The sequence below is a fragment of the Rhinoderma darwinii genome, chromosome 1 (genome assembly GCF_050947455.1).
Source record: "Rhinoderma darwinii isolate aRhiDar2 chromosome 1, aRhiDar2.hap1, whole genome shotgun sequence".
Taxonomy (NCBI): Eukaryota; Metazoa; Chordata; class Amphibia; order Anura; family Rhinodermatidae; genus Rhinoderma; species Rhinoderma darwinii.
Genome location: NC_134687.1, coordinates 378,846,249 through 378,918,337, shown reverse-complemented (window position 1 = coordinate 378,918,337; position 72,089 = coordinate 378,846,249). Strand labels below are relative to the sequence as shown.

The 72,089-nt window shown below is 43.1% G+C and overlaps 1 protein-coding gene across 1 annotated transcript; it reads right to left on the bottom strand.

The window, feature by feature from the left end:
* Positions 1 to 21,033: 21,033 nt before the first annotated feature.
* OSTF1 (osteoclast stimulating factor 1) lies at positions 21,034 to 66,865 on the bottom strand. The gene is made up of 10 exons (XM_075828192.1): positions 66,709 to 66,865; positions 40,811 to 40,857; positions 40,334 to 40,384; positions 38,948 to 39,011; positions 35,749 to 35,802; positions 33,430 to 33,537; positions 30,148 to 30,197; positions 28,325 to 28,403; positions 26,001 to 26,099; positions 21,034 to 22,081 (listed from the first exon to the last, which is right to left on the bottom strand). The coding sequence occupies exons 1-10, from the start codon at positions 66,740 to 66,742 to the stop codon at positions 22,023 to 22,025; spliced, it is 645 nt and encodes a 214-aa protein (XP_075684307.1). The 5' UTR covers positions 66,743 to 66,865; the 3' UTR covers positions 21,034 to 22,022.
* Between the last annotated feature and the right edge of the window lie 5,224 nt (positions 66,866 to 72,089).

Below are 72,089 nucleotides of genomic sequence, written 5' to 3'. Positions count from 1 at the left end.
TCAGATCGCCCACCATTAATGGAGACTCGCCCTGCTCTCTAACTGCTCCGCTCAGGAGCTGCCAAGACTTAGAGGCAACATTGTATATAACTACTCTTGACCTGACTAAAGGCTATTGGCAGGTCCCACTAACTGAAGAGGCTAAGGACAAAACTGCTTTTTCCACACCAGATAACCTTTTTCAGTATGTTGTTCTCGCATTTGGGCTACATGGTGCTCCGGCCACTTTCCAGACGTTAATGGACCTTATTTTACTGCCCCACAAAGAATATGCAGCCACATATCTAGATTATGTGGTTATCTTTAGGTCAAATTGGGAAGCTCAACTGGCAAAGGTACAAGCAGTTCTGGACTCCATTCGGGAGGCTGCCTTATCCGCCAACCCAAAAAATGTGCCATAGGCCTTGAAGAGGCCTGTTACCTAGGGTATAACATTGGGCGAGGACTCATTAAACCCCAAATTGACAAAATTGAGGCTATTAATAACTGGCCTCAACCAACTGTCCAAAAAGGAGGTCCGAGTCTTCTTAGGGATAGCTGGATATTATAGAAGGTTTGTACCAAATTTTGCCACAATAGCGACTCCCCTCAATGACCTTACTAAAGTGTCAAAGTCCACCATGGTAAAATGGAGTGAGAAGGCAGAACAGGCTTTCCAAAAGGTGAAAGAAATATTGTGTAAGAGACTTATATTGATTGTTCCCAACGTCAAAAAATAATTTTTGGTACAAGCAGATGTCTCTAATGTTGGGCTAGGAGCCGTCCCATCTCAGGTGATTAATGGGGAAGAACATCCAATAAGTTACCTCAGCAGAAAGTTGAGTTCCACAGAAAATAACTACTCAATTGTAGAAAGGGAATGTCTTGCCCTTAAATGGGCCATCGAGTCACTAAGGTATTCTCTGCCGGGGAGACAATTGAGGTTAATTACAGATCACTTGCAATTAAAATGATGGCCCAAAATAAAGGAAAGAATACAAGAGTAACTTGGTGTTTTTTGGCCTTGCAAGACCTTAGGTTTTATGTAGAACTTTGCCCAGGTTCTCAGCATGGCAATGCGAATGTGTTGTCACGTGTCCACTGTTTATGGGCACAAGGTGCTCCTCCCCACAGGTCTGAGCAGAGAGGGAAGGTATGTAAGGAAGTGACTGGACAGGGGGTAGATGGTGTCTAAATTCCACCAAGGTTTCTCTTCTATACACGGTGAGGGGCTCCAAGTATCATACAAAGCAGGAGGAAAAACACATTGCTAGTTTTTCTCCATGTTGTGTGTAAGGTATGGAACTTGGGGGTTTTGTAGTGTCCTGGGTGGGATGAAGCATCCATTCCCAGTCCAGTACCTATTTTCCTCTGCATTGGCCTCATTAGTAAATGCAGCTGTACTGAGGCCTATTTAACTCCGCGCTGCACTGTGTAAGCTCTCTGTGCAGAGCAGTGTTGCTGAATTGCCTTCCCGTGCACGCCGTCTCGCTCATGAGTCTGCCGGTGACGTAATATCACAGCGCCAACCCATGTTAGCTGGGTGCGAGCGCCACTTGCTCTTATTTATGAGAGTACCGGCAGCATAATATTAAATAGCCCTGCATCGGTACGCTGAGGAGCTGCTTTCTGCCTCCCTCACCACTCCACCAACGGACCACGCCGGCCCACTGATCCACCAACGTCCTCCTCCTGCTCTCGGCTCCACCACCGTATTCCTCCCAGCACGGACTCTATCCCCCTGGACACATTAAGTATTCAAGTGTAGCAGCAGCTACACTTAACCCTCTCTCCCCTACACAACAAGCATTTCCCCTCACTTAACCCTTGCTTTTCACCCCTACACAATGAGCTAGTGCCCCATTTTCCCTTGAGTTAACGCTCACCTTACCCTATACAACGATACCTACACTACCCTAGTTAACCTTTTCCCACCATTTTCCTGCATTTACCCTGGTAACCCAATTCGCTTGTTAACCCTTGGTCCTCCTCATCCCTTGTTAACCCTTTAAAGTACAGGGACAGTATAGCTAGGATGGAATAGGACAGAATCAGCGTGTATGTATTGTATTGGAACTGTGTTCATATGCATGTTTAGATAAGTGCATGGTGGTATAGAGTAGTATTGTGATACCTTGTTTATAATACTGTGCCACGTGTAGTGTCAGTGTATTCAATACATATTAAGTTATGTGTATTTGGATATACTGATGCTATACTGTGATTATTTACTGTGTTTGGTGTATTGTATATCTAAGTGTGATTACTGTTTGTATTAATAAATATTGCTTTTATTATACTATTGTGTCGTGAATCTGCGTACACACGCACACTTAGGGTATGTTCACACGAGGTCATTACGTCCGTAATTGACGGACGTATTTCGGCCGCAAGTACCGGACCGAACACACTGCAATGAGCCGGGCTCCTAGCATCATACTTATGTACGACGCTAGGAGTCCCTGCCTCACTGCGGGACAACTGTCTCGTACTGAAAACATGATTACAGTACGGGACAGTTGTCCGGCAGCGAGGCAGGGACTCCTAGCGTCGTACATAAGTATGATGCTAGGAGCCTGGCTCCCTGCACTGTGTTCGGTCCGGTACTTGCGTCCAAAATACGTCCGTCAATTACGGACGTAATGACCTCGTGTGAACATACCCTTAGGGGCAAAGTAGATAGAAAGCGTTAGAGAGGGAGAAAGGTAGGGGAGCTAGGCATAACCCTACTGACCCTGATAGAAAGGAGATAGTAATAGTGGGTGACACTAGGCCAGTGAACCCCATTATTGCACCAGCCCTTTTACATTGGCCCAAACTGTTCTCAATTTATTCCTGTTTTGTGCAATAAAATTGTGTTAAAACGTGAACTAAAGATAGACGGAGAGGCATGGACAGTTAACATGCATACACGGTTTTGTTTTGTATTGTACTGTGCGCCTAGACCTTAAAGTTTGGACGAGTAACACAGTTTTATTTAAGGCTTGATACAGGATAGAATTGAGAACAGCGAACCTAGTTATTTATTGTTTTTTTTCTAAGGTATTAACATTTTTATTTTGCTTTGCAGTGTCCTGCTCGATCGCCCGACAATCCATCGCAATAGAGCAACACATTATAATCTTCAGGAGTATCGACGTTGGTGTCCTTTGGGTGAAGTCCAGCTGGTCGGGAAAAGGCGTTCCGGAGTAAACTGACCTTTTTATGCAGCAAGGGACAAGGAGGACAACACTGACCAAGATGACTTCTGATAGTCAGTATGGACTTCTCCACACTCAAACAACTTGCTAAAAACAGTTCATGCAACTCCATACCACCCACAACATATAAGTGAGCAGGAATGCTGTGGTCCACTCTGCTGGATGAGGCTTATGCACATAAGATGTGCATTAGCAAGAGGAGCATTTTTAATAAAACCTCTAAACGGCTCCACATTCTCACTAAACTGATCTGTGTTCATGAGGAGACGTGGAAGCCTGATTACTCAGAACTAAAGAGTGATTCCCCAAATTTTCACTGCCAGAGTTGTGTCAACAATGTGAAGTGGGTTTGTGCTTTGCAGACACAACTGGCAGAGAATGTCCAATGTAAAATTGTTAGAGATAAGCAAATTTGCATGCTGGAATCAGAGGTGATAGATTTGAGAAATCATGGTGATGATATTGATGCACAGCTGACTGGGTCTTATGCTGTGATCAATGCATTTAAGGATAAGGCGGCATCTACGGATGCCATCATTGCCAAGTTGAATCATGAGCTTTCTGCTAGATCCCAATTGGTAGCCAGTATGCAAAACATTATAAAGGATTTTTCATAAATGTTACCGGCCTTAAAGTCACGGCCTGATTCCACTGTAAGTTTGCCCTCTACAGGGCAAAAAGGGGGAAGTAGAAAGAGCGATGGATCAGATGTCCCAAATTGTGATCCGATCCGGAAACCTGAAGGTAACACTGTTACGAAAGTGTTACAAAAATGTAAGTGTACGATAATCAGAAGTGCGTCCCTAGCCATGCAGAACTTTAAGATATCATGCACTGGTGACTGCCCTAAGTCCAGCAGAGCATATGCTATTAAATGTTTTGCATGTGCTGGCTCAGGCCATATTGCTAAGTACTGCAAGTCTTTGGGTACTAAGAAATGTGATCCTGTTAAATGTTTTAAATGTGGTCAAATGGGACATATTGCTAGGAACTGCCATGGCATAAGCAACCGTGGAAAGCCTAATGAAATGGCAATAGAAAATGGCCACGTTACATCTAATGGTGGATTTAGACAAGGTCAAAATGGCTGCATGAGAGTCTCCTTACAGCCTTGTGTGCTCTACCATGTGCTGAAGGGTCGAAATGACCAACCCCAACTGGGAAGGCGTTTAGGAAGGCCATACATGACATGTTCACAGTTAGGTGTTATCTCTTTGATGTCTGTACTGTGTGTTTATGGTCTACTGTGTTTGCCCCCAGTTGTCCTTTTGTTTTCATTTTATGGTTCCTTCACAGATTCTATTGTGGTATATCCCTGGTTATCTGTAATATGTATTTATACTATATGGGTGTTGCCTGTATTTATAATACATAATTAGTAAGCCACTCCAGGAAAATAACTGGGAAATCAGTGTATTTGCTTGTTAACGCATTTACATCGATAGTCGCCAAATGTTTTGATTGCCCTCTATTTAGGATATAACGTTGAAATTGTTATTATGCTATGCACCTAGACCTGGGAGGTTCAGACACGTAACACAGTTTCATCTGTAGCCTAATGCAAGTGCAATACAGCTAATAAAATTACGGCTGATTCTTTTGTTTAACTAGAGTGTTCCTTTAGGAAAGTTTGACAGGGTGGAGGTAACCCTGGCATTACACCCATATCTTGATTTTAAGATAATGTGTTTGGTAAGACAGGGATATAGTTCCTAAAACCTGAGAATTGTGAAGAACCGCAAAATGGTGCTTCATCCACAGCACCCCTCGGCTGAGGGCAGCACCCCTAACCTATAAGGGCAGCTGTAATGACCGGGGGTAAGGAAACAGACAAGTGAGCCCTAATCTACCCGCCACTCAGTCCCTGCCTACTTGCAACGACCCGCCCTAGGCGACGGGGTACAACTGGGCGACGGTCCCTACGCTTAATAAGTGCATGACAAACAGACAAGGCTACACAGAAGCAAGGGAAAAGGGGCAGTTGCCCATGGCAACACCGTGAGCAACAAGGGTGGTGAACGAGCCGAGTCAAACCAGGAGTGTACGAGGTACCAAACGCAGAGCAGGAGAGTAGTCAGTAAGCCAGGGTTAATATGAAGCAGGGTCAAATAGTTCAAGAAGCTGCAGCAGGGCCAGGAAACCAAACGAGAAGAATCACAAGCAAGGAGGAACAGGAAAGGCAGGTATAAATAGACAGAGGGCGGGAGCTAGCTCCGTCTGGCCAGGCTGTGATAGGCTCTCCCACTTCTAAGCCTGCCATCCTGAGTGGTGGAAGATGGAGTCAGTCTCACAGACATAGAAGCAGGTGCAGACTGATTACCTATGGGCGTAGATACAGAAGCTGTGCCTGGCAGATCCTTAACAGCAGCCATCCATATCTGTTTGATACAGATGGATGTTGGAAAAAGGAGGATGCTATCCTCTTCCAAGGTAATTAGAACCGGGTGCTTAGACACCAGTGTTGGGCTACCGAGGGGTCCTGTGAAATGAAGGCAAATCCAATACCCTCTTCAAACTTAATACATGGGTCAAGGATATCGGTGCTGGTATCAAATGCAGAATGTTTCATATCCCATCCACGCGACTAACTGCACCGAAAGAGGCATACTCCTCCCAGGAGCCTATTGTACCATTAATCCTATATTAGGCATTGATGTGGCGGATCAAAAGGGAAGAACTCCTGAAAAGAGGTTCGACATCCATCCAGACAGTGGTATAACTATAGGGGTCGCAGCGGTTGCAATTGCAACCGGGCCACGAAACCAGGGGGCCCGTGTCCCGTCCCCCCCCCCCCCCGCACCACATCAATGAAAAGTTACAAATACAGTAGCCCTTTCCACCCTGGTAATGCTAGCCTGCTGCTGCTGTATCAGGCTGATTATGAAAAATGGGGGGGACCCCACCTCATTTTTTTAAATAAATAAATGATGTGCACCCATTTTTATGACCAGCCAGATACAACATAGCAGCAGCAGGCTAGCATCACCAGGATGGGAAGGGTCACTGTTTTTGGGCTTTCCCAGCATAGTAACACCAGCCTGCGGCCGCACCAGTGCCCGGTCATCACTACAGATGGTCGGGTACTGGATCGTACCCGGCTCTTCCCGGTATCCTGGTGTTGGTGGCTACCGGGGTAATAATGGGGGTTAGTGTTAGCCTCTGCACCGCCTAACATTAAGCCCCGCCTTAGTAATGGATGCTGTCAATCAGCCAGCAGGTATTAATAACGTGGTAGTAATAAAGTTTAGAAAAATACAAAGACATAGGAAATATATTTTATTGAAATAAAAATCCCACACAACCCTCGTTAACAATTTTATTTAGAATAAAAAAAAGCGCCGTCATCAAAGTAGTCCTCGAATCCGAAGTAGTCCAACAACTGAACTTGTAAAAAAACGCAAACACACAAAAATAATTAGTAACACATAAAAAAGCAAAACAATTCTAAAGGTTGTTCACACAGTGTTTTCAGGCGTATTTCGGGGCGTTTACGCCTCAAAAAACGCCTGAAAAAATGGAAGCTGAACGCCTACAAACATCTGCCCATTGAAATCAATGGAAAAACAGCATTAAGTTCATACGGGGCGTCTTTTTACGCCTCTTTTAAAAAACGGAGCGTAAAAAGACGCTCCGTAAAAAGAAGTAGTATGTCACTTCTTCAGGCGTTTTTTGGAGCTGATTTTCCATTGAACACTATGAAAAACACCTCAAAAGAAGCTCCAAATTTCATTTTCAGCTTCAAAAACGCCTGAAAAATCAGAGGCGAACATACCCTAAGGGTATGTTCACACGATGAGAGGCATTTACGTGTGAAAAGACAGACTGTTAACAGCTGCCTCGTTTCACACGTAAATGCTCCGCCTCGCATTTTGCGAGCCGTCTGAGACGCTCGTAAATCTTGAGCTGTGCTTCATTGAGTTCAATGAAGAACAGCTCAAATTACGTGGCAAAGAAGTGCCCTGCACTTCTTTGCCGAGGCAGTCCATTTACGCGTTGTCGTTTGACAGCTGTCAAACGACGACGCGTAAATTACAGGTCGTCTGCACAATACGTCGGCAAACCCATTCAAATGAATGGGCAGATGTTTGCCGACGTATTGTAGCCCTATTTTCAGACGTAAAACGAGGCATAATACGCCTCGTTTACGTCTGAAAATAGGTCATGTGAACCCAGCCTTATACTGTCCTTTCCTGGGTCCAGTGCTGGAGCCGCAATGTCAGCGAGCTAGTCCCTATATCTGCATCTAATCCTATCCATAGCTTTAGAGTCGGAGAGAGAGAAAGAGAAATGCTGCTTGAGCATGGATGTCTATATATATATATATATATATATATATACACATGTACCTATGGTTTGGGGGGGAATATTTTTATATGTTTGGTTATTTTACATTTTGTATGATTGAGAGGTGTGTAGGAACCCTTAGGGGCAGGTAACGAACACACGCACGCACGCACCCTCAACCTTAGAACTGGTATGGTCCATTCGATGATGGATTGAATGTTAGGTAGAGGGGAAATGGAAGGCAATACTCCACCCCACAATTAGATTCCTAGGTACCAAGCCATCACCTCTTCCTCAGGGATGTTAACCTGTCATGATAGTGACCTTGGTATCGGCCCACAAAGATTGTTTTGTCTTCAATCAAGGTGCTGGGAAGATTTGGAAAAGTAAGACTTGGTACTAAGGTTGTCAAAAGGCAGGCTAACCGTATGAGGGCATAAGTAGCCTTACACGGGTCGGCATGCTAAAATGGGATTGGCTGCTAGAAAGACCAACTGACGCCTCTAAGGGTATGTGCACACGAGGGCATTACGTCCGTAATTGAGGGACGTATTTTTTGGCCGCAAGTACCGGACCGAACACAGTGCAGGGAGCCGGGCTCCTAGCATCATAGTTATGTACGATGCTAGGAGTCCCTGCCTCTCCGTGGAACTACTGTCCCGTACTGTAATAATGTTTTCAGTACGAGACAGTTGTCCGGCAGCGAGGCAGGGACTCCTAGCGTCGTACATAAGTATGATGCTAGGAGCCCGGATCCCTGCACTGTGTTCGGTCCGGCACTTGCGGCCGAAATACGTCCGTCAATTACGGACGTAATGCCCTCGTGTGCACATACCCTAAAGAGGAAGGAATTCCACAAAAGAAAGAACAAGGAATTTTAAATTCGATCTATGGACTGTGAGGTTTAGTTTCAGCTTCGTTCTATGGACTGAGGTTTTGTTTCAGCTATGTTCTCTGGACACTAGACTCCTGTATCCTAGGACTGGCGAGAAGGTGTCCTTGAGGAGAGAAGTGATGTCGAGTCCCTAAATCCAAAAGTATATTATATTATATATAGATAGACAAATGGGACAATAAAAGTACCCTCTTTTTTTCACCTTTACAAACGGAGTGCTGCCTAATTTTTGCCCTATATATTATATATATTTATATATTTTTTTCTTTTAATGTTTATGATAATGGCTAAAAGTTAATGAAAACTCAAAACTTAGTCTCTCAGAAAACTTGAACATTGTGTAAAAGTTGAAGAGTGTAAACTCCATGGTGTCATACTCTAATCAGCTAATCAACACAAAACACCTGCAAAGGTTTCCTAAGCCTTAAAAAGGACTCATCTGCTGCTCAGTGGTCCAAAGTCCTGTTTTCAAATGAACGTAAATTTTGAATTTCATTTGGAAATCAAGGTCCCAGAGTCTGGAGGAAGAGTGGAGAGGCATCAATCCAAGTTGCTTGCAGTCCAGTGTGAAGTTTCCACAGTCAGTGATGGTTTAGGAAGCCATGTCATCTGATGGTGTTGGTCCACTGTGTTATATCAAGGCCAGAGTCAATGCAGCAGTCTACCAGGAAATTTTAGAGCACTTCATGCTTCCCTCTGCTGACAAGCTTTATGGAGAGGCAGATTTAATTTTCCAGCAGGACTTGGCATCTGCCCACACTGCCAAAAGTACCAATACCTGGTTTAATGACCACAGTATCACTGTGCTTGATTGGCCAGCAAACTCGCCTGACCTAAACCCCATAGAGAAGCTATGGGATATCGTCAAGAGGAAGATGTGACACCAGCCCCAACAATGCAGACCAGCTGAAGGCCACTATCAAAACAACCTGGGCTTCCATAACACCTCAGCAGTCCCACAGGCTGATCGCCTCCATGCCACGCCGCATTGATGCAGTAATTCATGTAAGAGGAGCCCTGACCAGGTATTGAGGGCATATACTGTACATACTTTTCAGTAGGCCAACATTTCGGTATTAATCATTTTTTAAATTGGTCTTCTATAATATTCAGAGACACTACATTTTGGGTTTTAATTTACAGTTAGCCATACTCATCAACATTAAAAGAAAACCGCTGGAAATAGATCACTCTGTGTAATGAATCTATATAATATGAGTTTCAGTTTTTAAATTGAATTATTGAAATAAATTAACTTTTTGATGATATTCTAATTCGTTGAGAAGGACTAATATATAATCCCTACTAATGTCTCATGAGTTAGGGCTGTAGAGATACAGCCCTGGTCGTGAGAAACTACCTCAAGCAAAGCAGGACAATTAGCCATTGTTCTGCTTTGACTAACAGAGGGAGACTAGAGATACTACCTTTGCTCTCCTGTCTCCATACTGTGCAGAGGGGAGAGGCAGTTGGGCAGGTGTCCTGAGATGCACTTGTGCACCACGGTCCCTCTTTGTTTCTTGCGCGTTGTCTAGGTTCCCGGACACCGCTATTTACCTTTAGCGGTGGCCGCGCATGCGTAATGACATCCTCTCTGTCCTGAGCAGAGGATGTCATTTACTCATGAACGCGCATCTCGGCGCATGCGCAGTAGATGCAGTGGAAGGTACCCGTCACGAGGAGACGTCCGCGCTCCGCTAAAGGTATGTGTATATGTGTGTATATATATATATATATATATATATATATGTGTGTGTGTGTGTGTGTGTGTGTGTATGTGTTTGTGTATATGTGTGTTTGGGTATGTGTCTTTGTGTGTTTTTATGTGTGTGTGTGTGTGTGTGTGTTTGTGTATATATGGGTGTTTGTGTATATATGTTTGTGTGTGTTTGTGTATTTGTGTATATATGGGTGTGTTTGTGCATATGTGTTTGTTTGTGTATATGTGTTTGTGTATATATGGGTGTGTTTGTGTATATATGGGTGTGTTTGTGTACATGTGTTTGTGTATATGTGTTTGTGTATGTTTGTGTTTATGTATGTGTTTGTGTGTATGTGTGTATATGTGTGTTTTTGTGTGTATATGTGTGTTTTTGTTTGTATATGTGTGAGTTCGTGTGTGTGTGTGTTTGTGTATGGTTGTTTATTTTTGTGTGCATGTATATATGTGTGTAGGTGAGTATAAGTATTGGTATTGTTCACATTGCTAACTTTTTTTTAATGTTGTTGCAGATTTTGATGTACCGATTGGACTACGTCTTCGATTCTTTAGACTACTGCGTAGATCTACACTACCGTTCAAAAGTTTGGGGTCACCCATACAATTTTGTGTTTTCCATGAAAACTCACACTTATATTTATCAAATGAGTTGCAAAATGACTAGAAAATATAGTCAAGACATTGACAAGGTTAGAAATAATGATTTTTATTTGAAATAATAATTTTCTCCTTCAAACTTTGCTTTCGTCAAAGAATGCTCCATTTGCAGCAATTCCAGCATTGCAGACCTTTGGCATTCTAGCTGTTAATTTGCTGAGGTAATCGGGAGAAATTTCACCCCATGCTTCCAGAAGGCCCTCCCACAAGTTGGATTGGCTTGATGGGCACTTCTTGCGTACCATACGGTCAAGCTGCTTCCACAACAGCTCTATGGAGTTGAGATCTGGTTACTGCGCTGGCCACTACATTACAGATAGAATACCAGCTGACTGTTTCTTCCCTAAATAGTTCTTGCATAATTTGGAGGTGTGCTTTGGGTCATTGTCCTGTTGTAGGATGAAATTGGCTCCAATCAAGCGCTGTCCACAGGGTAGGGTATGGCATGGCGTTGCAAAATGGAGTGATAGCATTCCTTATTCAAAATCCCTTTTACCTTGTACAAATCTCCCACTTTACCAGCACCAAAGCAACCCCAGACCATCACATTACCTCCACCATGCTTGACAGATGGCGTCAGGCACGCTTCCAGCATCTTTTCAGTTGTTCTGCGTCTCACAAATGTTCTTCTGTGTGATCCAAACACCTCAAACTTAGATTCGTCTGTCCATAACACTTTTTTCCAATCTTCCTCTGTCCAATGTCTGTGTGCTTTTGCCCATATTAATATGTTCCTTTAATTAGCAAGTCTCAGATATGGCTTTTTCTTTGCCACTCTGCCCTGAAGGCCAGCATCCCGGAGTTGCCTCTTCACTGTAGACATTGACACTGGCGTTTTGCGGGTACTATTTAATGAATCTGCCAGTTGAGGACCTGTGAGGCATCTATTTCTCAAACTAAAGACTCTAATGTACTTGTCTTATTGCTCAGTTGTGCAGCGGGGCCTCCCACTTCTCTTTCTACTCTGGTTAGAGCCTGTGTGTGCTGTCCTCTGAAGGGAGTAGTACACACCGTTGTAGGATATCTTCAGTTTCTTGGCAATTTCTCGCATGGAATAACCTTAATTTCTAAGAACAAGAATAGACTGTCGAGTTTCACATGAAAGCTCTCTTTTTTCTAGCCATTTTGAGAGTTTAATCAAACCCACAAATGTAATGCTCCAGATTCTCAACTAGCTCAAAGGAAGCTCAGTTTTATAGCTCCTCTAAACAGCAAAACTGTTTACAGCGGCGATAACATAATTGCACAAGGGTTTTCAAGTGTTTCTAATCATCCATTAGCCTTCTAACACAGTTAGCAAACACAATGTACCATTAGAACACTGGAGTGATGGTTGCTGGAAATGGGCCTCTATACACCTATGTAGATATTGCATTAAAAACCAGACGTTTGCAGCTAGAATAGTCATTTAGCACATTAACAATGTATAGAGTGTATTTCTGATTAATTTAATGTTATCTTCATTGAAAAAACTGTGCTTTTCTTTAAAAAATAAGGACATTTCTAAGTGACCCTAAACTTTTGAACGGTAGTGTACGTTTTTTTCCAAATTTTAATAAAATAGTTAACGAGGGTTTTGTTGGGGATTTCTTATTTCAATAAAAAAAAATTGTATTTATGTTTTTTTTTTCCAAACTTTATTAGTGCCTAGATAACGGCAGTTGGCTGATTGACAGCGTCCATTAATAAGGCGGTATTTAGTGTTAGCCGGTGCAGCGGCTAGCACTAACCACCCATTATTACCCCGGTACCCACCACCACCAGGGGTGCCGGGAAGAGCTTGGTACGATCCAGTACCCGACCATCTGTTGTGATGGCTGGGCAATGGGGCGGCCGCAGGCTGGTATTATGAGGCTGGGAAGGGTCAAAAGCTGTGGCCCTTCCCACCCTTGTAATGCTAGGCTGCTGCTGCTGCTGCTGTGTTGTATCGGGCTGGTTATAAAAATGGGGGGGACCCCCACGTAGTTTTTTTTTTTTTTAAATTTAACAATAGACATTTTTAATAACCAGCCAGATACAAGGTCGCAGCAGCAGCAGCAGCCTAGCATTACAAGGGTGGGACGGTCCACTGTTTTTGGCCCTTCCCAGCCTCATTATACCTTAGTAATGGACGTTGTCACTCAGACCACAGCCATTACTAAAGTGGTAGTAATAAAACTTGAAAAGAAAAGACAAAGATATAGATAAAATATTTTATTGAAATAAAGCACCCCCAACACAACCCTCATTAACCATTTTATTGTAGAAAAAAAAAACGTCATCTAAGTAGTCCTCGAAACCGACATAGTCCAAACACCAAACCTGTAAAAAAAAAAATATATATATATTAAAAAAAAAAAAAAAAAAAAAAAAAAAAAAAAGAGGTAAAACATGTCGTAAGCTTAGTTTCAGTTTCATGTGTGATACTGACTGTTATACCATGTATAGAAGCCTGCCGCGAAGTTGACTTAGATACAGGGCGCCAGCAGACAGTATCATACATGCAGCACACACAGAGGTACGCAAAAGATCCAGATGCAAACAAATTTAAGTTTTATTGCAACAAAAGATGGTAAAGTTGAGGTGGAAAGCGACTTGGTAAATACGTTTCGGCCGAACCTCGGCCTTTGTCACGGTCGCTGTAAGACGATATCACTGGTATGGGTTGTCCGCCGGATATTCCCTGTGTGAATATCCGGCGGACAACCCATAACAGTGAGATCGTCTTACAGCGACCGTGACAAAGGCCGAAGTTCGGCCGAAACGTCTTTACCAAGTCGCTTTCCACCTCAACTTTACCATCTTTTGTTGCAATAAAACTTAAAATTGTTTGCATCTGGATCTTTTGCGTACCTCTGTGTGTGCTGGGGTTATATATTTCCAATATTGTGGGATTCTCGTCCCTACCTTACTAGCACCACGCCAATTGATTGAGTGCATCCCAATATCTATTTTTGAGTATCATACATGCAAACATGCATACATGCACATATATACATACATACATGACAACATACATACATGACAACATACATACATACATGCAAACATGCATACAAACATACATGCACACATATACATGCATGCCAACATACATGCAAGCATGCATACATACATGCACATATACACATACATGACAACATACATACATGCACATATACACATACATGCCAACATACATACATGCACATATACACATACATACATACATGCAAACATACATACACATATATACATAAATGACAACATACATACATGCAACCATACATGCAAACATACATACATGCCAACATACATGCAAGCATACATACATGCAAACATATACACATACATACATGACAACATACATATATGACAACATGCATACATGCACATATACACATACATAACAAACATACATACATACATACACTACAATTCAAAAGTTTGGGGTCACCCAGACAATTTTGTGTTTTCCATGAAAACTCACACTTATATTTATCAAATGAGTTGCAAAATGACTAGAAAATATAGTCAAGACATTGACAAGGTTAGAAATAATGATTTTTATTTGAAATAATAATTTTCTCCTTCAAACTTTGCATTCGTCAAAGAATGCTCCATTTGCAGAAATTACAGCATTGCAGACCTTTGGCATTCTAGCTGTTAATTTGCTGAGGTAATCGGGAGAAATTTCACCCCATGCTTCCAGAAGGCCCTCCCACAAGTTGGATTGGCTTGATGGGCACTTCTTGTGTACCATACGATCAAACTGCTCCCACAACAGCTCTATGGGGTTGAGATCTGGTGACTGCGCTGGCCACTCCATTACAGATAGAATATCAGCTGCCTGCTTCTTCCCTAAATAGTTCTTGCATAATTTGGAGGTGTGCTTTGGGTCATTGTCCTGTTGTAGGATGAAATTGGCTCCAATCAAGTGCTGTCCACAGGGTATAGCATGGCGTTGCAAAATGGAGTGATAGCCTTCCTTATTCACCCCTTTTACCTTGTACAAATCTCCCACTTTATCTGCACCAAAGCAACCCCAGACCATCACATTACCTCCACCATGCTTGACAGATGGCGTCAGGCACTCTTCCAACATCTTTTCAGTTGTTCTGCGTCTCAGAAACGTTCTTCTGTGTGATCCAAACACCTCAAACTTCGATTTGTCTGTCCATAACACTTTTTTCCAATCTTCCTCTGTCCAATGTCTGTGTGCTTTTGCTCAAATTAATCTTTTCCTTTTATTAGCCAGTCTCAGATATGGCTTTTTCTTTGCCACTCTGCCCTGAAGGCCAGCATCCCGGAGTCGCCTCTTAACTGTAGACGTTGACACTGGAGTTTTGCGGGTACTATTTAATGAAGCTGCCAGTTGAGGACCTGTGAGGCATCTATTTCTCAAACTAGAGACTCTAATGTACTTGTCTTGTTGTGCAGCGGGGCCTCCCACTTCTCTTTCTACTCTGGTTAGAGCCTGTTTGTGCTGTCCTCTGAAGGGAGTAGTATACACCATTGTATGAAATCTTCAGTTTCTTGGCAATTTCTCGCATGGAATAGCCTGCATTTCTAAGAACAAGAATAGACTGTCGAGTTTCACATGAAAGCTCTCTTTTTCTAGCCATTTGGAGGGTTTAATCGAACCCACAAATGTAATGCTCCAGATTCTCAACTAGCTCAAAGGAAGGTCAGTTTTATAGCTCCTCTAAACAGCAAAACTGTTTACAGCGGTGCTAACATAATTGCACAAGGGTTTTCAAGTGTTTTCTAATCATCCATTAGCCTTCTAACACAGTTAGCAAACACAATGTACCATTAGAACACTGGAGTGATGGTTGCTGGAAATGAGCCTCTATACACCTATGTAGATATTGCATTAAAAACCAGCCGTTTGCAGCTAGAATAGTCATTTAGCACATTAACAATGTATAGAGTGTATTTCTGATTAATTTAATGTTATCTTCATTGAAAAAAAAACTGTGCTTTTCTTTAAAAAAAAAGAAAAAGGAAATTTCTAAGTGACCCTAAACTTTTGAACGGTAGTGTACATACCAACATGCATACGTGGCATACATGTATACGTGTCAACATGCATACGTACATAAATAAACTCACCTAAGACGTTCCCACGAAGATCTGAACTGTCCCGTCACTTTTCTTCTTACTGCTCCCATTCACAATAACAGAGCGGTGAGTGCAGATGACGTAATCACGTGAGCCTGATATGATTACATCATCTGCGCCACAACGCATTGTTACTATGAATGCGAGCGGTGCCAAGTAGCAGGAAGATGGCAAGTGACGGGACCTTTCAGAGCTCCGTAGGAACGTCTTAGGTGAGTTTATTTTTTTAAATATATTTTTTGTTGTTCGCCGGGTGCTGATGCAGCACCGGTGCAGCGGCTACAAAAAATTACATGTAGTGACAGGTTGGGGGAGGGAAAAGTTGGTTGCCGAAACGGGGTGAATGTAATGTAGTGTAGTGTTGTTGACATTCACGGTAAGTTCGTCTGAACCGGGCTTACCATGCCCGCTTGAGACGAACATTCTCCCGCTGTTGCTAGAACTACAGTATCTAGCAACGTCGGGAGCACGCACACACTGCAGAGCAGCTTGATTGACATCGAGCCGCTCACGCCCCTTTTTTGAAAAGAACCAGCACTTGCTGAGTTATCAAGTCTAAAAAAAAAAAAGGTACTTAGGGAATTAATTTTTAAAAAATGTTAACAGCAAATGTTTTAAAATTAATTTCCTGCTTAGAATGTCTAAACAAAATTTTTTGAGTCAACTTGGGAATAACCCTTTAACTTTCCCACCTCACCTTTACCCCTTACTTTTCCCCCCTACACAACAAGCTGGTGCCCCATTTTCCCTTGAGTTAACCACCAACTTACCCTATACAACAATACCTACACTACCCTGGTTAACCCTTACCCAACATTCACCTGCATTTCCCCTGGTAACCCATTTCCCTTGTTAACCCTTTAGAGTACAGGGCCAGTATAGCTAGGAGGGAATAGGACAGAATCAGCTTGTATGTATTGTATTGCAACTGTATTCATATGTATGTAAGTGCATGGTGGTATAGAGTAGTATCATGATACCTTGTTTATAATACTTTGCCACGTGTAATCTCAGCATATTTAATACATATTAAGTTGTGTATTGGGATAAACTGATATTATACTGTGATTATTTACAGTGTTTGGTGTATTTTATAGCCAAGTGTGATTACGGTTTGTATTAATAAATATTGCTTTTATTATTCTATTGTGTCGTGAATCGGCGTACACATGCACACTTAGGGGCAAAGCAGATAAGCGTTATACAGGGGAAAAAAGGTAGGGGAGCTGGGCATAACCCTAAGATAAAGGCGGTAGTAATAGTGGGTGACACTAGCCCAGTAAACCCCACGATTATACCGACCCCTTTTACACCACTTTAAGGCATTTGTGATCATTTTTAGCTGAGCAGCATATAATTTGCTGCACTTCTCTATATGTTTTTTCCTCTCCAATCAACTTTTTAATCAAAGTACGCTTTTCATCAGATCAACGTCTGGAATTACCCATTTTCCCCACTATTTCAGAAGGAACTGCAGTATAACCAACATTTGCCACCCTCCTACCTTAACCCCTTCCTGCCGCAGCCCTTTTTCAGATTTTCATTTTTTCCTCCCCACCTTCCAAAAGCCATAATGCCTTTATTTTTCCATCAATATAGTACTATGAGGGCTTGATTTTTGCGGGACGAGTTGTATTTTTCGTAGCACCATTTATTTTGCCATATAATGTACTAGGAAACAGGCAAAAAATTATTTGTGGGGTAGAAAAAACAGCGATTCCTCATTGGTTTTTTTTGCGCGCAGATTTTACGGCATTCACTGTGCAATTAAAACAACATGTTAACTTTATTCTGTGGGTCAATACGACTACGGCGATACCAAATATATAGTTTTTTTTCTATATTTTACTACTTTTACAAGTAAAAACCTAAGTGTAAAAAAGAAAAATTTATTTTGTGTCGCCAAATTCCGAGCGACAACGTTTTTATTTTTCCATCGATTAAGTGGTATGAGGGCTTATTTTTTGCCGGCTAAGCTGTAGTTTTTAATAATACCATTTTGGTGTACATGCGACGTTTGATCACTTATTTCATTTTTTGTGGGAGATTAGGTGACCAAAAAAAAGAGAGAGATTCTGGCGTTTACAATTTTTTCTCTTTTAATTTTTTTTTTATGGCGTTCACCGTGCGGGTTAAATAATGATCTATTGTCATAGTTCAGACTTTTACTGACGCGGCGATACCAATTATGTTTATTTATTCTTTTTATTATGCTCTAGGGGAAAATGGGAAAAGGGTTTGTATTTTTTTTTACACAGAAAAAAAAAAAAAAAAAAAAAAAAACTAGCTTCACTTTTACTTTTTTTTTTTTATTAGTCCCCCTACGGGATTTCAACCAGCGATCGTTAGATCGCTTGCCCGATATACTGCAATACTAATGGATTGCAGTATATCGTGATTCTGACAGGCAACTATTAAGGTGTACAAAGATAGCGGACATGGGGGCCTTCATTAGGCCCCCAGGCAGCCGTATCAACCATCGCGCACGCCCCCTCCCCCCCCGCGATTGCGTTGCTGGGGGGGGGGGGGCGCGATGAGCTGTTAGAGGGGGTCACCCCCCTCTTTCTAGCGATTTAAATGCTGCGGTCTCGGTTGACCGCAGCATTTAACGAATTAAACTAGCTGGATCGCGCTCGAGCGCGATGCTGTTAGTTACTCTGAGGTGTCGGCTGTAACAAACAGCAGACACCGTATGAAGCGGGTTCACTCCGTGAGCCCGCTCCATACTTCCCCCTACCCGACTTGACTTTGGCGTATGGATACGAAATGTTGGGAAGGGGTTAAATAAGGGCCAAAATTGACACCTATTATTCCACAGAATGAATGACTTCACCTATTTTGAACAAGCCCCTTTCAATTATGCAGTATGAGCAGCATGCAGGTCCTAAGTGTTGCTGTGTTTTTATTTCTCTACTACAATAAGGGTATGTTCACACGCAGTGTTTTCAGATGTAATTCGGGAGTTTTACGCCTCGAATTACGCCTGAAAAAACGGCTTCATTACAGCTACAAACATCTGCCCATTGCTTTCAATGGGTTTTACGATGTTCTATTCCCACGAGCCTTAATTTCACTGTCAAAATACGGCACATAAAATGACGCCTGCGAAAAAGAAGAAGTGCAGGACACTCCTTGGGACGTTTTTGGAGGTGTTTTTCATTGACTCCATTGAAAAACAGCTCCAATAACGGCCGTAAAATAAATCAAAGACCGCCACTATCACTGCTAGTAGCTAAAGAAGCCTGTTTGAAGATGATTTTATATGATGGCTAGGCGTTACTAATGGCTGCCCACCCTCAAGTATGTACCCAGAGAATATTCATTGCCACAGAAAATCCAACCAGCAAGTTATTCTGCTAAACTTGCCTCCAGAGAAGACAAACTTCTGGTGGGCAATGATATTAACATTGGTAAAGTGAAAATATTATAAATATGATATTAATAAGATAAGTAGACATCTCAGAGTCAGACTAAAGCCTATGGCCACTTCAGTTATGTAAACCTTTGAAAGACAAAATAATAAAAATTAAAAAAAAAAAAAAAAGCAAAAGCCTATGAGTTGTGTAAATACTTGTTATTAATTCATTACATTTTAAGATACAGCTGCTCCGTATTCTCCATACAGAGCACCTGTATCGTTGACTATTCACCGAGTCAGTCCCATGGGACTGACTGGTCCGGTGTCAGCACGTCCTGCGTGTCTCGGACACGAAGGATCCCCCTGTAATCTATCACATCTAAGTTCATAACAGCATGAGATTAAAATCAGAATTTATGCTTGCCTTTACATCTAACGACGAACAATACTTTTAATGGAGAGTGAAATTAGCAGCTTTAAAAAGGGGTTTTCCCACAAAGGATATTTGTCACCTATCCACAAAACAGGTGATAAAAGTATGATCGCAGGGGCCACACACCGATCTTTGAAACAGGGGTCTTATCCCTTGTTCCTCCTCACTACATGATCGCAGTGAAAAGTATTTTGAATGGAGCGGCGCTCGCAGATGTGCGCTGTCGATCCATTGAATGTCTACAGGGCTGACAGAGACAGCCGAGTGCTGTACTTGTCCGTTTCAGTCATTCCCATAGGCTTTAAACGGAGGGGCAGCGCACAAGTAGGACCACCGCTCCATTTAAAATCCTCCTTACTGCAATCATTGAGATCAGTAGGAGTCCCAGTGATCATACATTTATCACCTTTCCTGTGGATAAACGTCCTTCGTAGGAAAACCCCTTTAAGCCCTGTTCACATGGAGGATTTGGAAGGCAGAAAAAAAAAAATCTGACTCAAAATTCCTTTTAGGAATTTTGACCAGCTGGCACCTTCTGGCCACGTTTTTCACCCGCGGCCATTGAGGACCGCGGGCAAGACACGCTGTGAAAAACGCTTGTCTGCCTCATTGATTTCAGTGGTAGGCCAGAGGCAAAATCGCGGCGAGAGGGAAAAAAAAAAAAAGACGACCTGCCGCTTTTTTTTCCCCCCCTCAAGCAGCTAAAAGCTGCCGTGGAAAAAACGCCTCTGCCTCCCATTGAAATCAATGGGAGGCAGTTTCGGGCATTTTTTGGCACCGATTCAGACGCGGTTTCTGCTCTAAAAAGCTGACGAAGAACCTGTATGGCTCGAAACACACAAGTGTCCTTTCCGGGAATGTTTTTACGGTGTTTTAAAGTTATGAATTCAAGTTTGGATTTTATTGGACCTAGTGCTGGACATAACCCTTTTTAACATATCTACTATAACATTCTGGCTGCCTGTAGTCACCATCTTACTGCATATTGCCTATTATATTGCATATTGTCCGTAACTCACAGAGAAGTGAAATGGAGTTACGAAAACAGCGATCTACACTGGTTCTGGAACTTGGGAGCTATGGAAACAGCGTAGATTATTGTGATATGCCGTTTCCGTAATTCCCATTCACTTCTAAAGAAAGTTACGGAAACAGCTCAGCAAGCTCGGCTGTTTCCTTACTCCAGACCACATCGTAACTTAGAGGCCGGGGACCAGCGACAGGAGGAGAAGGTAGGACAGGGGGTCCTGAGGCCCTGTTTTAGAGATAGGTACAGGTCTTAAAAGTGTAACCCACATTTATCGTACATTTATGGCATACCCTACGGATATACCATAAATGTCCAAGATGGAAACATCCCTTTAATTGTAATGAATGTACATATGTCATAAGGCTGTTGCATTTCAAAAATGCACGCTCCATAAAAACAATTTAACGACCATTTATTATATTTGCAAAAAGTTAAATACAACCAATGTCTGATTGTCAAAGAAATCAAAACATTTCATTAATATTAAACCTTTCTTTTTTTTTTTAGCAACTTAAAGTGTATCATAAAGTTTCACAAACTTCTGACATGTCATAGTGACATGTCAGAAGTTTGGATTGGTGGGGGTCCGAGCACGGAGACACCCACCAATCGCTAGAATGAAGCGATAGTGTGAGCGCTCAGCCGTTTTGTGCCTGTTCGGCTTTTTCCGGAAAGCCGATGTATCAGAGTACGAGCTCATAGACTTTCTATTGTGTCCATACACCGATCCTTATTTCCGGAAAAAGTTGAACAGACACGAAGCGGCGGAGCGCTCACACGAGCTCTTCAGCTGCTTCATTCTAGAGATTGGTGGTGGTCTCCGTGCTCGGACCCCCACCAATCCAAACTTCTAACATGTCACTATGACATGTCAGAAGTTTGTCAAACGTGTAGCTACACTTTAATAAAATATTTTGATCATGAGGATTTATTATTAGGTAAAGAACTGCTGAAAATTAAGACATTGATCAAAGTTAGATGTGGTCAGACATTAAAAAACAAATAAAAACCAGTAAAAAAAAGTGCAGGCGTAGGAAGACCAAAGGACATTCAGTCAGGTGGACGCACGTAACAAAAACATGGAACGGGTTTATTTTCATCTAGGATTCAGTATGACAAGGCATTTTAGAAAGAAGGGCCTCATTTATCAAAACTGTCTAACAGAAAAAACTGGCCATGTTGCCCATAGTAACCAATTACAGTGTAGCTTTCATTTTTCCAGGGCAGTTTACGAAATGAAATCGGAACCTCCAATAGGTTACTTTGGGCTACAAGGACAGTTTCGATAAATCTTCCCTATTGACTCTTTGCATAGCTTTGGTTCTCTTCAAATCAAGGTGCGCACTGGAATACAAGGTTTGTAGAGGAACCATGAAGTTGAAAACTAATCAGAATCTTCATCATCAAGGTATTCTTCTGCATTGCTGGACGTTCGTACAAGGTCTATGAAAACAAAGATGGAAGATAAGGATCTATATATCCATCTATCTATATATTAAAAAAAAAAAAAAACAACTTTACATATTGTACAGCATGGTTCATGAAATAGACGTTGTTTTATTCATCCTTAGTTTTTAATACAAAAGAAAAATTCCATCCACGTGGTTGGCGTCCTCACTGACATTCTCAAAAGACCGGACAGTGAAAAAGGTAAAAAATGATAAGTGATGCCTACGTCCTGACGAAAATAAACGTCCAGCTGGTAAACAAAGCCAGGTTCAGATGTGGCAGACTTGTTAGACATTTTTAGTTTGGATTTCGCGAATGGGGTTTACATGGCGGCAAAAAAAGATTGTTGGTTCATCGTGCATACTTCAGATTTCACACTTTGCAATAGGGTTGGAACGATACCGGAATTTGGACTTCAATACCGATACTTCGTGTAGTATTGCAATTTGACTCCAAAACAATACTTTGCCAAGAATAATAATTTAAAAAATAAATTAATTACAATTTTCGGATATGAGGCACGTGGTGTTATGAATTCTGAACCTCCATGTGCCTCACATTAATAGTAATTAACCCCATCATGTTTCTCAGTCATAATGGATAACATTGGGGTAATGTGTGAGGTTCATGATGGGGTTAATTACGATTAGGGGGGATTCACACGAACGTGTATTGGGTCCGTGCGGGTCGCGTGGTTTTCACGCGCCACGCACAGACCAATACAAGTCTATGGGGCAGTACAGACAGTCCGTGCTTTTTGTGCAGCGTTTGTCAGCTGCGCAAAAAGCGCGACATGCTCAATATCTCCGCGTATTTCGCGCATTACGCACCCATTGAAGTCCATGGGTGCGTGAAAACCACGCAGGTCGCACGGAAGCACTTCCGTGCGAACCGACTGAAACAGCGCACCAGCTGTCAAAAGGATGAATGTAAACAGAAAAGCACCACGTGCTTTTCTGTTTCCAAACATCCAAACGGAGTGTCTTTGAGATGAGCGAACCCGGACAACCGAACCGAACTTCACCCGTTTTGGCCGAACCCGGCAAAAAAATTTCCGGTACGCGACGTCAGGAGAAAGTCACTGTCCAGGGTGCTGAAAGAGTTAAACTGTTTCAGCACCATGGACAGTGACTTCCGATCCCAATATACATGAACCTGTAAAAAAAAAACCGAAGTTCTGACTTACCGATAACTCCCGGCTTCTTCCTCCAGTCTGACCTCCCGGGATGACAATTCAGTCCAAGTGACAGCTCCAGCCAATCACAGGCTGCAGCGGTCACATGGACTGCCGCTTCATCCAGGGAGGTGGGGCCCGATGTCAAGAGAGGCGCGTCACCAAGGCAACGGCCGGGAGGGAAGTTCTCGGTAAGTACGAACTTTTTCTTTTTTTTAACAGGTTTCTCGATATTGTGTTCGGCATTCACTGTCGAGGGTGCTGAAAGAGATACTGCCGATCAGTTAGCTCTTTCAGCACCTTGGACAGTGACTGGCGTCGACTAGCCTCATCTCTATCTCACGCAGCCGCGCATCATACACGGATGACACACGCAGCTGTCAAGTGGTTTTTGCACGCGCAAAACGCCGCGTTGTTTGCGCGTGCAAAAACGCAACGTTCGTCTGAATCTGCCCTTAACGTGAGGTACATGGAGGTTAACAATTAATACCTCGTGCCCCACATTAATAAGTGAAAGAAAGCAGTTTTTATTTTTTATAGTGTACACATCATAAAGGACGCTATAAATTTGTTGTGCAGGTTATTACGGTCGCAACGATACTGTATGTGTATATTTTATGTATTGAGATTTTTTATTTAATGTTTATTGTAAAAAACGTGAATTTTTTTTTATTTAACATTTTTAAAACTATAACGTACTGGCATATATCTACCGTATTTTTCAGACTATAAGACGCACCCAGCTTTTAGACAACAGAGAATAGGAAAAAAAATATATGTTAAAAAATAATTTATTCTGTTTCACCACATTCTGAGAGCCAAATTTTTTTTAAATATTTTTTTTCATCGATTGAGCGGTGTGAGGGCTTACTTTTTGCGGGACGAGCTGCAGTTTTATTGGCACCAATTTTTGGTTCGTATGATTTTTTTTATTGATTTCATTTTTTAAGCACTAAGGTGACCCAAAAACTATTTTGAGGTTTTACATTTTTAAACTCACCGTGCGCGTTAAATAATGGTATATTGTAATGGATCGGAATTTTACGGACACAGCGATAAATTATTTAATTTTTTACATTGTGCTTGGGGAAAAATGGGAAAAGTTATTTTTTTAACTTTTAATATTTATTTTTTTTACACATTTTATTAGTTCCCCAAGGGAACTTGAACCAGCAGCCACTTGGCTACATGTGGAGTTACTGAAACAGCGTAACTACGCTGTTTCCCTAACTCCCATAGTAGTGAATGACCGACACGGAAGCAGCGTTCTAGAGATAGGTGCGGGTCCCAGAGGTGGGACCTGCATCTATCTGATATTTATGACATATCCTGTGGATATGGCATAAATGTCCTTCATAGAAAAACCCCTATAAATTCCGCGGTCGCTATTGACCACAGCATTTAACTAGTTAAAGGGGTTTGCCATAAAACATATTTATCCCCTATCCACAGGATAGGGGCTACATGTGAGATCTCTGGGGGTCCCACTGCTGGGACCCCCAGCAATAAAGGGGAACAGGGGACCGAAAGTCACCCAAAGGGCTACATGAGAAGCCTGGACTTCCTGGTTCTGTGTCCATCTTATCTGTTCCGCAGCTCCATAGAGATCAATGGAGAGCCGCTCACGCATGCGCAGAAGAATCCCATTGATCTCTATGAAGCTGCCGGACACAGAACGCGGAAGTCACATCTTCTCATGCAGCGCTCTTGGTAACATTCGGTCCCCTTTCTCCTTATCGATCACACATGTATCCCCTTATCCTGTGGATAGGGGATACATGTGTTTTATGGCACAAGCCCTTTAAACTGCCAGGAACAGAGAAATTGCTGTTCCTGGCCGTTATAGCAGCGTGTCAGAAGCTGACACCTGCAGTGTATGGAGCGGGCTCAGTACGTGATCCCGCTCCATACATCACCCCTCTCCGGCTCCATGATGTGCCGGCACATCATGGGTTGGGAAGGGGTTCAGTAATGAAGCGGTCATGGCGCCCGGCGATGCCGGGTCCCTTGACTGCAGACTATATGACGCAGGGACTTTTTAGCAAGATTTATTCTTGCTAAAAACGGTGTCTTATGGTGCGAAAAATACGGTATATGCTGATAGTACATTAGCCTATGTACGGATAGTACACAGACAGTTGTTAGGGCATACCCAAGTATGCCCTTGCAACAGTTAATAGGGTCAGACAGCCCTGAGGTCCTACAATGGACCCTGGGCCGTCTGCCCATATATGGTATGTCCCTCGATCGCGTCACAGGGATCCCCTGTGATGCGATCCAAGAGGCATCCCCCCGTCTCATTTTCCCTTTGAATGCTGCGGTCAGCTTTGATCGCGGCGATCAGGTTTGTCTGATCTCCACTGTTAGAGAAGGGCTGCGGCTGTGTAATACCGCCATTGCCCAGCTCCTGACAAAAGTGCACGCACAGTCAGCATGAGGATGTGGCCGGCGCTGCACTAAAGACATAACATGGGGGTGTTCTGCAGTGCGCCCGCCAAGTCTTGAATAAGTATGACTTTCAAATAAAAAAACGATGCCATGTTCCTGGTGTTCAAGGAAAGACGTATTCTCTATATAATTTTCCACAACAATTAAAATAATATTTATAGTGAAAAATTGTGATTATACGGAAATTTACTGCACTAAATGCAATACCAAAAAGTGAGACACTCGTTTGTGAAATAATCAAAGAATGACGTTTTGTAGAACATAAAGCATACTGGAAAACACAGATATTACCTTGTCCCTGTCTCTTTTTAAGCAGTGAGGCACATTGTGCATTTGTAGCCATATCCAAAGCCAACTTTTTCTCATTATTCCGTAAATCTGTTCTTGGTCCTATAAAAACAAAATCATACATTTCAGATGAGACAGAGTTTTAATCTAACTATTTACTATGGCTAGAAAAAGGCCATGGATACACGTAAACTTTTTGTAATACTAGACACAGTATTTTTCAGACTATAAGACGCAGTTTTTAGCAAGAATATATCTGTGAATGACAGCACAGAGTGATGTCGCAAGATCACGCTGTGGTGTGTGAGTAAGTCCCACAAAAACTTTACCGAAGTGTCGGGAGTGTGAATAGACATCGCGTCCTGGCTGGAGGCAATGTCTACTCACTCTCAAGACACTTCAGTAAAGTTAATGTGGGTGTATGTGACAGCACAGCGTGATCTCGCGAGATCACGCTGTGCGGAGTACAAATGGACATGAATGGAGAGAAGTGTATGACGCTGATTGGTCACTGATTGTCAGCGTCATACACTTCTCTTTACAACGCCCACTTGGTCAAAAGTTAAAAAAAACGCTCAGTTGGGCATTAAGACAGTAATTAGCATGAAACTAAAATTGCTTATAACGTGCTCAAAAATTATCGTTTTTCAGAATAAAAAAAACACTTATCTACATTCCAGCGCCGATCAGATTATGTAGGAGATAGGGCACTTCTAATCTGGTGGACAGAGCCTCTTTAACCCTATTGAGATGCTGTGGTATGACCTGAAGAGGGCTGTACAAGCAAGGCATCCCAGTTTGGATGTTTACTCAATAAAAGACATGCGCTAGCTTAATTCTCTTGCTAACACCCGTCTAAAATAACTATGTGGTGAATTGACATCCAAGGAGATTTTAAGATACATTTTCACAGATTTATTTTTTTGGGTTGAAAAAGTTTGTTTGCACGATTTGCACAGCAGACACTGCAGAGCTAGGCCCGTCAACCAGATGTAATCTCCAATAAGGTTTCCTGTGGATGGCACCAGTGCTAACATGCTGTTGGTGATCTAGTCATGATATGATAGAGGTTTTCTGACAACTTTTTTTTATGGTTTTAAATATGCCCCAAATAAACACCTGTATATATGCACTAGAGGCATTGGAGGATACAGCCAAGTGACCACTTGTCAAAGTGACCATGGCTGTTAGCTGTGGCCATGACTAGGGGAGACATCTTTTTTAACCCCTTCTCGACATTTGACAAATCCATACGTCATAGCCGGGTAGGGGGAAGTATGGAACGGGCTCACAGAGTGAACCCGCTCCATACGATGCGGGTGTCGGCTATATGTTACAGCAGACACTTCACAGTAACGAGCGGGATCGAGCGTGATCCCACTCGTTTAAACCGTTAACTGATGGGGTCAATAGCGACCGCATTTAAATCGTTAGAAAGAGGGGGACGACCCCCTCTAGCAGCTCATCGCGCCCCACGCAATGCAATCGCAGGGTGGCGATGGTTGCTACGACTAAGGACCCCAGGTGTGCCATCTTTGTGCTCCTATTAAGCCCTATTAATTGGTATTGCCGCATCCGTAAAAGTCGTAACTATTACAATATATCATTATTTAACCCGCGCGGCGTTAAAAAAAGAAATAGAAATAAAAATGCAAACGCCAGAATCGCTATTTTTTGGTCACCTCATCTCCCAAACGGAATTAAAAGTGATCAAAGCCTCACATGTACCGCAAAATGGGTTTCATTAAAAACTACAACTTATCCCGCAAAAAATAAGGCCTCATACCACTTAAAGCGACAGAAAAAAAAAAAAAAAAGTTATGGCTCTCAGAATTTGGCGACAAAATTTACTTTTTTACACTTCATTTTTTTCCTTGTAAAAGTAGTAAAATAGATAAAGAAAACAATATATTTGGTATCGCCGTAATCGTATTGACCCACAGAATAAAGTTAACATGTTTTAATTGCACAGAGAATTCTGTAAAAACGAAGCGCAAAAAACCATGGAGTCGCCGCAGTTTTTTTCATTTTCTACCCGACAAATATTTTTTTCCCTGTTTCCTAGTACATTATACGGCACAATAAATGGCACTACGAAAAACTACAACTCGTGCCGCAAAAATCAAGCCCTCATAGGACTATATCGACTAAAAAATTAAAAAGTTATAACCTTTGGAAGGTGGGGAGGAAAAGACGAAAATGAAAATCTGAAAGTGGTTTACGACGGGAAGGGGTTAACAACAGTGCAAATGCATTTTTTTTTTACGGTAAAAAAAAAATGATGTATTGACTTCTACTCCCAAAAAGTTTCTAACATTAAACCTCACCTTTCAAAAGCAACAATTCTACAATGTCGGCGTATCCTTTCCATGCAGCAGCATGCAGAGCGGTGTCACCAAGCTTGTTCTAGGGATGAAGACAAAATCATGAAACAAATACATTTAGCCAAATTGTCAGGTATAACAAGTTCACAGTATGCGCGGTATTTCTACTTGAGAGCACATACAGATGCCCATGCTACTATGTACCCTGATCACCAGGAAAGGGTCCAGTTAACGAACATTGGAGCAGATTTACTAATAAAATTGAGGCAGAAATCTGTTGCACAAGCCACGCGCCACACTTCTAAAATGTTTTAGACTCTTTTTGCGACTCATGTGACCAGGTGGCGTGGCGTTCGAGGCGTCAAATAAAAGTAGAAAATAAAGTAGTCTAAAATAAGCCAACTAAGTGGCATAAAATTAGACAGCAGTGTCGAAGATGCTCCACATTTATCATCCAGCATGAGTAAGGCCTCATGCACACAACCGTAAAAACTCCCGTTATTACGGGTCGTAATTACGACCCGTAATAACGGGCTCATAGACTTCTATTTGCGACGGGTGCCTTCCCGTCTTCTCACGGTAAGGTGCCCGTGCCGTTGAAAAAGATAGAACATGTCCTATTTCAGGCCATAATAACGGCACGGACAGTCCATAGAAGTCTATGGAGCTCTCGTAATGACGGGTGGCTACATGTGTGCACCCGTCATTACGGCAGCGTTGCTAAGCGACGTCAGTAAATAGTCACTGTCCAGGGAGCTGAAAGAGTTAACTGATCGGCAGTAACTCTTTCAGCACCCTGGACAGTGACTACCGATCAGAATAAACCTGTAAAAAATAAAAACAAAAGACGTTCATACTTACCGAGAACTTCCTGCTTCCTCCAGTCCGGTCTCCCGCCCGTTGCCTTGGTGACGCGTCCCTCTCGACATCCGGCCCGACGTCCTGGATGACGTTTCAGGCCATGTGACCGCTGCAGCCAATCACAGGTCAATCACAGGCTGCAGCGGTCACATGGACTGCCGCGTTATCCAGGGATGTCGGGCTGGATGTGAAGAGAGGGACGCGTCACCAAGACAACGGCCGGGTAAGTATGAATTTCTTTAACTTTTATTACAGAAAGGGCTGTCCCTTCTCTATCCTGCACTGATGGAGAGAAGGGGCTGCCGATTAGTGCAGTGCTATTTTGCCACCAAAAACGTGCCTGTAAATACGGGTGGAATACGGGTGACACCGGACCCATATTTACGGGCACGGGTTCGTAAATACTGGTGCAAAACGGGTGGAATACGTGTGACACCGGACCCGTATTTACGGGTGGGAAAAAATACGGTCGTGTGCATGAGGCCTTACTGCGATAGAATTAGGACTAGATGCACCAAATTTAAGTTTTCTAAATATAAAACACTATTAGTAAATCTGCCCCATTGTTCTTGCATATCTGTGAAAATATTGTAACCAGAGCAACTTATGTACTGGTAGAACGATCACTCGACTGGTGTAAATTCTAAAAGGGAAGAAAAGTAACTCCATCTGTCTCGATAATTTCCTACGGTTTTTATTTTACCCCTGACCCATCCACTCAACTCACAGTACAGTAATATCTATTTGTTACTAGAAGCGTATAAAGGGTAAAAAAAAAAAAAAAAAGACCCTTAGCTTGGGTCCATGACGTGCGTATGGAGTGGCGTGCAGCGGTGCTTTGCTTATAAATACTCATAGATTAGAGGCCTCTTGCATGTTAAATGTAATGTGCCATACGTAGAGGTCATGGTGGAGTGTGCGCGCACATGCAGGAATCTACTATAGACAAAGTGGAAGACACTTACCTGTTGGTTGAGTTCAATGTTCGGCTGTGTTAGCAAGACTTCTACGACATCTAGTGGATTAAAAAAAAAAGTAGAACAGGTGGAAGAATGACCGGATACATCTAACCACAAAAACGTTAAAAGTATATCTGTCAAGAGACTATGATGGTTTATTTAAGGGCAGCATAGTGTGAAAACCGGTCTACTAGGCCATTATACCAAACAGTCCTTAAAAGAATGGTGGCGTGATGGACAGACGCTGAAGTATCGGTCTGTATACATAGCGGTTATGTGAAGCAAGTACCGGCTTGTTTGCAGTTCCAGCCAGAGTCTCCATCCTACTATTCTTCGGAAGATCATACCATAGCACTGGAGATCTGGTTGTTACGCAAAATAGAACCAATTTTTGCGAGCTGCTGCTCTTTACAATTTGTCAAGTGCTCAGCATAATAATAAATATACTACTCTTAGGGGCACCCGACTATTATGTGTTTTACTTACTAATGTGTACCGTGTTTTATTCCCGCTTTCTCCTGATCTTATGGCAAACCCAGAGCAAGTACAATTTAATTACTGCAGCAGTTAGGAGATCAGAAAAAGGAGAGAGAAAAAAAAAAAAAATTAAGGATGGTGTGTATATAAGGGTCTGCTCACATTTTCGTCGGAGGCTCCGTTAGGCGTCTCAGTGTCCGTCATTTTTGCCGGACAAAATATTGCAGCATGCTACGCTATTTTGTACGGCAAGACTACGGACACCGTGACGGAAGTCATTACAGTCAATTAGTTCCGTCGAGCGCCGTTTGGTTTCGTCACGCGGCGGATCCAACGGCTTAGGTTTATTGTTGTTCTGCTCCTATGACGGAGCAGAACAATGGAAAGTCCTAATATAACTGTGAACAGAGCCTTAGTGTAATTTTTTTTAAAATTTCAAATCTAGAGAGCTACACTTTATAAAATCCTAATCCCGCTTATCTGCTAAAACAAGCAATATACAATCGGACAGTTTACGTTAACCCCTTAATGACCAAGGTATTTGTTACGGTTTTCCATCGTCGCATTCCAAGAGCTATAACTTTTTTTGCGTCGACATAGCTGTAGAAGGTCTTGTTTTTTGCTTGACAAGTTGTATTTTCTAATACCACCATTTTGAGGTACATATTATCTATTGATTAACTTTTATTAACTTTTTGGGGGGGGGGGGGGGGAACAGAAAAACACCGACATTTCGCCACTCTTTTTTTCGCGTCCTAAATCTACGTCGTTTACCGTGTGGTATAAATTGCACAATAACGTTATTCAGCGGGTTGTTACGATTGCAACGATACCAAATTTGTATAGATTTTGTATGTTTTACTACTTTTACACAGTAAAAACGCTTTTTTTTTTTTTTTTTTTTAAATTATTTGTTTTTGTGTCTCTATATTTGAAGAGCCGTAACTATTTTATTGTTCCGCCGATGCAGTTGTATGAGGGCTTTTTTTTTGCGGGACGACTTGTAGTTTTTATTGGTACCATTTTGGAGTAGATGCGACTTTTTGATCACATGTTTTTTTAAGTCAGGATTCACAGAAAACAGCAATTTTTCCATAGTTTTTTTTATTTAATTTTTTACTGCGTTGACTGAGGGTTAAATAAAGTAATAGATTTATAGTCAGGGTCGTTACTGACGCGGCGATACCAAATATGCATAACTTTTTTACTTTATTTTGGTTTTTTAATAGTAAAGCAGTTTGTAAGGGGAAAAGTGGGTCTTTCATTTTTTTTTAATTAAAGAGGCTCTGTCACCACATTATAAGCGGCCTATATTGTACATAATATGATCGGCGCTGTAATGTAGTGTTTTTTATTTAGAAAAACTATCATTTTTGCCAGAGTTATAACCTATATTAGCTTTATGCTAATGAGTTTCTCAATGGACAACTGGGCGTGTTTTACTATTGACCAAGTGGGTGTTGTACAGAGGAGTGTATGACGCTGACCAATCAGTGACCAATCAGCATCATACACTTCTCCCCATTCATTAACACTGCAGATAACGATATATCTATATCGCTATGTGCAGTCACATAAACACACTATAACACTACTCATGTGTCATGACAATGAATATACATTACCTCCAGCCAGGACGTGACGTGTATTCAGAATCCTGACCACTTCTGTAGCGTCTCTGTGAGTTACAGCATTGCAGGCGTAGTCTCGCGAGATCACGCTGTAAGCTGTCATTCACAGCAAGATCTCGCTGTGCTGTAAATCACAGAGACGCTACAGAAGTGGTCAGGATTCTGAATACACATCACGTCCTGGCTGGAGGTAATGTATAATCACTGTCAGGACACTGGAGTAACGTTATAGTGTGTTTATGTGGCTGCAGATCGCGATATAGCTATATCGCGATCTGCAGTGTAAATGAATGGAGAGAAGTGTATGACACTGATTGGTCACTGATTGGTCAGCGTCATACACTTCTCTCCACAACGCCCACTTGGTCATATAGTAAAACACGCCCAGTTGTCCATTGAGAAATTCATTAGCATAAAGCTAAAATAGGTCATAACTCCGTCAAAAATGATCGTCTTTCTAAATTAAAAAAAACCACTGCTGTAATCTACATTACAGCGCCGATCACATCATGTACAATATAGGCCACCTATAATGTGGTGACAGAGCCTCTAACTTTATAAAACTTTTTTTTTTACTAGTCCCACTAGGGGACTTGAATATGCCATCATCCGATCGCTATCATAATACACTGCAATAATTTTGTATTGCAGTGTATTACAGCATGTCCGTTTAAAAAGGACAGGCATCTGCTAGGCCATGCCTCTGGCATGACTTAGCAGGCATTCACTACAGGCAGACCTGGGGGCCTTTATTAGGCCCCCGGCTGCCATCAGAGACACAGACACTGGATGAATTTATCACCGGGTGTCAGTGGGATGAGAGGGAGCTCCCTCCCTCTCTCCAAAACCATTCAGATGCAGCGCACGCTATTGAGCGCCGCATCTGAGGGGTTAAACAGGTGAGATCGATACGAATATCGATCTCACTCGTTCGAGCGGGGACGCCCCCAGCCTTCAGCTACCTCTGGCAGCTGAAAGCAGGGAGATTTAATGGCTCCCTGCTCTGTTTATTTATTCTGATGCAGCGACGTAAAAAGGCTTATGCATCAGAACAAAGTCCATTAGTGGCCACCGTGAAAAGGCGTATTGGCAGTCACTAACAGGTTAAACTAATTTTGTATAGTCCCAAACAAAAGGGAAATGTGGAAGATAATACAGAAGATCGTCAATTAGGAATTACCTCTATGTCCTCCATGACATGCCCAATATAAAGCAGTGCTTCCAGCTTTATCCAAACCATTGACTCCAACTCGGTTTTCTAAACACTCTCTTAACCAACTAAGGTTACCTGGAATGTATGAGGGAAAAAGATTGGAAGACATACAAGAAGATGTTAACCTCCTCATCAATATATCGGCCATTATAAAAGTCATAACCTCGTTACATAAAATAAAAGATGGGTTTACATAGACACATTCCTGCCCAGAACGAGCGCCGATCAACGATATAACAAGTTGATGAAGCGCGCATTAACAGGCCGATGTTATACACAGGGCTATATGCACTGCCGACAATGATACATTTTTATAGCCTATATAAACATAGTGATCAGCCGACAAACTAGCGTTTGCTCGTTTGTTGGCAGATCGCTGCCCTGCTTAAACGGGCCCATAATCAGCCAAACAAGTGTTCCTAGGAACGCTCGCTCGAGATTACTGGCCCATGTAAATTGGCCTTTACTAATTTACAATGGTTTATCTAGCGGTTTGGGGCAGGATTGGGCTACAATGGCTGCAGGTCTAAAATTTTAATATACATTGCATAACTATTTTATTTATTTTTTACAGTGGTCACAATCTCTGCTTGCTGTCAGTGAATGGGAAAATGTTGCTTTCATCCAGAGACTAAAATCCTGTACAAACCTAGTTCTACTCACAGCTGAGAGATGGATCCTTGCATAAGCTAAATAGGCTGCACTCCAGGATGAAACATTTTACATACACTGACACACTGAAGCAAACTAGAAGGACAGGAGAGAGATTTGTGCTGCTGATGTGCTTAGTTTAAAGAGGCTCTGTCACCACATTATAAGTGCCCTGTCTCCTACATAAGGAGATCGGCGCTATAATGTAGATGACAGCAGTGCTTTTTATTTAATAAAACTATCTATTTTGACCACTTTATTAGCGATTTTAGATTTATGCTAATGAGTTGCTTAATGCCCAAGTGACTTTAGACCAGGTGTGCGTTGTACAGGAGTGTATGACGCTGACCAATCAGCGTCCTGCACTCCTCTCCATTCATTTAGGCAGCGAATAGGGATCCTTTTAGATCGCTATGTGCTGTCTGAGGCCGGATTCACACGAGCGTGTGCGTTTTGGGCACGCAACAGCTCCGTGTGTCATCACCATATGATGCGCGGCTGCGTGATTTTCGCGCAGCCACCATCATTATGACACTCCGTTTGGATGTTTGTAAACAGAAAAGCACGTGGTGCTTTTGTTTTCATTCATACTTTGTACTGTACTTGCGCGAATCACGCGCGTCACACGGAAGTGCTTGCGTGTGCGATGCGTGATTTTCACACACCCATTGACTTCTATGGGTGCGTGATGCGCGAACAACGCACAAATATAGGACATGTCGTGAGTTTTTCGCAGCGGACTCACGCTGCGCAAAAATCACGGACTGTCTGCACTGCCCCATAGACTAACATAGGTCCGTACAACACGCGTGAAAATCACGCGCGTTGCACGGACGTATATCACGTTAGTCTAAATAAGCCCTTATACTAACACATTAACAATACTGAAGTGTTTAGACAGTGAATAGACATTCCACGGGATGTCTATTCGCAATCTCTGCACTTCGTTACTGTTTCTGTTGTCGTTACAGCAGAGCAAAGCGTAATCTCGCTGCAACCTGTCATTTACCGCGTAATCTCGCGAGATTACGCTTCCTCTGCTGTAACTACCACAGACAGAGTAACGAAGTGCAGGGATTGTGAATAGACATCCCGTGGAATGTCTATTCACTGTCTAAACACTTCAGTATTGTTAATGTGTTAGTAGAAGACAGCACATAGCGATCTAAAAGGATCCCTATGCGCTGTGTAAATGAATGGAGAGAAGTGCATGACGCTGATTGGTCACTGATTGGTCAGCGTCATACACTCCTCTGTACAACGCCCACTTGGTCTAAAGTAAAAACACGCCCACTTGGGCATTAAGCAACTCATTAGCATAAATCTAAAATCGCTAATAAAGTGGTGAAAATAGATTGTTTTATTAAATAAAAAGCACCGCTGTCACCTACATTATAGCGCCGATCTCCTTATGTAGGAGATAGGGCACTTATAATGTGGTGACAGAGTCTCTTTAAAGAGGACTGTTAGACCGGAAGTAGAGCTACTTCAGGACTAGTCTGTACATGAGGTTTTTTTTTAGCCTCAAATGATTTCTTCTATCGACAGCAATCTTGAAAATGATAATAATCCAAGAAGTCCCGTTAAAAGCTTAATGAGGATTATATTGACCACAATCTGACACACAACACTTACCCCTTTTAGCTGCTTCATGAAGGGGATTATCAATGGATTCCGCCTGTTCTGCAACTGTAGAAAAAAAAAAAAGTGTTTGACAATAAGTTTATTTCTCATTTTGTCTCCGTTACACGAGCTGAAGTGTATGCAGCCAAAAATCAGATCTATTCTAATAATTCAATTATACCAGCCACTTCTATTTGGAATGCCTCACATATCCTCGGGACAATTACAAATCTAGTTTTATGTGGCTTGCTTTGACTAGTTTGCGGCTGCTTACATAATATTGGCTGTATAGTCCAAACCTGTGATCTTTGGGGTGAGTTCAAATGAAGTGAATCTTTTCTGCTGTGGACTTGGTTACAAATTTTGCAGCAGATCTGTGGTAAATTGTGAACGTGTTACATATGGATTGGTCTCAGATTTCACGGTTTGCATTGCAAAGTGCGAAATTTGCAGTAAAAATCCACTGCAAACCTGAAACACGTGTGGATTCCGTACTGAAAATCAGCCACGTCTGAACATGGAATTATAGAGCAATTATAGGTATAACAATGTGTTGAAAACGTACATGTGCTTTATACCGCTTTTAGTGTAGCTTTGGGAGCATGGTCAAATTGCTGCGCACATTGGGGCAGATGAAGAAAAATGCCCCAGAATTCCGGCACAAGTTGAGCAAAAAAAAAAAAAAAAAAAAAGGGGCGTACATGCCGTGCACCAAGTTTATTTTATGTGTCAAACCTTTTTCACCTTTTATTTGAAAAGTGTCTAGAATATGGGTGTGGCTAAAAAGAGTTGTGCCCATAAAAAAAGTGCCGATCGGCGATATCAAAAAACAAAAATAATAAATCGAACGTCGCTTCTTTAAAGGCCTATTACACTGGCTGATGCAAACTGTATGGGGATGAACGATTGTTAATAGGATCGTTAGGTCCCCATACAGTTTGCATGTCGTCGGCAGTCACGTCCCTTGTTTATACAAGGAGAAGTGCTGTGGAAAACGATTATTTTTTTGGGCTGCATAATGGATGGGATCAGCCGAGCGTTTGCTGGTTTGTTGGCTGATCGCTGACATATTTACACAGGCAAATGATCGGAAACAAGTGCGGTTACGAATGCTTGCTCAGCCGATTAACAATGCGTGAAAATGGGTCTTAAATTTAGGACAGGATTTATCAATTTGCCCAGACTATTTTATTTGTGTAATCAATTTTTCCTTTGTTAAATGTTATATAGAAACTGTTTAGAAGGCTCTAATGTTCAAGAGAAAAAAATGGAATGCAACTGAAACAAAACCGTTACGATGAAGCTAATTCAGTACATTATAATGTTTAGTGAGAATGTACGGCCACTGGCTTAAAGCTGGCAAGAGACATAAAATAACTGTTGGCTGGCATCTGTCAACCAACCTGTGCCCAACGAATACAGCTAAACAGGCAAATTATTTCCAGTGTCTATACCTAGATGGCAAATGTGCATTTACTGTAGTTGTCACTTCTAAAAAGAAGAACTGCCACTAATAAGAGCAACAGCAATTGGCTACACTCCGACACCGAGAATAATGGCATTCTGTAGAGGACATTTCTACATTTAAGGAAGCTGGTTTAAAAAGGAAGTCCTTATTTCAGACTAATGAGCCAACAATAAGGCACCTTATAAGTTTCTCCTGCCGCTTTCAAACTGGATGCCTGGGTCTTCCACGGTCCTCGTGTATTGCTTTTTAAAGGCACATCATCATAGCCTTAGTTTTACGGTGATAGTAGGTATTTGGCGAAGAGACGTTGAGAAATACGGCCTTAGGTTACAGACAACCTTAATCCCCAACTGCCCCATAAACCTATAACACTTGGTGAAACAAGTAAGTTACTTAAATAGTGGGGGGGGGGCGTAAGCACCTGGCAGACATATCGGGAGTCATTGATCACCAATGACCTAAAACCAACCAGGGAAAGGGAGTAACGTGAGCGATTATAATGAATCTACAGCGCTTTGAAATATGTTGCAGCTATATAATCAAAAGAAGTGCCTATTGCCAGATTTACATCATCTATATTTTAATATCTAACTTCTCAAATAGCTAAAGTATTTCAGAGCGCCATGTCACAAGTTGTCATTAGTAGGGGTCTGTGCACTATAAGAGTCACCAACAGCTTGAATGAAGTGATTGAGGTGGTCTGCAGAGCACCATGAACCTTCGTCTCCGTTTGACTTCATTCAGAAGTGAAGACTGGCCATACACTGTGAAACAAGCTTATAGGTGGCTATACACCTTCAGCTATTCTCCACCCCCTCCCCCAAACACATGCACGCTTTGCCGAGCGTGAATGTGTTCCCAATGGGGAGAGGGGAAGTCGCTGCTAGACTCCTCTGGCAGCGGTTTATCTCCTGCGGGAATGTAGGACTTGGCATGTTGAAATCCAAATGCCGATCCTTCTTTCCCACTAACATCTGCTGTCAGGTGAGAATCAGGACACCCCGATACACATCAGATGGTACGTTAGTCCTGTCGAAATCTATGAGATCCGACGTTGGGCAACTTAAGGCCTGTCTCCTGATTACCAAGAAAAGCAGACCAGAGCCAAAAGAGGAGCCCTTTTATTCTAGCTATTAATGGGGGAAACAGGGAATAGACCATCAACGAAAAAAATGTTGCCTTATTTTTTTTAAATACCTTTTGCTAACTTGAGGTATATACTTTATTCCAGCCTTAAAAGAACAATGAAAATTATACAGAAGGCAGAGGAAAGGGGGGGGACACAAAAAAACATGCGGCAACAAGGTAACCACCTATTTCACTCTAAATAGCGCTTCTTCTGACCTCACTTACCTGGTGTCTCCAGCGTGGTTTTAAAGCCCGTTCTTTTTTTTATTCCCTGCCTTTATATTATAAAACACTGCTATACATGCCGAGAACCGTCAAACCGATTGTGATACATTCATTTTTTTTTTGTCTAGCGGTAGTGCCAACTTTCTCTTCTCTTGTGATTGATTTAATAAAAGCGATATAGTTGTGAAACGAATACTTGTTCTGGGACGACCATAAGCCCCAAGAAACATCTGGGACTGTTTGGCGTGCCAATACAGATCTGATTATTGGGACATCTGCAGAGAATAATTTTATGTTTTTAGTCAGCCCTAGTCTGCAAAGGTGGCACAGGAAAGAATATCCATAGATGTTTTACCCCTAGAGAAAACATCTACTGAAGCACAATCTTACCATAATTACTTGGTATGAGTCCAGTTTTTCCTTTACAGGTGCCCTTCCACCAATTCGTATCACTCTGGGAAAAGAGAAATCTTTACAAATAAATCTCTGTAATACAGAGACACATAAATATGAAGACGCACGGAGGTGTAGCACAGGTCCATAGATTTCCATAGCCAACGTATTTGGGATTTGCGTGACACGGATCATGAATATAGTCGTGTGCATGAGGCCTTACACTAATTAAATAACACACCCATAAAGGGACATCTAAAAATATATTATTTTAGAGATTGATTGTCAAACAGTATATCCGATCATGGTTACAAGAAATCTCTACTTTGTATGTTATTTATAGGGTTATTGGCTTGATTTATGCCCTTTCCAGTAGTATTGGTTCTGATAGCATAATATACGATTAAAATTATACATTTTTCAACACTTTGACTGTCATTAAAACATTGCATTTAAATTAAAAATTGCCTATTTTGAAGTCCTGCTCACGTGTCGCTTTTAGGACTGTAAGAGCAGTGAAACCCAGAAATCCTGGTGCCCATATAGATGCCCTTATTTAAAGACACCAGTCTCATGACAGTGGTGGTGTAATGTAAACCATAGGAGCAGAGGCATGCATTGCTATTACATAGGGTGCATCTTGCCTGTCATGTATGCGTTCCTATCTCCATGGTGGAGTTTCTTCACCTTTTTTACTAATTCAAGAAGAAACAGGAATCACAAGGGTGTGACCACGAGAGAAACCTACAATACTGACTAGGCACAGAGAGGAGGGCAAAAAAAAGGAGAAGGAAGTATGAACTTTATGCACGTTTGGCGATCAACATTTCAACATAAGTTGCTGCTCTTACAAATAAAATACTGAATAGACAAAGAACATCAACAAAACAGGTGTCAGCCTTTATTCATGCAGCTGTGCTTTAAAAGGGTTGTCTTCTTCACAGACAACTCCTTTAATAAGAAAGCGGTCGGACGGCTCCTGAGGTCACCAGCAAGCAGCTTTGGGGAAGTTGCCGTTGGATGATTTGTAGTATTACATGTGGCCATTTATATGTGAACAGTCACAGTCGGCCCAGGTCCACTAGAGCGAGAGATGCTGCTCATTTGCATATCTCCTCTATGTTGTCTATATAAACTATGAGTGCGTATGTAAAGGGTCCTGAAGGTCCAACCATTTAAAACATATACTAAATCCCAGATTAATGACTTAAGAATTAATTACCGTAAGTTATAATGGAAGCAGAGTATTCTTCCATCATTCTATGCAGAGCGTTGCTTATATCCAGCGTTTTGTGATCCTCTTATCATTGGCATTTGAGAAAATGAAGCTGCTGAAGACTGCGTTATTGTAATGTTAGAACTTGAGTAAAACGACAAACTTACCATATCTGAAATGTAAAGTATATCCCCTTCATCAAAGTATAGTTCATCAGGCTGCAATTATAGCAGAAGAAATATAATGCAATGGGAAACGCAAGAACAAGATATGCAGTACTTATGCACGTTTAGCTGCTGCCCGGCAGAATTTATTTATTCGTAGAAATATAGTATATGTAAAACCAATATATATTCATTTTTTCCCATCACCCAGACATGGCGGTTTGTGACGGAGGAAGCCACAGACTGTTCTCATTTCTTTATTAACACTTAGAAGGTAAAACTGCACTGACCTGTGGCTTATCTTATACATTACTGCACTCTACTAGCAGTACTAGAATAATTATTATAGATCGGTTTCAAACACAAAAACGGAAGAATTATGTATTCATTTTACTATTTTTTTAATTTGAGGAATAATTTTACAAAAGCATATTTCATAAGAGAGGAAAGAAAACGAGCAAGCGCAACGCTAATAAATACCGTTCTAGGTTCAAAGGTGTACAAAGCCCGGAATACTTTAACTTGACCTGAAAAAGAAAAAACACAGAAATGATTTAGAGTATTCTTACTTTATAGCCCCTGGAAGTTACAGATCACTTTATTCGTGTACGAAGACATGACGCCAGATGTGCTTAAGAGCGCCTTCCAAACACAAGAGCGCCTTCCAAACACACGAGCGCCTTCCAAACACACGAGCGCCTTCCAAACACACGAGCGCCTTCCAAACACACGAGCGCCTTCCAAACACACGAGCGCCTTCCAAACACACGAGCGCCTTCCAAACACACGAGCGCCTTCCAAACACAAGAGCGCCTTCCAAACACAAGAGCGCCTTCCAAACACAAGAGCGCCTTCCAAACACAAGAGCGCCTTCCAAACACAAGAGCCCCTTCCAAACACAAGAGCCCCTTCCAAACACAAGAGCCCCTTCCAAACACAAGAGCCCCTTCCAAACACAAGAGCCCCTTCCAAACACATCATGGAAACCATTTGTAAATTTTATTTTTATGGCACATGGACATATATCATTCACCTCAAAGAGAAGCTAGCAGAAAAAGAAAGACTCATCACACACAGACATTCAGTGAAGTGTCTTTAACCCCTTAATGACCAGCCTATTTTAAACCTTAATGACCAAGGTATTTTTTAAGTTTTTTTCCATCGTTGCATTCCATGAGCTATAACTTTATTTTTGCGCCGACATTGCTGTATGAGGGCTTTTTTTTTTTTTTGTGGGACAAGTTCTATTTTTTTTTAACAGCACCATTTTGGGGTACATATATTTTATGGATTAGCTTTTATAAAAAAAAAATTGGGGGTAATAGAAAAAACCACAGCAATTTCACGACTCATTATTTGCGTCCTTAATTTACTGTATGGTATAAATAACATAACTGTTCAAAAGGTCATTGCGATGATACCAAATTTATATAGTTTTCTTATGTTTTACTACTTTTAGGCCTCATGCACATGGCCGTATCCGCAAATACTGACCGTAAATACAGTTCCGTATTGCTTTATAGTCATCAGCAACGTACCCATTTCTGCTGAATGGTATCCGGAAATACGGTCCGTAGTGCATCCGTATATACGGATCCGCAAAAAAAAAAAAAAAAAAGCCCATGTTAATGGGAAATCCCCCTTATGTCGCTTAGCAACACTTCTGTATTTGCGGATGGCTATACGTATTTGTGGCTTCCCACATAGACTTCTATGGAGGAGTCCGTGCCGCAATTGCGGACCAAGAACGGACATGCTCCATAAGGCCCTATGCACACCAACATGCTTTTGCAGCCGCAATTCCCCCGAAAATCCACAGGAGAATTGCAGCCCCATTCATTTCTATGGGCCCATGCACACAACCGTGGTTTCCACGGTCCGTGCATGGCCCAGGAGCCTGGACCGCAGAAAGAACGCTCATAGAAAATAATGGCCGCGGCCATGTGCACGGCCCGCTATTTGCAGTTCAACCTTATTTACTTCAAGCTGCAATACCAGATACAACCCATGTACAGGTGTGGCATGGTTTTTGAATGAAAGCAGCCAAGTTTTTCTAATTCTGTACAACCCCTTTAAGGCCTCCTACGCACACGCGCACACTTTGTGTGGCTTTTTTTTTGGCAAATGGTACAGCAGTTTTTTTTGGGCGATTTTGTTGGCATTTTAAAAAAAAAAAAAAATAGTTTTTTTTTACTACCTGCATTTGTTTTAGGTGGCGTTTTTCACATTGCAAATTGTCTAGGGCTAGGAGATTAGTCAAATTAATTCGACCTCAAGGCCTCTGACTATTCTGTTTTTAACCAGGAGGAAGAAGCTGCTGGAGGAAGCTCCGCCTCGCTGCCTCATCACCTGACTGGCCACACCGACCTGTAGATACTATCCCCCTTGTCGATAGTGCCACACCGCCCTCTAGATATCACCCCCTTCCGTTGTAGATAGCACCCCACCCCCCTGTAGCTTCGTCTAGAAGCGGAGTCCCTGGCCAGAGCATCGCAGCATCTTTGGCCGGGGACTCCTGTCTTCGGAAAGCCCTTGACGTCACTGTCCACATATGGACAGAGACGTCAGGGACTCCTTCTAGGTGCAGAATCCCCAGCGAGAGAGTCGGCAATGCTCTCTTCTGCACCTAAAGGGAGCTACAGTGGCGCTATCTATAGGGGGGTGTGCTACTATCTACATGGGCACTGTGTGAGGTATTATCTACATGGGCACCATTTACAGTGGGCACTGGCACATTCTATGCGGGCTCTGATGGATGAAGATTTGGAGACACTGATGCAAAACGACCATGAAAAACTGACTGTTGATCAGTCTTTAATGGCCATTTTTTTTCACGGTCGTGTGACTGTAGCCAAATTGACTATGCCGCCACATGTACCACAGTCGGGCCGCCTGACACACGGACCGTTTTTCAGTTCCGTGGGAATCCGGACTTGATGCCATTTATTTAAAACACCATTGTGGGGCTGGTACGGCACAGGGTCCTGCTCAGTCTTCAGACACTATAATGTAATCTCTCCCCAAAGTGCCTAATTGGCCCTGCTGCAATTTAGACTGCTCTCGCTTACAGTATCGGAGACCGGCTGAGGTGGTGACGAGCTGCTGGGGAACAGGTTAACAAAAGTTATAATCAATTAGATATAATTTTTCCAATTATATTTCTGATAAAATAGTATTTGCAGGAGGTTAAAAGTTGTTAAGTTACGTACAATTTTTATAGGGATATATTTGAAAAAATTGATGTAAAGAAAATAGTTTATTAAATTATCTATTGGTATTAGTTTTTCAGTTTATTTAACAGTAATAAGAAAATAGAGTTTCAAATCGAAAATTGGCCACCGGATTGAAAAAAAGAAATTCTTTGGCAACATCGGCCAGCCCTAAAACTATGTGATTCAAAGATCATGTGTTGCAAAGAGTCCTCTTTGCAACACATGTTTTTTTCGTAAAAAATACCAATGGCAGCAATAACAGCATTAAAAAAAAATAAAAAATACAAACACACAATGATACTTGCGCTTTCTTAGGCCGGATTCACACGAGCATGTTCGGTCCGTAATATACGGTCCGTGTGTCGGCCGCATTTCATGGACCAAACACACTGCAGGGAGCCTGGCTCCTAGCGTCCATTATCTATGACGCTAGGTGTCCCTGCCTCTCCGTGGAACTACTGTCGTGTACTGAAAACATGATTACAGTACAGGACAGTTTTCACGCATCGAGGCAGTGACACCTAGCGTCATAGATAACGGACGCTAGGAGCCCGGCTCCTTGCAGTTTGTTCGGTCCGTGAAATGCAGCCACATGGACCGTATATCACGGACCGAACACGCTCGTGTGAATCCGGCCTTAGGAGGAGAAAAAACAAAAAAAACTTATGGAGGTCCATAGGACCAAAATGCCACTAAATGATGCAAAAAGACGCCAAAGCCAAGCTTGCTGCAATATTAGAGAACGCCACTGAAGTTAAAATAAAATTTAAAAAAACACCACGTTTCTAGTGCGTTTCATATTTCCACATTGACTTCATTCTAACACCTTGCCGCAGCATTTTTTGCCACTAAAAACGTGGCGTTTTTCATTTAAAAAAAAACAACTTGTATTTTTAGTGCAATTACAGAAGCAATATATGACTGGGCACGCGCTATAGTTCATGCAGCTTTCCTTAGAGAGAGAATTCAGCAAAGCACGCCTGAAAATGCAGTCACAAACTCACTATACAGAACAGGCAATCCTCGCTGACCAGCCTGCCTATGCACATGGAGAATCACTTGTGCCCAACTCGTGACACTGTCGCTGTGACACCATGGCAGGAAGCGGTGGAAATGAGTGGAGACATCTTTCCTGCATCTCAAGCCAGTTCCACCCTGCACTTACTGCGCAACGCATGATAGAATTTCAGAGAGCAGATAACGTCTCTATTTGAGGCATCATCCACATGTCTATGTTCTTTCTTTTCCTGATCCCCATTCCAAAATCTAAATTAGGCCAAGTTCACATCACCGTTATTCATTTTCATGGTTCTATGCAGTGATAGGAGTAAAACAACAAAAATGAAACAAAACCGTCACATGATGGACACCAAGGGGCGCCCGACAGAACCCAATAAAGAAGATATCAAAACTGAAGCAATGGAAAAGTGGAGTAGTTGCCCTTGGCAACTAATCAAATTTCACCTCATTTTTCAGAGGCTTTTTAGAAAATGAAAGCAGTAACCCGATTGGTTGCCAAGGGCAGCTACTCCACTTTTCCCTTTGCACCAGTTTTGATACATCTCCACCAGTGACTAACAGGTTTAGTGGGATTCTTATTTTGCAGCGCTATTTCTTCCGTGATTTTTATAGAATCTGCGACCGAGTCTTCTAACAGAGCATCCAATGCCGGTGGGAACTTAGCCTTACATGGAATCCTGTGATATGAAGCTATTGGAGGTGTCCCCTTCTACACTTTATGAATCATGCCAACCTGCATAGGCCAGTGTCCTAATCTGTCCCCTTCTCTATTATAGAATCCAGCTAAGGGAAAGTTTACATTTTTATGATTCGTAGGGAACAGGGAGGAAAGCAGCAGAACTTGCTCATTCAGCTGTTTCCAATGCTCCCATTAATCACTATAATGCTACGTTCACACTGGGCAGGTACGCTGCGTAAAAGGTACACAGCGTATCCGCCCTGTGCTGCAGTATTTCTGCCAGAATGTCCGCTGCAGGATCAGAATTTTCTCCAATCCCGGCAGTTGCAGCTTGACAATGACTGTATTAGGGTCAGTTCACACGTTGCGTAAATACAGAACTGTGTAAATACGGAGTTTGTTGTGGAAAATCCACAGCAAATGCAGTAGCAGCAAAGTGGATGAGATAAAACAAATCTCATCCACACGCTGCGTAAATACTGAGCGGAAAAAACGCTCAGAAATTGACCTGCGGCGCGGAATTTTATTAGCACGTCAATTGTATTTGCGTAAATGCTGCTAATTTGTTGTGGGTTTCACCCATTGAATTCAATGGGGAGGTAAATCCCGCAACAAATAGCAGCTGTTGCGGTTTTTTTTTGCGGCGGGTTCGCAGTGATTCCGCCGCAAAAAACACAAGAAAATAAAAAATCTCATAATTACCCAGAAGTCTGTGTTCCTCCCTCCAGCGTGGCCTCCTGGGAGGATGTTTCACCCCATGTGACCGCGGCAGCCAACCACATCATCCCAGGAGGCCGGCTTGGATGATGTCAGGGTCGGGATCTTGGGATGACGCTAGCAGGCCGGCTAAGTGCTGCAGTTTTCTGCAGCGAACAGTTTGGTGTGATTTTTTTACCCTGAATTCCCTGTGGCGAATCCACCCCTATATGAACTCAGCATTAGGCCTCATTTACACGAGCGTGATATACGTCCGTGCGACGCGCGTGCTTTTCACGCGTGTCGTACGGACCTATGTAAGTCTATGGGGGCATGCAGACCGTGCGTGAGTTTTGCTCAGTGTGAGCCCATTGAAAAAAAACTCACGACATGTCCTATATTTGTGCGCTGTTCGCGCATCACGCACACATTGAAGTCAACGGGTGCGTGAAAATCACACAGGTCACATGGAAGCACTTCCGTGCGAACAGCGTGATTCGCACAAAAGCTGTCAAACTCTGAATGTAAACAGAAAAGCACCATGTGCTTTTCTGTTTACAAACATCCAAACGGAGTGTCATAATGATGGCGGCTGCGCGAAAATCTCGCAGCCGCGCATCATACGCTGATGACACACGGAGCTGTTAAGTGCCTTTTGCGCACGCAAAACGCACACGCTCGTGTAAACCAGGCCTTACAGCCATAATCCTGTTGCTGATCGCGCAGGCACAGCGATGAGGTCTAGAGCTTCATAATAGGTACTCTTAAAAACTCCTACCAACGCTAGACTGCGCTGAGCGTTAAAGGGTTAATTAGGAATAGTGCCAGAGAATTATAAATAAGTGCCACGGGTCTCTTTTGGTCAAATGCCAGAAGCTGGGGCACTATCAGCATTTGATAGATTCATTCCAATAAGACCAGGGCTACACAGACTTTTTGTAGGGCTACTTATAGATTTTAACTAATGAGCTACAGCTGCAGTCCAAATCAAAACATTGAGCTGCATGCAAAACTTGTGGACTGCAGCGGTCACTCAAGAGTTAAAATCAATCAGTAGTACTGCAATATATCTCAGTGCAGCCCTAGCTCAAGGGTCCATTCACACAGTGCGGTTGAACGGCATGTGTTTTTTTCCGCGTGTCTTTTTCAAAGGAGTTGCGTTAAAAAAAAACAGTGTCGATAAACGCACCAAATCATGGGGAAAAAAAACAAAACACTCTGTTTTCAGATACAGAACCAACCGCAACACGTGGACCCTAAAGTGATCATTGCATAAATGGGTGATTGTAAAACTATTGTTCCGGAGCATTTCAACACAAGATTGAAAAGAAAATTGTCATGTTGCAGACTTTGTTAGGAGGAAGTAGAGTGTTAGGGTATCTTCACACGAGCAAGTTTCAGCCGTAATTCGGGTGTTTTACGCCCCGAATTACGGCTGAAAGACCAGCTCCAATACGCCGACAAACATCTGCCCATTACTTTCAATGGGCTTTACGATGTACTGTGCAGACGACCTGTCATTTTACGCGTCGCTGTCAAAAGACGGCGCGTAAAATTACAGCCTCGTCAAAAGAAGTGCAGGACACTTCTTGGGACGTAATTGGAGCCGTTTTTCATTGACTCCAATGAAGAACAGCTCCAAATTATGTCCGAAAAAACGCCACGAAAAACGCGAGTACGAGCAATTACGTCTGAAATTCAGGAGCTGTTTTCGACTGAAAACAGCTCCGTAATTTCAGGCGTAATGGAGGTTGGCGTGTGAACATACCCTAAGGGTCAGTTCACACGACAGATTTCGCTTCTTTTTTCCGTTAACTGAAAAAAAAAAACCAGTGGGAAAACGAAGCGTCCGACTCCTATTGAAATTAATGGGCAGAATTTTGTGGCAGAATCCGTGGGTTCCGCCACAAAATTCCTTCGTGTGTGGGAACCCAGCCTGAGGCCTTGTTTACACAGTGCAGATTTTATGCAGATTTTGCATGTATTTTTCAAGCCAAAAACAGGAACGGAGCCGAAGCAGAAGAAATATATAAAAGGACTGCCTTAACCCCTTCCCTCTTTAGCCACTTTTGACCTTCCTGACAGAGCCTCATTTTTCAAATCTGACATGTGTCACTTTATGTGGTAATAACTCCGGAATGCTTTCACCTATCCAAGCGATTCTGAGATTGTTTTCTCGTGACACATTGGACTTTATGTTACTGGCAAAATTTGCTCGATATGTTCAGTATTTAATTGTGAAAAACACCAAAATTTAGCGAAAAATTGCAAAAATTAGCATTTTTCTCAATTTAAATGTATCTGCTTGTAAGACAGGCAGTTATAATACACAAAATTGTTGCTAATTAACATCCCCCATATGTCTACTTTAGATTGGCATCGTTTTTTGAACATCCTTTTATTTTTCTATGACCTCACAAGGCTTAGAACTTTAGCAGCAATTTCTCACATTTTCAAGAAAATTTCAAAAGGCTATTTTTACAGGGGCCAGTTCAGTTGTGAAGTGGTTTTGAGGGCCTTATATATTAGAAACCCCAAAAAAGTCACCCCATTTTAAAAACTTCACCCCTCAAAGTATTCAAAACAGCATTTAGAAAATGTCTTAACCCTTTAAACATTTCACAGGAATTAAAGCAAAGTAGAGGTGAAATTTACAAATTTCATATTTTTCTGCAGAAATACATTTTTAATACAATTTTTTTTATAACACAGAAGGTTTTACCAGAGAAATGCAACTCAATATTTGTTGCCCAGTTTTTGCAGTTTTAGGAAATATCCCACATGTGGCCGTAGCGTGCTACTGGACTGAAACACCGGCCTCAGAAGCAAAGGAGCACCTAGTGGATTTTGGGGCCTTATTTTTGTTAGAATATATTTTAGGCACCATGTCAGGTTTGAAGGGCTCTTGCGGTGCCAAAACAGTCAAAATCCCCCAAAAGTGACCCCATCTGGGAAACTAGACACCTCAAGGAAATTATCTAGGGGTGTAGTGAGCATTTTCACCGCACAGGTTTTTTACAGAAATTATTGGAAGTAGGCCGTGAAAATTAAAATCAACATTTCTTCAAAGAAAATGTAGGTTTAGCGATTTTTTTTCTCATTTCCACAAGGACTAAAGGAGAAAAAGCACCGCAAAATTTGTAAAGCAATTTCTCCCGAGTAAAACAATACCTCACATGTGGTAATAAACGGTTGTTTGGAGACACGGCGTGGCTGAGAAGGGAAAGAGCGCCATTTGGCTTTTGGAGTTCACATTTAGCAGGAATGGTTTGCGGAGGCCAGGTCACATTTACAAAGCCCCTGAGGGGACAAAACAGTGAAAACCCCAAACAAGTGACCCCATTTTGGAAACTATACCCCTTGAGGAAATTATCTAGGGGTATAGTGAGCATTTTGACCCCACAGGTTTTTTGCAGAAATTTTTGCAAGTAGGCTGTGAAAATGAAAATCTACATTTTTTCAAATAAAATGTAGGTTTAGCTAATTTTTTCTCATTTCCAGAAGGACTAAAGGAGAAAAATCACCATAAAATTTGTAAAGAAATTTCTCCCGAGTAAAACAATACCCCACATGTGGTAATAAACGGCTGTTTGGACACACGGCGAGGCTGAGAAGGGAAAGAGCGCCATTTGGCTTTTGGAGTTCACATTTAGCAGGAATGGTTTGCGGAGGCCATGTCACATTTACAAAGCCCCTGAGGGGACAAAACAGTGAAAACCCCAAACAAGTGACCCCATTTTGGAAACTATACCCCTTGAGGAAATTATCTAGGGGTATAGTGAGCATTTTGACCCCACAGGTTTTTTGCAGAAATTTTTGCAAGTAGGCTGTGAAAATGAAAATCTACATTTTTTCAAATAAAATGTAGGTTTAGCTAATTTTTTCTCATTTCCAGAAGGACTAAAGGAGAAAAATCACCATAAAATTTGTAAAGAAATTTCTCCCGAGTAAAACAATACCCCACATGTGGTAATAAACGGCTGTTTGGACACACGGCGAGGCTGAGAAGGGAAAGAGCGCCATTTGGCTTTTGGAACTCAAATTTAGCAGGAATGGTTTGCGGAGGCCATGTTACATTTACAAAGCCCCTGAGGGGACAAAACAGTGGAAACCCCCCACAAGTGACCCCATTTTGGAAACAACACCCATTGAGGAAATTATCTAGGGGTATAGTGAGCGATTTGACACCACAGTTTTTTTGCAGAAATTATTGGAAGTAGGCCCTGAAAATAATAATCTACATTTTTTCAAAGAAAATGTAGGTTTAGCTAATTTTTTCTCATTTCCAGAAGGACTAAAGGAGAAAAAGCACCACAAAATTTGTAAAGCAATTTCTCCCGAGTAAAACAATACCCCACATGTGGTAATAAACGGCTGTTTGGACACACGGCAGGGCTTAGAAGGGAAAGAGCACTATTTGACTTTTTGAGATCACATTTAGCAGGAATGATTTACGGAGGCCAGGTCACATTTGCAAAGCCCCTGAGGGGACAAAACAATGAAAACGCCCAAAAAGGGACTCCATTTAGGAAACTACACCTCTTGAAGAATGCATCTAGGGGTGTAGTGAGCATTTTGACCCCACAGATGTTTCATAGAATTTATTAGAATTAGGCAGTGAAAATAAACACAGTCCTTTTTCTTCAATAAGACGTAGCTTTAGCGCAAATTTTTTCATTTTCTCAACAAATAAAGGAAAAAAAGAACCCAACATTTGTAAAGCTATTTCTCCCGAGTACGGCAATACCCCATATGTGGTCATAAACTGCTGTTTGGGCAAACGGCAGGGCTCAGAAGGGAAGGACCGCCATTTGGAGTGCAGATGTTGCTGGATTGGTTTCTGGGCACCTGTGGGCCCAAAACAGTGGAAACCCCCCAGAAGTGACCCCATTTTGTAAACTACACCCCTCAATGCATTTACCAAGGGGTGTAGTAAGCATTTTAACCCTGCAGGTGTTTTGTAGAAATTAGTGAGCGCTCAATGTTGCAGAGTGAAAATGGGATTTTTTTCCATAGATATGCCAATATGTGGTGCCCGGCTTGTGCCACCATAACAAGACAGCTCTCTAATTATTATGCGGTGTTTCCCGGTTTTAGAAACACCCTACATGTGGCCCTAATCTTTTGTCTGGACATATGACAGGGCTCAGAAGTGAAGAGTACCATGCGGAGTGGAGGCCTAATTTGGCGATTTACAAAGTATTGGTTCACAACTGCAGAGGCTCAGATGTGAAATAATAAAAAGAAACCCCTGATAAGTGACCCCATTATGGAACTGCACCCCTCAAGGCATTTATTAAGGGGTGTAGTGAGCATTTTCACCCCACAGGTCTTTTCCATAAATGAATGCGCTGCGGATGGTGCAAATTAAAAATTTATATTTTTCCCTAGATATGCCATTCAGTGGCAAATATGTCATGCCCAGCTTATGACGCTGGAGACACACACCACAAAAATTGTTAAAAGGGTTCTCACGGGTATGACGGTGCCATATATGTTGAAGGAAACTGCTGTTTGGGCACGCTGTAGGGTTCAGGGCCGAGGGAGCACCATTTGGCTTTTGGAGAGCGGATTTTGCTTGGTACTATATTTGTTTGAGTATTGCTGGTGTTTTATAATGTGGGGGTACATGTAAGCGGGGCGGAGTATATAAGGGGCATAGTCAGGTGGTATAAAAAAATAAAAATAATCCATAGATGTGTGTTACGCTGTGAAGCAATCCTTTCTGCACAGGCCGGTGTCGCACTGATAAATGGTGTCATTTCTTATCCCCCTTTTGGTCCACACTCCGCGCCTTTGTAGTTTGGGGAATTTTGCTGGGAAAGTATTATCCTGGTATAATACGGGCACCGTCGCTTCCATCGGATATGATTGGGCCCTCCCTTCCTGGTTCCCTAATTTTAGGTCCTTGATAAATCGCCTCTTGAAACAGAAGAAATGTTCTCCTCGGGCACAACTGCATATTTTTTTATTTCCTGACTTATTGGAGCCATAACTAATTTTATTTTTCATAGACGTAGCGGTATGAGGGCTGGTTTGTTGCGGGACGAGCTGTAGTTATTATTGGTACCATTTTGGGGTACATGTGACTTTTTGATCACCTTTTATCCTATTTTTTGGGATGCCAGGTAAACCAAAAAACGCAATTCTGGCACAGCTTTTTTTGGTTTTTTTTTATACAGAGTTCACCACGCATTATAAACTACATGTTACCTTTATTCTGCGGGTCAGTACGATTCCGGCGATACCTCATTTATAGAACTTTATGTTTTACAACTTTTTGCACAATAAAATTACTTTTGTAAAAAGAATGTATTTTTTCTGTCGCCAAGTTGTGAGAACCATAACGTTTTAATTTTTTTGTCGACGGAGTTGTATGAGGGCTTGTTTTTTGCGGGACGAGCTATAGTTTTTATAGGTACCATTTTTGGATACGTGCGACTTTTTGATCACTTTTTATTGTAATATTTGTAGGGCAAAGTGACTAAAAAACAGAAACTCTGGTAACGTTTTTTACGGGTTTTTTTTACGCTGTTCACCGCGTGCAATAAATAATATATTTTGATACCTCCGGTCGTTACGGTCGTGGCGATACCAAATACATATGGTTTATTATTATTTTTCAATAATAAAGGACTTGATAAGAGTAAAAGGGGGATTGTGTGTTATTTGATTACTTGAAACTTTTATTGTTTTCAAACTTTTATTTTTTGCACTTTTTTTTACACTTTTTTATACTTTTTTTACACTTTTTCTCAAGTCCCACTAGGGGACTTGAAGGTCCAACGGTCAGATTTTTTTTTTTCTAATACATTGCACTACCTATGTAGTGCAATGTATTAGATCTGTCAGTCATTCACTGACAGCAAGCCGTTTAGGCTTCGCCTCCCGGCGGGGCCTAAATCGGCTTCCGTAATGGCAGAGCAGGAGACCATTGTGTCTCCTGTTGCCATAACAGCAGTCGCTAGTCCCGATTGCCTGTCAGGGCTGGCGATCTGCTTGTAACCGCTACGATGCAGCAATCGCTTTCGATTGCTGCATCGAAGGGGTTAATGGCAGGGATCGGAGCTAGCTCCGGTTCCTGCCGTTACAGGTGGATGTCAGCTGTACAGTACAGCTGACTTCCACCGCTGATGACGCCGGATCAGCTCCTGACCCGGCGCCATCTTGCCGGCAGCTACGGAAGCCGATCAGGCTCCGCCGCCGGGCGGATCTTGACCGGCTTCGGTGCTAGGCAGACCGGGAGGCCAGTATTAGGCCTCCGGTTGCCATTGCAGCCACCGGAACCCCGGCAATTTCATTACTGGGGTTCCGATGAGCTGCAAACACCTTAAGTGCAGCGATCGCGTTTGAGCGCTGCACTTAAGGGGTTAATGGCGGGGATCGAAGCTAATTTCGGTCCCCGCCGTTACAGTCGGATGTCAGCTGTAAGATACAGCTGAGATCCGGTGATGATGGGACCGGCTCAGCTTCTGAGCCGGTGCCAAACGTTTGACGTACATGTACGGCAAGATGCGGGAAGTCAGTACTTTCCATGACGTACATGTACGTCAAATGTCGGGAAGGGGTTAAAGGGTCTTCTCTCCTGAATCCAATTCTGGTTTTAGCTTAAAAATGAATGCAAAGTGTGCTTCAAATCTGCACTCCTTGAACAAGACCTTAGGGCTTTTCCACAGGCAAAGAAATGTACGCATCAACTAGCGGACAATTCATATGTTTTCTACTGCAGAAATAGGTGCGGATTTTCCTTTTCACCGCAGGAAAGTGTGAGTTTTTTCCAGGTATGTAAGAGGAGAAAAAAAAAAAAAAAAGTAAAGACCCCACTTTACATTTCCACCCCCTGCAAAAAATTCTGTAGCATTACCGCAGCAAACTACGCTGTATATTGTATTTTCGTGCGGAATTGTAGTTCCTCATTGATTTGTATGGGAAAAAAAAAAAAAAAAGTCAGCCCACGCACCACAGGTAAATTTCTGGACAGAAATTTTCTTCAGTGTGGATGACATTCGTTAGATCACACCCACTATTCTGCTACTGCAGTCAGCTGCGTATTTTCCGTCCGCGATTCCGGTCGAAACATACCTAGTAATTATACCACATGTGAACAAGCCCTTAGGCTGCGTTCCCACAGGACGGAAATTATGTGGATTTTCCTTGCGAAAATTCTGCAGTGGATTACAGTCCCTGCCAGGTAGATCAGATTTGAACAATTGAAAATCTGCAGCGTGCTCGGATATATGTGCGGAAAATGTTTAACAGCATGAGGAAGAGATTTTTAAAATAGAATTCACTTTTCTGCAACAGTCTTCCGCTGCGGATTTTCTGTCTGCAAATCCAGACCTAAAAGTATTAACATTGGCACTTTTTAAAAAAAAAACATTTTTAAATTTGTGGCAAAAACCACAGTAAAAACAGATGAGTGAACCTGATCTTCTCCAATCCCTATTGGTGCGCTCACACGTTGCGAACTTACACTGCATTTCCAATGCATAGGATTACGAAAACTTTACAACGCAAGCCTAAGGGAAAAAATATTCTGCGATGCTAGAACTCAAGAAATCTATGACACAGGTTCAAGATGATATCGATCACATCTAAGTTCATAACTTACATGTGATGGATAACAGGTGGATCCTGCGTGTCAGAGACACGCAGGACCCGCTGACACTGAACCAGTCAGTCCCGCTGACCTGACATATTCAGGTCTCAGCGCTAGATATGGCTGCTCTGTACACAGAATACAAAAGCAGCTGTATCTCAAAAAAATTTTTTTTAAAAATTACATATATATATAGTTTTCAAAGATGTACATAGAATTTAATATACTATAATTGCCTCTCAAACTTGTCATGTATGATGCTTCTGGAAAAATTTACTGTATTGAATATAGGGGTGAACTGTTGACGTGTGTGTGTATATATATATACATACACACACACACACACACATACATACACAGTGAAGGAAATAAGTATTTGATCCCTTGCTGATTTTGTACGTTTGCCCACTGTCAAAGACATGAACAGTCTAGAATTGTTAGGCTAGGTTAATTTTACCAGTGAGAGATAGATTATATAAAAAAAAACACAGAAAATTACATAGTCAAAATTATATATATTTATTTGCATTGTGCACAGAGAAATAAGTATTTGATCCCTTTGGCAAACAAGACTTAATACTTGGTGGCAAAACCCTTGTTGGCAAGCACAGCAGTCAGACGTTTTTTGTAGTTGATGATGAGGTTTGCACACGTTAGATGGAATTTTGGCCCACTCCTCTTTGCAGATCATCTGTAAATCATTAAGATTTCGAGGCTGTCGCTTGGCAACTCGGATCTTCAGCTCCCTCCATAAGTTTTCGATGGGATTAAGGTCTGGAGACTGGCTAGGCCACTCCATGACCTTAATGTGCTTCTTTTTGAGCCACTCCTTTGTTGCCTTGGCTGTATGTTTCAGGTCATTGTCGTGCTGGAAGACCCAGCCACGAGCCATTTTTAATGTCCTGGTGGAGGGAAGGAGGTTGTCACTCAGGATTTGACGGTACATGGCTCCATCCATTCTCCCATTGATGCGGTGAAGTAGTCCTGTGCCCTTAGCAGACAAACACCCCCAAAACATAATGTTTCCACCTCCATGCTTGACAGTGGGGACGGTGTTCTTTGGGTCATAGGCAGCATTTCTCTTCCTCCAAACACGGCGAGTTGAGTTAATGCCAAAGAGCTCAATTTTAGTCTCATCTGACCACAGCACCTTCTCCCAATCACTCTCAGAATCATCCAGATGTTCATTTGCAAACTTCAGACGGGCCTGTACATGTGCCTTCTTGAACAGGGGGACCTTGCGGGCACTGCAGGATTTTAATCCATTACGGTGTAATGTGTTACCAATGGTTTTCTTGGTGACTGTGGTCCCAGCTGCCTTGAGATCATTAACAAGTTCCCCCCGTGTAGTTTTCGGCTGAGCTCTCACCTTCCTCAGGATCAAGGATACCCCACGAGGTGAGATTTTGCATGCAGCCCCAGATCGATGTCGATTGACAGTCATTTTGTATGTCTTCCATTTTCTTACTATTGCACCAACAGTTGTCTCCTTCTCACCCAGCGTCTTACTTATGGTTTTGTAGCCCATTCCAGCCTTGTGCAGGTCTATGATCTTGTCCCTGACATCCTTAGAAAGCTCTTTGGTCTTGCCCATGTTGTAGAGGTTAGAGTCAGACTGATTAATTGAGTCTGTGGACAGGAGTCTTTTATACAGGTGACCATGTAAGACAGCTGTCTTTAATGCAGGCACCAAGTTGATTTGGAGCGTGTAACTGGTCTGGAGGAGGCTGAACTCTTAATGGTTGGTAGGGGATCAAATACTTATTTCTCTGTGCACAATGCAAATAAATATATATAATTTTGACTATGTGATTTTCAGCTTTTTTTTTTTTTATATAATCTATCTCTCACTGGTAAAATTAACCTAGCCTAAAAATTCTAGACTGTTCATGACTTTGACAGTGGGCAAACTTACAAAATCAGCAAGGGATCAAATACTTATTTCCTTCACTGTATATAACACAAGGCGGTATCCACTATGTCTAGAGGAAAGAAGGTTACACAGTCATCATTAGGGTATGTGCACACGCAGTGACCAAAAACGTCTGAAAATACGGAGCTGTTTTCAGGCGAAAACAGCTCCTGAATTTCAGACGTTTTTGCAAGTACTTGCGTTTTCGCGGCGTCTTTTACGGATGTTATTGGAGCTGTTTTTCAATGGAGTCAATGAAAAACTGCTCCAAAAACATCCCAAGAAGTGACATGCACTTCTTCGACGCGTGCGTGTTTTTATGCGCCGTCTTTTGACAGCAACGCGTAAAATTACACCTCGTGGGAACAGAACACCGTAAAACCCATTGCAAGCAACGGGCAGAGGTTTGTAGGCGTAATGGAGCCGTCTTTTCAGACGTAATTCGAGGCGTAAAACACCCGAATTACGTCTGAAAATAGGCCGTGTGAACATACCCTAAAAAGGCTTCTTTACTGTAAAAGCAGTGGTGCGTTCAGCCAGAGGATGTTTTGATGGGTAATCTATCAGATTAAGGTGTCCGGATGCCTTATTAGAAAGGGATAATATGACAGGGTATCTGTATTAGATCATGGAGAACGCTAGTTGATTCAGGGAATTATTCTGATTGGCACGTTTGGAGTAGTTTATGATTTTTCCAATCGCAGATTTCAAAGCATTTCCCCAAAATCTGCATGCGTTACACAGCACATTATGCAATTTTAAAACGCAACTCTAAGGGTATGTTCACACGGCGGGGGTCCGTAACGGCTGAAATTACGGGGATGTTTCAGCCTGAAAACATCCCCGTAATTTCAGCCGTACCGGCACGTGCAGGCGCTTGAACGCCGCGTCAATTACGGCCGTAATTAGCGCTGCTATTCATTGGAGTCAATGAATAGCGGCTCCAATTACGGCCAAAGAAGTGACAGGTCACTTCTTCTACGCGGGCGTCTATTTACGCGCCGTCATTTGACAGCGGCGCGTAAATATACGCCTCGTGTGAACAGACAAACGTCTGCCCATTGCTTTCAATGGGCAGATGTTTGTCAGCGCTATTGAGGCGCTATTTTCAGACGTAATTCGGGGCCAAAACGCCCGAATTACGTCCGTAAATAGGCCGTGTGAACATACCCTAAGTGTAGAGCCACATGAGACAGCCACTGGGTTTCTAAATTTAAGAACTGCATCGATTTGTGGTAAAACCACACGCTGATGCCGGTTTTGCGGCAGCACATGCGAGTCTCAGCTGCCCGGTGGCTACCCTAAAAGTTAGAAGCCAGCAACGACATGCTGTAGAACCTGATCCTCATCACACGGCTACATAACAAATGATGCACAAAGGAATAAAAACAGGAAAAGAAAAAAATCCAGGAAACAGGGATATACAGACCAACACATCGCTCGAGGTTGCGCGGCCCAACTACTAGTTAGAGCGGAGATCCCCTTCGTAGTTACAGCTTTATACCTTAATCTTACTAACTAGCAGCAAAACTTGTGCCAAACCCCCCCCCCCCCCCCCGTAGTCACAGGAGGGCCCTTCTTCACATTAGTCACTCGCCCCAGGTCCCACAGTAGGACTTGTCCCAGCCCACCATCCCTCACAGTAGTCCAAGCAAAGACACCCCCATATACTCATCTCCGGCACGTGATACATCCTGTGCTAGCAAAAAGCTACATAGAAGGAGCCCATTGTCATACGTAGCCTCCTGCACTGGTCTATGCGAACACAGGGAGCGCACAGCGATATCAGCATAGGACAGCTGCTTTGTGCTTTCTCGGCCAGGAGAGATGCAATTTGATGCTTTCAGGGACATTATCCAGTTCCATATGGACTTTAGCCGTTGAATACATAAATGGCAGGGAGCAAAACTAGATTGGTTGCAGTGGGAAAAATGGAAATCTGTTGTAAGCAACTCCCATCCCCAGGATAACGAAAAAGAAAAAAAAAAAGTTACAATCTCGATAAAAAAAACAAAAAAAAAAAAAAAACTACCAAGACTACCTAAAACAGGAAGAGCGACTGCAGGAGGGTGTGGGGACGATACATGAACTTACAGGCCAGTCACTTCTATTTGATCCCAACTATAGACTGCTGGTATTCATGTTAGATGAATCCTTTCTTTCCATAAAGAATCACTAAACCCTAAGGGTATGTTCACACGAGGGCGTCCGTAATGGCTGAAATTACGGGGATGTTTCAGCCTGAAAACATCCCCGTAATTTCAGCCGTACCGGCATGTGCAGGCGCTTGAACGCCGCGTCAATTACGGGCGTAATTAGCGCTGCTATTCATTGGAGTCAATGAATAACGGCTCCAATTACGGCCAAAGTGACAGGTCACTTCTTTGACGCGGGCATCTATTTACGCGCCGTCTTTTGACAGCGGCGCGTAAATTACGCCTCGTGTGAACAGACAAACGTCTGCCCATTGCTTTCAATGGGCAGATGTTTGTCAGCGCTATTGAGGCTCTATTTTCGGACGTAATTCGGGGGAAAAACGCCCGAATTACGTCCGTAAATAGGCCGTGTGAACATACCCTAAGGGCTAGTTGACAGAGTATTTAGCTCTAAATCGCCTCCGTGATTTCAATGGGAGGAGAAAGCGGTTCTTGCTGCGTTCTTTGCCTGTGGCGCTCAATGCCGCGGCCGAAAATCGCAGCAAATGTTCTGCCGGCAGGTCAAAATCTGGCTCAAAATTCCTGAAGGAACTTTGAGGCAGATTTTTCCACCTTCAGAAAACTCAGTGTGAACAGGGCCTAATACATTAAAGTGTAGCAAAACGTTCAAACTTCTGACATGTAATAGCGCTCGTGTGAGCGCTCAGCCGCTTTGTTTCTGTTCGGCTTTTTCTGGAAATTAATATATCAGAGTACGGACTCAATAGAAAGTCTACGGGACCGTACTCCGATACATTGGCTTTCCGGAAAAAGCTGAACAGAAACGAAGCGGCTCATCGCTCACACGAGCTCTTCTACCGCTTCGTAGAAGTGTCAGAAGTTTGTTAAACATTTAGTTACCCTTTAAGAGAATTTAATCTGGAATTAAGGAACTCCCCTGTAAGGCCTAAATGACATGGGCGACGTTTAGCAGCATGAATAATCCCTTAAGTACCAAGCCTATTTTCATTCTGGTTTATTCCTCCCCACCTTCAAGAATAACTTTTTTTTCCCCCATCGACAGTCATGTGAGGGCTTGTTTTTTGCAGGATGAGTTGTATTTTCTAATGGCCCCATTTAATGTACCATATCATGTACTGTTAAATGTTTAAAAATGTTTTTGTGGGGTGGAATGGAAAAAAAATACAGCATTTCCCCCATTGTTTTTTGGGTTTTGTTCTTACAGCATTCACCGTGCGCTAAAAAGGACATGTTAACTATAAGGCTGGGTTCACACGAGCATGTTCGGTCCGTAATGGACGGACGTATTTCGGCCGGAAGTCCCGGACCGAACACACTGCAGGGAGCCGGGCTCCTAGCATCATAGTTATGTACGATGCTAGGAGTCCCGTACTGTAATCATGTGTTTAGTACGGGACAGTAGTTCCACGGAGAATCAGGGACTCCTAGTGTCGTACATAACTATGATGCTAGGAGCCCGGCTCCCTGCAGTGTGTTCAGTCCGGGACTTGCGGCCGAAATACGTTCCGTCCGTTACGGACGTAACACGCTCGTGTGAATCCAGCCCAATATCGCCGGAATCGTATTGACCCACAGAATAAAGTTACATTATGCAGGGGAATATGGGGGCTGAGTATATGTTACTATTGGAAACGCTAAATAAGCCCTGATTTTTCTGATGCCACTCTGCAGTATGCCAGTGTGAGACATTAGTATAACAAGAGTGGTCTTCTTCAACACCATGAACATACGCTGGTGACATAAGTTGCACTAAATATTTTTTAGAAAATCTTTAAAGGCAGGGAATTTTTGGCGAAAACCCAGACCAAACTGTGGTGCAGTTTTTCACCCGGAATGTGCGCTGCGGAAAATTGCAGCACTTAGATGGCCTGCTAGCAGGATGACGTTTCATCCCAGAGCCTGTGATTGGCTGCAGCAGACACATGGAATGAAACGTTATCCCAGGAGGCCACGCTGGCGGGAAGAACACAAACTTCTGGGTAAGTATGTTTTTTTTTTTGTGTTTTCCGAGTTGTGTTTTTTGCAGCGGAATCGCTGCAAACGATGCAACAACTGCAACTTGTTGCGTGATTTACCTCCCATTCAATTCAATGAGGAAACCCCGCAACAAATAAACATTTACGCAAATACAATTGACATGCTGCGGAATAAAATTCTGCAACGCAGGTAAATTTGAGCGTTTTTTTCCGCTCAGTATTTATGCATCGTGTGGATGAGATTTGTTTTATCTCATCCCCTTTGCCGTTACTGTATTTGCTGCCAATTTTCCGCAACAGAATGCGGTATTTAAAAAAACGCAGTATTTATGCGATGTGTGAACTGAACCTAAGGCCTAATTCACGCGAGCTTATTAAACGTCCGTGGGACGGATATTGAAACAGCGGCCGTCCCACGGACCTATGTAATTCAATGTGGCCGTTCACACAGCCGTTGTTTCAACAGACCGTGTGAAAGGTCCGTGTGAAAATAGGACATGTCCGTTCTTTTCATGCATCACGCATCCCTCCATAGACTCAACTATGGGGGATGCGAGACATCACGTCCCTCAGTGCTGAGCACGGATGCACCTCGGCCGTGAAAAGCTATCGTTTTTCACGTCCGAGGTGCGCAACGCTCGTGTAAATAAGGCCTAAGAGTTATTTTAGCCAAGTAGAAGTAAATCATCTGTGATAATTTAATTTAATAGTATATAGGCACATGTCCAGAGCTGCTTACTCCAGTCCATATAAATTGTAAGCTTGCATGGGCAGAGTACCTACCAAATGTATCTTGTAAAATCCATTTTATCTGTCTGTACCCCACGGTCTTCCGTAATTGTTACAACAGGTTACCTCAATACATCTGCTGTATAAACAAATAAATAATATATGCAATGTAAAAAACTTGCGGCCTAGCTCACACAGATTAGCTTTGATGCGGATTTTGACACTGAAACTGCGTCAGAATCAGCACCAAAAAAACAACTTAAATCTCCCTCAATTGATTTCAATGTGAGGTAGAGGCGTTTTTCCCCCGCTGTTTATCTTGGTTTCCGCCTCTAAACCTCCACTGAAATCAATGACGCAGTTTTTGAACATAGGTACACCGATGCCACATACAACGCTAAAGGTGGGTTTACATGGGCAATGGCAAAAAAAAAAAAAAAAATACTAGAAGAGAAATTTATATCCTATTAATAGAACATAACCTTTATTATGTATATTTGATCAAAGACACTTAAAGAGGCTCTGTCACCACATTATAAGTGCCCTGTCTCCTACATAAGGAGATGGCCGCTATAATGTAGGTGACAGTAATGCTTTTTATTTAGAAAACCAATCTATTACCACGTTATTAGCGATTTTAGCTTTATGCTAATGAGTTTCTTAATGCCCAAGTGGGCGTGTTTTTACTTTATACCAAGTGGGTGTTGTACAGAGGAGTGTATGATGCTGACCAATCAGTGTCATGCACTTCTCTCCATTCAATTACATTGCACTAGCGATATAGTTATATCTCTATGTGCAGCCACATACACAAGCACTAACATTACTGCAGTGTCATGATAATGAATATACATCACTACCAGCCTGGACTGATGTTTATTCAGAATCCTGACACTTCTGTAGCGTCTCTGTGGGATTTATAGCAAGGCAAACGTAATCTCGCGAGATTACGATGTCATTAGCATAAAGCTAAAAATCGCTCATAAAGTGGTTTAAAATAGATCGTTTTTCGAAATAAAAAGCATTACTGTCACCTACATTATAGCGCCCATCTCCTTATGTAGGAAATGGGGCACTTATAATGTGGTGACAGAGCCTCTTTAAGAGGAGTTGCCGATAGCTCTGTGATAGCTGAATCGACACCTGCGCTGAGGCAGTAGGAAGACACTACGGTAAGTATTTCTTTTGGATGCGTGTGTAGTTCGCATTTTATGGTAAACAGGCAGAGCTTATTTTGCAATTATTAAAAGACACTCAAGGCACCTCCGACATGTTTCGCCGTAGATACTGCATCAAGACCAAGCTTTCTCTGAAACAAAATAGTCTACGTTATTGTAAAATAAACAGGAGATCTACCGACATTTATATATGACAATCCATCTCCACATGGCACGTCAAATCAGGATAACAACAATTTCCAAATCAAAAAGTAGCAGAGGTCTCTTGTAGAGTCCAAACCCTTCAGAGTAGGCCGTTACCTCCAACATCAAATCGCCATAGAGCACCGTTGAAGGTAGATAACTCACATGGTTTTTGTAAAAGTTACACCCATTTTATGATCCCTCTCACCCACATCATGTCGGTTTACATGGGCGTTTCAGTAGAGACCTTGATATGTGCCCTGTTTTTGGGCGTGCATGGTGTATAAAGTGTGTATTTAACTATAGTATGATATGAAGTAATGTTATGGCACTATATGCTGTCAAAAAAAGTTGTCACACCACGATAACTTTCTCAAAATATAGCTGGCCCACCATACAGGGGAAATGTACTATTACTTGTCAGTCAAATAAATGAATGCCCATCATCAGGCAGATCTAAGTCATAGGGAGGGTCCCGAGCTGGGGATCTTCCTATATCCTCAATAGTGCAAAAGGATAGGAGTTGACCTTACCTCAGAGGTTGCAATAAATCCTCTACAGCTCCTCTAAATGATTGAAAACAGTCTCATGCGTATTCTTAGGGTATGGTCAGCCTGAAAACATCCCCGTAATTTCAGCCGTAACGGCATGTGCAGGCGCTTGAACGCCGCGTCCATTACGGGCGTAATTAGCGCTGCTATTCATTGGAGTCAATGAATAACGGCTCCAATTACAGCCAAAGAAGTGACAGGTCACTTCTTTGACGCGGGCGTCTATTTACGCGCCGTCTTTTGACAGCGGCGCGTAAATTACGCCTCGTGTGAACAGACAAACGTCTGCCCATTGCTTTCAATGGGCAGATGTTTGTCAGCGCTATTGAGGCGCTATTTTCAGACGTAATTCAGGGCAAAAACGCCCGAATTACGTCCGTAAATAGGCCGTGTGAACATACCCTTAGGCTGGGTTCACGCGACCTCTTTTCAGACGTTTTTCGCCTCTAATTAAGTCTGAAAAAACGGCTCCAATACGTCGGCAAACATATGCCCATTACTTTCAATGGGCTTTACGATGTTCCTCGCCGACGACCTGTCATTTTACGCTTCGCTGTCAAAAGACGGCTCGTAAAATTACAGCCTCGTCAAAAGAAGTGCAGGACACTACTTGGGACGTAATTGCAGCCGTTTTTCATGGACTCCAATGAAGTACAGCTCCAAATTACGGCCGTAAACGACGCCCCACAAAACGCGAGTACATGCAATTACGTCTGACATTCAGGAGCTGTTTTCGCCTGAAAACAGCTCTGTAATTTCAGACGTAATTGCAGTTATAGTGTGCGCATACCCTTAGGGTATGTTCACACGGCTGATTTTCGGATGTTTTTCGGGCCGTAAAACGCCCGAAAAACCTGAAGCAGAATGCGTTCAAACACCTGCCCATTGATTTCAATTAGGTCATAATACCCAGCCCTAGCGCCTAGAGTCCTCACAGGAGGGAGAGATGGAGGTAAGAAGATCGACAGGATCTCCTTTACCTGCGCGGCTCTATGATCACCACACACATTACGCAGCTCTATGATCACCACACACATTACGCAGCTCTATGATCACCACATACATTACACAGCTCTATGATCACCACACACATTACACAGCTCTATCACCGCACACATTACACATCTCTATGATCACCACACACCTCTATGATCACCACACATCTCTATGATCACCACACATCTCTATGATCACCACACATCTCTATGATCACCACACATCTCTATGATCACCACACATCTCTATGATCACCACACATCTCTATGATCACCACACATCTCTATGATCATCACACACATTACACATCTCTATGATCACCACATACATTACACAGCTCTATGATCACCACACACATTACACAGCTCTATGATCACCACACACATTACGCAGCTCTATGATCACCACACACATTACTCAGCTCTATGATCACCACACACATTACACAGCTCTATGATCACCACACACATTACGCAGCTCTATGATCACCACACACATTACGCAGCTCTATGATCACCACACACATTACTCAGCTCTATGATCACCACACACATTACACAGCTCTATGATCACCACAAACATTACGCAGCTCTATGATCACCACACACACACACATTACACAGCTCTATGATCACCACACACATTACACAGCTCTATAATCACCACACACATTACACATCTCTATGATCACCACAAACATTACACAGCTCTATGATCACCACACACATTACACAGCTCTATGATCACCACACACATTACACAGCTCTATGATCATCACACACACATTACGCAGCTCTATGATCACCACACACATTACACAGCTCTATGATCACACATACATTACACAGCTCTATGATCACAAACATTACACAGCTCTATGATCACCACACACATCACACAGCTCTATGATCACCACACACATCACACAGCTCTATGATCACAAACATTACACAGCTCTATGATCACCACACACATTACACAGCTCTATGATCACCACACACATTACGCAGCTCTATGATCACCACACACATTACACAGCTCTATAATCACCACACACATTACACATCTCTATAATCACCACACACATTACGCAGCTCTATGATCACCACACACATTACACAGCTCTATGATCACCACACACATTACGCAGCTCTATGATCACCACACACATTACGCAGCTCTATGATCACCACACACATTACGCAGCTCTATGATCACCACACACATTACGCAGCTCTATGATCACCACACACATTACACAGCTCTATGATCACCACACACATTACACAGCTCTATGATCACCACACACATTACACAGCTCTATGATCACCACACACATTACACAGCTCTATGATCACCACAAACATTACACAGCTCTATGATCACCACATACATTACACAGCTCTATGATCACCACATACATTACACAGCTCTATGATCACCACACACACATTACACAGCTCTATAATCACCACACACACATTACACAGCTCTATAATCACCACACACATTACACAGCTCTATGATCACCACACACATTACACAGCTCTATGATCACCACACACATTACACAGCTCTATGATCACCACACACATTACACAGCTCTATGATCACCACACACATTACGCAGCTCTATAATCACCACACACATTACACATCTCTATGATCACCACACACACATTACGCAGCTCTATAATCACCACACACATTACACAGCTCTATGATCACCACACACATTACACAGCTCTATCACCACACACACATTACACAGCTCTATGATCACCACAAACATTACACAGCTCTATGATAACCACACACATTACACAGCTCTATGATCACCACAAACATTACACAGCTCTATGATCACCACACACATTACACAGCTCTATGATCACCACACACATTACACAGCTCTATGATCACCACAAACATTACACAGCTCTATGATCACCACACACATTACACAGCTCTATGATCACCACACACATTACACAGCTCTATGATCACCACACACATTACGCAGCTCTATGATCACCACACACATTACACAGCTCTATGATCACCACAAACATTACACAGCTCTATGATCACCACACACATTACACATCTCTATGATCACCACACACATTACACATCTCTATGATCACCACACACATTACACAGCTCTATGATCACCACAAACATTACACAGCTCTACGATCACCACACACATTACACAGCTCTATGATCACCACATACATTACACAGCTCTATGATCACATACATTACGGTCATATTCATCCTGCTCTGTATAATAAGTTATAGCACCGCAACCCTCTGATACATTAGAGAAAGGAAGTAGGGCGCTGACCATGCACCAACCCTGCTCCCTGGGCACAGACAGTGACGGCTGCCAGCGACAGTGCGGCCCGTGTACAGTACGTCTACCGGCGCGCACACAGGTACCGCAGCGGGCAGGCCTCTGTCTCACCTGGCTTCGTTGGTTTAGGTGGCGGCTTGGACATGGCGTGAGCGGCGCGCAGGGCTGATATCCCGGGGACTGTAGTCTAGTTATGGACCGTAGATGAGGGTGTCACTCGTCCGTGCTGAGAATGAGGAAGTGAGCGCTTCACTACGGGGGGAGGGGCCGTCTCTTCTGTCACCGCCCTCATCCACGCAAGCAATCACATACATATATACATCATACATATATACATACAGGTGACATATACAGGTATACAGCACACGCTTCACACATACACAACGCATACAGATTCTATACACAACACACATCACCCGAAACTACATTGCCAGGTTTTAGTGCTTTTTTTTTTTTTTTTGTTCATTTGGTTTTTTTTTAAATACTTTTTCTGTTGGATTAATTCAGTTGTACCCACTCCCTACTCCTGTTGGGCTCCTGGGTGCGGCACACAATGGGGCAGATCAGGGCCCGTATCTAGCTTTTCTGCTGCCTGAGACGAAAATTGAAATGGCGCCCCCCAGATTTTGATGACATCCCCCTCGCTGTTCTTCATCACTACCAGCCTCTTGCGGATGCGCCGTTGCCTTGCACTCCCCTGGCATGCGCGGTGCAGCGATGAAGCCGGGCAGAGTACACCTCACTGCAAGGTGCGTGCCCAAGTAGTGCAAGGCAATGGCGCATCCGAGAAAGTTGTATCAGTCAGGGAGATGTCAATCAAACGTGTAAAGGTGGGTTTGGAGGCAGGACTCTGTGACTCTTCAGGACAGCCCCATGACCCTTTAATGAGTAATTAGCATATAGTGAGCACCGTTTTAAAAGTTCATTTTATGGATTTTGCTGAATCTGAAAAAACCATACACGGGAATGTTTGGAAATATTGTCACGTCATGTATTACCGCATCGTGGCGGCTCAAGGGGTTAAAACTACCAGACAGGTTCCCATTAAATATATAATGAATTCAAAACAACTTCATCTGACCTGCAATTTTGTTATTATAAATATATTCTATATAATTACAGCTCCAGAACCAAGCTCTGACATATATACAGCACCAGAACCAAGCTCAGTACATAAATACAGCACTAGAACCAAGCTCTGACATATATACAGTACTAGAACCAAGCTCAGTACATAAATACAGCACTGGAACCAGGATCTGACATATATACAGCACCACAACCAAGCTCAGTGTAGCGTCCATGGCCGTGGGCTGTCAGGTTAACTCACCTCCCGACGCCCGCAGCCATGGATTTGTGAGCAGTTGGCCCCCTCTCCTTCCTAGGAGACGCCAGCACTCACTTCCGCTCCGGGCTGCTGTGTCCCGTAGGGTGCGCGCGCACGCTCGTGCCCGGCCTTAAAGGGCCAGAGCGCGCACAAAGGAAATTGTCATCATCAACTGCCACGATTTCCTGGTCTATAAGAAGGCCCCAGGCCTTCTGATCCTTGCCTGAGCGTTGTTAGTTTTCCCAGTCTGTCTTGCAAATGGTCCCTTAGTGTTTCCCGTTCCAGTTGTTACCCGTGCCTTGTTACCTGTTCCTGTTTCCCGTGCTGTGCCTCTAGTATTGAGTCGTGCCACATCCTGTGTCATCTGCCACGTCCGGGGGAATCTGCCACGTCCTGTGTCATCTGCCACGTCCAGTGGAATCCGCCATGTCCTGTGTCATCTGCCACATCCAGAGGAATCCGCCACGTCCTGTGTCATCTGCCACGTCCTGAGGAATCCGTCACGTCTGGCGCAACCTGCGGCACCTGTGTCATCCGCCACGTTTGGCGTTATCTGCTGCACCCATCTCCATCAGTGCCAGAGCTGCGGCCACTTTCTGGACTATCCAGGTACCCTTGTGCAGGACATTGTATTACTGGGGTTTCCTGTTGTTTGGCCAGCTGCCTCCCCGCTACGGCGGTACGGCCTAGTGGGTCCACAAACCCACTTCATGACATTCAGTACATATATACAGCACCAGAACAAAGCACAGTGCATATATGCAGTACCAGAACAAAGCTCTGACATATATACTGCACCAGAACCAAGCTGAGTACATAAATATAGCACGAGAACCAAGCTCAGTGTAGCGATCATGGCCGCAGGCCGCCTGGTTTACTTACATCCCAACGCCCGCGGCCATGGATCTGTGAGCGCTGGACCCCATCTCCTTTCTAGGAGACACCAGCGCTCACTTCCGCTCCGGGCCGCTGTGTCCCATAGGGTGCGCGTGCATGCTCGTGCCCGCTCTTAAAGGGCCAGCGCACGCACATGAAAACAATCCTCATCATCAACTCACATGATTTCCTGGACTATAAGAAAGCCTCTGCCCTTCAGATCCTTGCCTGAGCGTTGTTTGTCATATCCTATTCTGTTTTCCATTTCCAGTGTTCCCTGTTCCTGTATCCTGTGCTTTCCTGGTCAAGTGCCGTGCTGAGCTGTAGTCGTGCTGTGCTGTATCTACGCCTGCCCTGCTGCTCCACGCTTGACGTCTACCCACTGCCTAGTCCCAGCTGAGCCTGCCTTGCTACTGTCCGAGCTGCCACAGGTACCCTATATGAACTATAGACTTTGACCTGTGCCCTGTTGGCCAGCTGCGATACCGCCAAGGTCCAGTTGGTCCACGAACCCAACGTGACAGTACGCTCAGGCCATGGACCCCGCTGGACGATCCACGACCATAACGACGTCACAAGAGATGCGGGCGGATATGCTAGACCTCCAGTCTTGACAGAACCAACTCCTCCAAGCCTTGAACGTTCTCGCACGTTGGCAGGAGGCACAAGCTGCCGATCCTGGCAGTGTGGATCCTCGTTTTTCTTTGCCACTTCCTGACGACTATGATGGAGACACAAGTACCTGTCATGGATTTTTAAACCAGTGCCAGATCCACTTCAGCCTGTATTCAAGGGCATTTTCGTCTGATGGCGCAAGGGTCGCTTTCATCTCTTCTTACTGGCAAGGCCCTTGCATGGGCGAACCCTATCTGGGAGAGACAAGGACCAGAGACCTGTGACTTCCAGGGGTTCCTCCGGACATTTCGCACAGTGTTTGAGGAGCCTTGACAAGTCTCGTCTGCAGCGGCTTCCTTTGCGGAACCTACGCCAAGGAGACATCTCTGTGGGCGAGTTCGCCATCCACTTCCGCACCCTGGCGGGAGAACTGTTGTGGAACAATGAGGTCCTGGTGGCTACATTCTGGCATGGACTGTCTCCTAAAATGAAGGACGAACTTGCCGCTCGAGACCTGCCATCTACCCAGGATGACCTCATCCTTCTGGCTGCCAGGATTGATAGAAGGCTCCGAGAACGGCTCCGCGAGGTTCGTCGGGAGGGAGGTCTTCCTAGTCCGGTCCCTACCTTCCAGCAACCCTTGCCATCTTCAGATCCCGATCCTCCTAAGGAGTCTGTGAGGATGGACCAATGTAAGCTATCTACCCAGGAGAGACAACGCAGACGCACTTCGGGACTCTGTCTTTATTGCTGCCTCGGGGGCCATCTTGTGCGTCTGTGTCCCCAAAAGCCCCAAAGCCTAGGGTTGGTAGGAGAGACAACCTTGGGCAAAGAAGGACTCCCATCTAAATTGTCCATACCCTTGACCTTAGGGTCCGGTGAGAAAACACGTCAGGTCTCTGCGTATCTGGACTCTGGATCCGCTGCTAATTTCATTTGTAGAGACCTGGTGGACCTTCTTCAATTAACCACTACCCCCCTGGAGAGACCGTTGATGTTTGCATCAGTAAATGGACTACCTCTGCCAGACCCAGTTATAGCTGTGACCAAGCGGCTGAGGCTCCAAGTAGGGGCTCTCCACTCTGAACTTCTATGTCCTGTCCAAGGCCGTTAACCCCGTGTTGCTGGGCCTGCCTTGGCTCTGACTACATGCCCCAGTCCTGGACTGGCACTCTGGAGAGGTTCTCCAGTGGAGCCCCAAGTGTTACAGCTGATGCCTGGTGCAGATTCGTTCAGGTCAGCCTCCTCTGCCTTGGTCATTAGGCTGCATTTTCGGACTTCTTCAGCAAAAGGGAGGCGGAGACACTGCCCCCACATCGGGCGTATGACTGTCCTATCGAGCTGATTCCTGGTGCATCCCTTCCCCATGGTAGGATATATCCTCTCTCTTTGCCAGAGACTCTGTCTGTGCCCGCCTATGTTAAAGAGAACTTGGAGAGGGGCTTTATCCCCGGCAGGAGCCGGGTTCTTCTTCGTCAGGAAGAAGGATGGCTCCCTGTGTCCTTGTATTGACTACCGGGGTCTCAACCAAATCACGGTGAAAAATAAGTATCCATTGCCACTGATCTCTGAACTGTTTGATCGTATACATGGTGCCAAGATTTTTTCCAAACTAGACCTGCGTGAGGCTTACAACCTAATCCGGATTCGCCGATGTGACAAATGGAAGACTGCATTTAACACACGTGACGGACACTATGAATATCTAGTAATGCCCTTTGACCTGTGTAATGGTCCGCGGTCTTCCAGGAGTTTGTTAATGACATTTTCCGTGACCTCCTCTATGTTTGTGTTGTGGTCTATCTTGATGACATCTTGATTTATTCTCCAGATCCTATGATGCATCAGAGACATGTCCATCAAGTTTTGCTGCGCTTAAGGGAGAATCGTCTGTTCGCCAAGTTGGGGAAGTGCGTGTTTGAAAAGGATTCTCTACCCTTCCTGGGCTACATTGTCTCGAATAGAGGTCTCAACATGGATCCTGAAAAGGTAAAGTCTGTCTTTGAATGGCCACGTCCCCAAGGCTTGAGGGCCATACAGCGCTTTCTGGGATTCGACAATTTTTATATCCAGTTTATTCCAAACTTCTCCTCACTGACATCTCCTATCTCTAACCTCACTAAGAAGGGCATGAACGCCAAGGTGTGGACTCCTGAGGCAGAGTCCGCATTCAATAGCCTGAAGAGTGCCTTCACGTCAGCCTCTATCTTCCACCATCCAGATGTTTCTCTACAGTTCTCGTTGGAGGTGGACACCTCCTCTGTCAGTGCTGGTGCACTCCTGTTCCAGAGAGGTTCCAAGGGCAAGTCAATGGTATGTGGATACTTCTCTAAGCTCTTCTCTTCCGCAGAACGCAACTACTCGATTGGGGATCGGGAGTTACTGGCCATCAAATTGGCCCTGGTGGAGTGGAGACATCTACTAGAGGGCGCAGCTCATCCCATCCTGATTTTTACGGACCACAAGAACCTCAGCTATATTCAGACGGCCCAATGGCTGAACCCTCGTCAGGCCAGGTCGTCACTGTTCTTTACCAGGTTCCAGTTTGAGCTCCATTATCGCCCGGCCGACAAGAATGTGAGGGCCGATGCCTTGTCCAGGTCTTTCGAGATAGAAGACACCATGGAAATTCCACAGAACATTATTGACCCATCTTGCATTGTCTCTGTCAATC

Coding starts and splice junctions, on each gene's coding strand:
- OSTF1 (XM_075828192.1), bottom strand. CDS start 66,742: ATGTCCAAGCCGCCACCTAAACCAACGAAGCCAG. Junction 28,404..30,147: donor ACATTGAACTCAACCAACAG/GTAAGTGTCTTC, acceptor CTTCATCCCTAG/AACAAGCTTGGTGACACCGC. Junction 26,100..28,324: donor AGAATTGTTGCTTTTGAAAG/GTGAGGTTTAAT, acceptor TTGTTTTTATAG/GACCAAGAACAGATTTACGG.